The 71,671-nt window shown below is 46.0% G+C and overlaps 3 protein-coding genes across 4 annotated transcripts; 1 reads left to right on the forward strand and 2 right to left on the reverse strand.

Moving 5' to 3' along the window:
- The first annotated feature begins 220 nt into the window (after positions 1 to 220).
- zbtb11 (zinc finger and BTB domain containing 11) lies at positions 221 to 7,003 on the forward strand. The gene is given in 13 exon segments (XM_068743901.1): positions 221 to 565; positions 1,692 to 1,942; positions 2,035 to 2,266; positions 2,343 to 2,641; positions 2,710 to 3,354; positions 3,471 to 3,734; positions 3,736 to 3,753; positions 3,825 to 4,172; positions 4,174 to 4,240; positions 5,262 to 5,379; positions 5,460 to 5,618; positions 5,704 to 5,879; positions 6,216 to 7,003. Coding segments are annotated over 13 exon segments (3,402 nt in total). The 5' UTR covers positions 221 to 255; the 3' UTR covers positions 6,731 to 7,003.
- Positions 7,004 to 7,130: 127 nt separating this feature from the next.
- On the reverse strand, positions 7,131 to 23,470 carry tp63 (tumor protein p63). Of its 2 annotated transcripts, none has more exons than XM_068743903.1 (12): positions 23,330 to 23,470; positions 18,946 to 19,203; positions 13,482 to 13,668; positions 13,287 to 13,402; positions 12,730 to 12,839; positions 12,508 to 12,632; positions 12,222 to 12,304; positions 12,013 to 12,137; positions 9,983 to 10,128; positions 9,512 to 9,659; positions 8,633 to 8,726; positions 7,131 to 8,514 (listed from the first exon to the last, which is right to left on the reverse strand). In XM_068743903.1, exons 1-12 carry the CDS (start codon positions 23,369 to 23,371, stop codon positions 8,218 to 8,220), a joined length of 1,731 nt encoding a protein of 576 aa, XP_068600004.1. In that variant the 5' UTR covers positions 23,372 to 23,470; the 3' UTR covers positions 7,131 to 8,217. The 2 variants fall into 2 exon arrangements, with proteins under 2 accessions (XP_068600004.1, XP_068600003.1); XM_068743902.1 differs by having other exon boundaries at positions 9,512 to 9,680; positions 9,965 to 10,128.
- A 25,753-nt stretch (positions 23,471 to 49,223) lies between these two features.
- Positions 49,224 to 68,249, reverse strand: tprg1 (tumor protein p63 regulated 1). Its single transcript, XM_068743692.1, has 6 exons — positions 68,226 to 68,249; positions 67,830 to 68,016; positions 66,839 to 66,930; positions 60,866 to 61,042; positions 51,531 to 51,684; positions 49,224 to 49,892 (listed from the first exon to the last, which is right to left on the reverse strand). The coding sequence occupies exons 2-6, from the start codon at positions 68,004 to 68,006 to the stop codon at positions 49,698 to 49,700; spliced, it is 795 nt and encodes a 264-aa protein (XP_068599793.1). The 5' UTR covers positions 68,007 to 68,016; positions 68,226 to 68,249; the 3' UTR covers positions 49,224 to 49,697.
- Between the last annotated feature and the right edge of the window lie 3,422 nt (positions 68,250 to 71,671).

Raw genomic sequence — 71,671 nt, forward strand, 5'->3', positions numbered from 1 at the left:
TGCTTCCGCCTTCCCCCACGTAATTTCCGGTTGTGCAGCAGCCATTTTGTCTGTTCGGAGAAGTCTACCCCGACACCTACGAACTGCAGTTCCACCTTGGGAAACAGTCTGAACTGTCGTTGTAGAATTGATATTCCACCTTATGTATTTATGAGGACAGCCTAAAATTTGTATTACGCTATACCAAGACGAAGAGGACCAACCTCTTCGCCATCAACCGGTATCCAGCGCGTGAAACGCGGCTAAAGCTGCGACATGTCGTGTGAGGAAAGCTACTTGGCCATCATTCGCTATCTGACGAACGAACGGGAGCCGTACGCGCGGGGGACTCCCGGCAACACCAAGAGAAAGATCCGCAAAGCGGCTGCCTGCTATGTTGTGCGGAACGGAACCTTGTTTTATCAGCGTCGACTGAAGGGTCTGAATAATTTCACGGAGCTGGAAGTGGTGCTGCAGGACAGCCGGAGGAAGGAACTAATCAACGAGGCGCACGGTACCGAGGGCGGGGAGCACCTGAACCAGCAGCTGACCTGGGAAACCATCTCCCAGAAGTACTGGTGGAGAGGTAACGCGGCCGCACGCACGCTAGCGCCACTGTAATAAACTATTTATAGTCCACCTGATTAACGCGGCTGAAGAGCCGCCGTGAAGGTAAACACGAAACACTATAAAATACGTCACAGTAGCTCCCCATCGCCATCTATTGGTCAGACGTTTTCCCTGCACAATTGACTTCATTTTCAGGAGCTACAACTTGAAAGATTCTTCAGCCCCATTGCGTGCTGTGCTATTATTCATTAGCTGTAACTGTGCCACGCAAGCGATGATATTCTACACAAATGCAAAAATGGCTTGATGCAGCGTTGAGATATTTTTGCTGCAGTCACAAGATGATTCAGCCACCTGAATATCCTCCCTCACAAACGAATAAGCAACGATGTTAAGACATTGTGCACAGTTCGTTTCTTTCTTTCAAGATTTACATCAAGGCTTCGTGCCTGAATTTCTAGAGCTTAACTACTGCACAAGAAGCGTTGGCTCCAATTGCTCAGAATCATCCCGAGAAGACACATATTGTTTTGGATGCGGTTCGGTCAAGCAGTTAAATAAAACTATAACCTTTGGGGTCTATGGATCACTGGTGCGTCTGAAGAACGGCGATGGCTCTGAGGCTGCTTTGGTTCCTTTGGTACGGGAAACCTGCTGTGTCCAGCGGGAACGATGGCTTCCCAAAGGGCTGGTGTGTGGACAGGCATCGTGTTTGCAGCAGCGAAAGGGTCTCTGCAAAGAACGAGAGCTGCTTCTCATGAAGTATGGAAAAGCTTTTAAGATTATCAGTCGGTAAAAGAAGCATTTTGTGATATTTGGGCAGAAAAGTCTTGTAATCTCTGTTGTATTGAGCTATTTTAAAGTATTTTTTCCATCCAACTGTACAGACAGGAAGTTGCCAAATGAAATGCATCAAGTAGAAGCTTTAAAAAAAAAAAAAGGTCCACTTTTTGGCAGGAAGAAAACGCCGGCATCAAAAAATTTACTTTTACAAATAAAAGTGAAAATTGTATAAATAATAATTCTGTTCTGCTAATGTGTGTTTTTCTATATATAATTCACTGCATGCATTTTGGGCTTGAGCCAAAGTAACAGAACGGCGTATTGATGTAAAGATGGCCTCCCTCCTGCGACGCTCTCAGGCATCCTGAAGCAGGTCAAAGACCTCACCAGAGAATGCTCTCACTGCCAGAGCAAACGAAACGCCGACGACGGCTCCGGGCCTCGGCCGCCCCCCCGGCCGGGGCGCCGCAGGGCGGCCGCTGGTGTCAGTGATGGGGCGGATGAGGAAGAGGAAGAGGAAGAGGATGACAGCGTGTACCTCATTGATTCATCCGGTCCGGCGGGATCCAAGTCGTCCAAAATGATGGCGGCCAAGCACGAGCTCGTCTTTGTGAGTCTCTCACGGCGTTCCGCCCTCGGCTATGAAGGAGCGACCTCTGACAGCCGGGTGCCGCTAATGTTCTGTCTCTCTGCGCCTCACAGGTGGACAGCAAAGGTGAGGTGAGCCAGTTTCTGTCCAAACACAGTCAGACGATGTTGGATAACCTCAACCACCAGCGCCTCAACAACCATTTTTGTGACATCACCCTGCTGATTGAAGGCGAGGAGTACCGGGCGCACAAAGCTGTGCTTGCAGCGTGCAGCAAGTATTTCCACGAGCTCTTTTTTGAGAAGGGGGCTGTGACCACCCACGAAGCCGTGGTCGACCTCACCGGTGAGGTTCATTCCTCTCCGCCCGGAGATGTTCTCGCACGCGTCCAGTTTTAAAAACGACGCGCTTCTCTCCCCAGGTTTCACCAAGGAGAGCTTCCTGCCGCTGCTGGATTTTGCGTACACCTCCCTGCTTACCTTTAATTTCTGCATCATGGCAGACATTGCCAATCTAGCTCGCCATTTGCTGATGACGGAGGTGCTGCAGATATGCGAGTCCGTGCATAAGAAGGTGGAGGAGCAGAAGCTGACGGTGTATCAGAAGGGAGACGTGCACACCGTGCTGTCCAGCCAGCCGGTGGCTCAGGATGGCTCTAAGGGCGAGTCCGGCGCCTACGTGGTCACCATTCAGGGCGACGGCGGGGGGCGGTCACCCACAGTGCCGTTACTGTAACGGGCGAACCTTTAACTTTTGTCGCGGCCCCCGAAGAGGCTTACGTTCAGCAGCCAGTGTCGGTGGTCACGGAAGCTGTAGAGGGGGACAAAGAGCAGCACGCCGAGCCCGGACCAAATGAAACTGTGACTCTGATTGCTCACGGCGGCGACGCCGAGCCAGGAGAGACCGTCACCTTCATTTCGGGCAGTGCGGAGGCGATGGCGGGGGCGATGACCGTGGTCACGCACAGCGGACAGGCCGGAGCCAGCGAGTCTCTCGCCGTGGTGTCCGCCTGTCTGGCCCTGGAGCAGCCGCGGGTCTCCGGAGCAGGAACCTTCATCATAAATGTGGACCCGGAAAAAGTGAGCTCCTCAGAGGTCATCCAATTGGCGTCGGCAGTGGCCTCTGACGCCGCGGCGTCGCCTCCGGAGACGGCCGAGCCGGAGGCGCCGGCACCCCTGAAACGCAAACGAGGGCGTCCGGCGAAGGTGAAGAAGGAAGTGCAAATGGAGGAGTTTGTGCCACAGGAAGAGGAGGAGCCCTCTGCTGACGAAGGCAAAGGTGACAAGCCGGAGCTGGCGTCAGATGAGCCAAACGGGAGACGACTCAGGCAGCGCTCCATTGGCGAGGGAGGGTATGCACGGTTACACATGGGGCTGGAGGATGAAGAGGAGGAGAAGAAGAGCTCTACCCCTCCTCGTGCAGCCACACCTAAGGTACCTAACGTGTGAACGTTAAACTGTGATAATTGATTTCCGATCGCGCGCTTCGTTCAGAGTGGACGAGTTGGGCTTTATCGTGGATGTTTCAGGCGGGCGCGAGGCCCGGTAAGAGGGGGAGGCCGCCAAAGCAGCCGCTGGAGAGTCAGAGTGAAGGACCCTCCAGTCCAGGGGCCAATCCAGAGGCCGTCGCCGTGGCAACAGGAGAGCTCAGCACAGACGACGTTGGGATGACGGAGGAAAAGCAAGAGACGGCAAGCACAGAGGATCAGCCGGCCGAGAGCGCCGTCGATGGAGAACACGCATGCTCCGAGTGCGGCGTGTCCTTCCCGAGACGCTACGCTCTCATCATGCACACGCTGAAGCACGAGAAGTCCCCGCGGCTACAAGTGCAGCGTAAGTATGCCTAGCTCGGGGGGTGGGGGGAGGGGGTCCAATGTTCTGATCATGCTCCTTTGTCCTTGCAGCTGTGCAGCAAAGAGTTCCAGTACGCCGCCTCGCTGCGCGCTCACCTCGCCCGGCACAAGCAGCAGAGCAGCCAGCGAGCGGCGGTCAGCAAGCAGCCGGCGGAGCAGAGCGCAGAGGGGAAGCCTGAACGGGGGCTGGACGATAAGACCTCGCTGCCGACCACCATAAGGGAGTTCGTGTGCGACATCTGCGGGAAGACTCTACCGAAGCTGTACTCGCTGCGGATCCACATGCTGACCCACACGGGGGTCAGGCCTCACTCCTGCAAGGTCTGCCTCAAGACCTTCACCAACAAATACAGCCTGAAGATGCACCGGGCGCTGCACGACGCCACCAGGCAGTTCCAGTTGCGAGTACTGTAAGAAGTGTTTCGGCAGCAAGCGGAGCATGGAGGAGCACACCAGCCTCCACACAGGTCAGTGGACCGCCGCGCACGCACACACACACACTTACAAAGCGAAGGTGAATGCAACCAAGGGTCAGCGGGTGAACTGAGACTCGACGCTTTTTAATGGCGGATGTCTCAGTTCAATTCAGTTTTATTTCTATAGCGCCAGATCACAACAGGAAGTCATCTCAAAGTCCTTTACAGGAGTAGCAGGGAAAGACAGAACCCAACTTGGCCCACAAGAGCAAGAACTTTGGCGACAGAGCAAGGAAAACTTCCCTTTAACAGAGCCTGGCAGAAACCTGAAACAACAGAGAGAGAGAGAGAGAGAGAGAGAGAGAGAGAGAGAGAGAGAGAAGAGAGAGAGAGAGAGAGAGAGAGAGAGAGAGAGAGAGAGAGAGAGAGAGAGAGAGAGAGAGAGAGAGAGAGAGAGAGAGAGGAGAGAGAGAGAGAGAGAGAGAGAGAGAGAGAGAGAGAGAGAGAGAGAGAGAGAGAGAGAGAGAGAGAGAGAGAGAGAGAGAGAGAGAGAGAGAGAGAGAGAGAGAGAGAGAGAGAGAGAGAGAGAGAGAGAAGAGAGAGAGAGAGAGAGAGAGGAGAGAGAGAGAGAGAGAGAGAGAGAGAGAGAGAGAGAGAGAGAGAGAGAGAGAGAGAGAGAGAGAGAGAGAGAGAGAGAGAGAGAGAGAGAGAGAGAGAGAGAGAGAGAGAGAGAGAGAGAGAGAGAGAGAGAGAGAGAGAGAGAGAGAGAGAGAGAGAGAGAGAGAGAGAGAGAGAGAGAGAGAGAGAGGAGAGAGAGAGAGAGAGAGAGAGAGAGAGAGAGAGTACAGACACAGGCTGCTAAATGCTAATGCAACTTACAGGCTGCTAAATGCTAATGCTAGCCATAGGGGCATCGGTGTTGAAGACCACAGGTCCAGGTAACGCAGCACCACGGACAAAAGGGCCTGCAGACAGACAGACAGAGGGAGAGAGATTACTGACGCACATTTATAACACGAGTAACCAGATAGTTTATTTTGGTGACGTCTTTCACCGCGGTGTCCTTTAACAGGCGAATCAAAGTACCTATGCAACACGTGCGGAGCGACTTTCCACCGAGCTTCGGCTCTGAGCAAACACTTGAAGAAGCACCAGCCCAAACCCGAAGTCCGCCCGTTCGGCTGCTCTCAGTGAGTAACCGTCCATCCACCTGGTCCGCGTGATCAACGGCGCCGCCGCCGCCTGGGCTCATGGGTGTTGTCGTCTGCAGCTGTGATAAGAGGTTCTACGAAGCCAAGGACCTGCAGCAGCACATGAACAAGCACATGGGCCTGAAGCCGTTCCAGTGCCTGCTGTGTGGGAAGTGCTACAGCTGGAAGAAGGACTGGTACTCCCACGTCAAGTCCCACAGCGTGGCCGAGCCGTTCAAGTGAGTCCGGGGCGGGACCCGGGGTGGGACCCGGGGGTGCCTGCGTTTGTGTTTTTGGATCAGCTGATGGCGCTTGTCTCCTCAGGTGCAACGTGTGCGGGAAGGAGTTCTTTGAGAAGGCTCTGTTCAGGAGGCACGTGAAGAAAGCGACGCACGGGAAGAAGGGCCGGGTCAAGCAGAACCTGGAGAGGGAGTGTGAGCAGTGCGGAAGGAAGTTCACTCAGCTGCGGGAATACCGGCGCCACGTCAACAACCACCAGGGTGAGACTCGCGGCGCGTGTCCGTTTCCTTCAGTGAAGAAGCGTAGGACTCAACGAAGAGGGACACGTCTTCAGCCAGCCTTAAGCTCGTCTAGTTCATTATTTCCTTTTTTGATTTACCTCGACCTGGATGAAAATAAAACTGTTATTATTATTTAACAGTTTAGCTAGGTGCTGCTAACAACCCTCGCTGCCTTTGCTGCTGAACGGGTCACGGGTAGAAACTCTGAATCGCGTGTCGAACATGAGGCATCACGTTTAGTCCCCTCTGATTTTCCCATGGTGACCGTTAAATGAAACCTCTGGACGCTCAGGCTCATTTGTCTCTTTCTCTTAGGAGTGAAGCCGTTCGAGTGTCTGACCTGCGGCGTCGCCTGGGCCGACGCCCGCTCGCTCAAGCGCCACGTGCGGACGCACACAGGGGAGCGGCCGTACGTGTGTCCCGTGTGTCAGGAGGCCCACATCGACGCACGCACCCTCCGGAAGCACATGGCCAAATACCACAGCGACAACCTTCCCGGGAAGATCATGCTGGAGAAGGACACCCTCCAGTTCCACAACCAGGGCACGCAGGTGGAGCACGCCGTCAGCATCTTGGCGTCGGAGCTGCCTCCGGAGCTACGTCCGGCCCAGCAGCAGCCCTCGGAGGAGATCGAGACGGTGCTGATCACGGAGGAGACGGTGGAGTCGATGGAGGCCATGCAGGCGTCGACGCTTTCGGATCAGGGCATCATGCAGGTGGTGAACTACGTCCTGGCCCAGCAGTCGCTCACCGGGAGCAAGCTGGAGGAAACGCCAGAGGGAATCCAGACCATGGAGGTGGAGGTTGCTCACGTCGCCGAGGTGGAGTGAGCCGGAGGCAGAGTTTGTCGTTATTTGCGCGAACGCAGACACGCACACACACATCGCAGGATGTGTGTGTGCGTGTCTGCGTTCGCGCAATCACTTCTGCGTAAATAGCTGGAACCAGTTTGACCGATTTCACGTCCATGAACTCTGACGCTCAGGAGAACCAAGACAACGCGCTACATGTTTTGTGTTTCACGCCGTCTAATGGCTTCCGTGACCTGGAGAGAAGCCGAGATGTCGTTGCAGAAAATAAAAATGGCCTCGTTTCCTGCTTTACTGACGTTTGTATTGATTTCGCTTCTCCGTTCGGGTGAATCAGGAGCGACACAGAGGTCATAAGGTCATTCTGAAATCAAACCGAAGGCCGTTGAAATAACTACACGAGGAAGTATTAACATGCAATACAGCAAGTGTGGGTATTTATTTCATATTTATATCAAAATACCCTCGGTATATTATTGCAACATATTTACAATACATTGTACAAAAATATGAAAATGCAGTTTCTGCCTTGTAACAATTCGGGCTGCTTAAAACCAGGCTGCGGCGTGCGAGCGATGGGCGGCTGTAGCTACACGCCGAATCACGGCGTTGAGCGAACGCTTTGCTCCACGATGACAGGCGCATCATTTCTGTAGGGAGACTTTCAAAAAGAGATCTATACAAATGTATATACATTTATATCATAGGCTCTGGGCCGGTAATCAGATGAAATAAACCTCTACCAAAACATGGTTCATTATTTTTTTAAACAAACAAATACTTGTACTAAGCAAAACCCTGCTCTTTAAACGCAACCACTAAAGATGAGCAAAAAACAAAACGACATCAGTCATCGTATTTCACTGTAAAACACTGAGTCAGCAATATTCGGTCAATGCACGGCTACATCAAATGAACGACCATCTGTCACCTAAACACTCATACTTCACAACCTGACATGAAACTTTGATGCATTGGTCTCACGACAGACAAAAAAAAAAATTAAAATAAAAAGCAAGATATAGAAAGAACAGAAAACATAATACTTCTGACAGGAAATGTTTGAAATGTGTACAATCAATGCTGACTTCTGTCACAAATGAAACCCAGTGGACTTCACTAACGGTACAACCAGAATGGTGGAAGTCTGAAAGACGCTTTCCACGGCCCACGGCAGAAATAGAAGCCCAACTATTACCCCCCCCCCCAACGTCCAGTCATGCTTTAAACATGGGAATGAGTCACGAGCACATAAAAACAAAGCAATCTTGAAAACCACAACATTTCTTAAGTGCTCTCAAGAAATTAGAAGATAATAAAAAACCTTTGCTCCTCGGCAATGACAACCAGGAACACGCGGGGAAAATAAGTGCGCTTGTATTTGAAATATATGCGTTTTGTTCTCAGCAGTGTTTGCACTAATACAATGTTTTTCCAGAAAATGAAATGTTCCAACGGCGGCCGTGAAATGAGGAACGGGAACAGAGGAGAGAGAGAGAGCCCCGTCTTCACTCGCCCTCCTCCTTGATGCGTTGCTGTTTGTTGCGGCGAGAATCCAGGTCAAAGGAGAAGTCAGACCACTCGTCGCGGGGGGGGAAGGAGATGGTCTGGCGCAGGGTGAAGCGCACGGCGTCAATGACGCGCTCGCCCCGGGCCTCAGAGGAGCCCACGCTGACGGTGGAGGCCCCGCTGGTGGTGCGCACTATGTGGGGAGGTGGGGAAAAGTCCATGGCCTGTCGGTGCTCCATGATGCCCTTCCATATGATGTGCAGGAACTCTGAGGGGATCTTCAGCCTGGACAGGTCCTAATGGTCATTACACAGGGGAGCGTTAGTATTCGCAGGGGGGTGTGGGGGGTGGGGGGCAGCCACTCTTCTCTCTCTAACCCATCAAATGACTCGAGTTGGATAGGCAAGGGCTCACCTCCATGTTATAGTTCTCAATCTGGTAGATGTTGCTTAGGCCCTGTGCTGTGAAGTAGTCCAGGCAGCCTGCGCAGCCCAGCCGTATAAGGAAGCTGAAGAGGAGCAGACGGAAAACACGGGTTTCAAAAGCCGGCCTGATCAAACACGCCGGCTCCGAGGATCGACACGACCTTTGCATGCATCTACAACCAGCCCCGGGGGGGGGCTGAGGTCGCCGCGGTGGACACAGGCAGCAGCATCGTCCAATCAGAGGGTTTCATCAAGGCAAAAACTACCGGCATGCACTTCAGTTAGCGTAAACATTTCCTTGCACGGTTGCTCAGTTACGCCTTGAAGATAAACTTTAGGATCATGTGTGACGCTACAATGTGCAACCTGCTCGGATTTAGTCCCATTGTCTACTATAAATGGCATTTTCTCCTTTTCTTTAGTATTTTCAGCCTTTTTAGCAGCATCGCTTACGGATCACGACATTTTACCTGTTGTGATCGGCCGTAATTGAATATATATATGTGTATAATGTGATGGCTTAGTGTTGGATCTGATTATTGGACAGAGTCCACAGTGACTGTAGAAACAAAACCACCGTGGGGGACAGTGTGGTCTCTACATTCTACTTCTACGTCTCCTCTTTGCTGACAAGGTTCATTTTGGACCTGCAGACTTTTGTCTCCAACATGTGAAGGCTATTCCCTCCTAATGGAGGACGGGTCTCTGCACGCAGGGCTGCTCGTGTCGTTTGCAAGCGTCAAATATCAGTTATTGATTCGTGTCTGCGGGTTCGTGTGAAGTTGTTTGTGAAGAGTGCTGTTTTCATACATTTCAAACTGAACTCAGGAAAGATGCAGATGTGTCCCGCAGTGGATTGATGAGGTACCTGGAGATGCTGCTGTCCATTGGGTATGGAGGAGGGGGGGTACAGTGGGAGGAAGGCACCATGGGTAGCTGTGGCTGCAGTGCGTGTGTGGGGCTGAGTGAACTCATGTCAGCGTTCATAGGGATGTGAGTCCCCATCATAGGAGACACTGCAGAGACAAAAGGAGCTACTGTGAGCTTCATCTTTCTGCTCTGGGATTTAGAGATTATGTAATGTCAAGTGAAACACACGGGGTGGAGGACGGGTGGCGGCGGGGGGTGGGGTGGGGACACATAGCGTGCATCATAGCAGGTCCTGCGGTTGAGTCTCACAGGGATCACATTCTATTTGTCGCGGGGACTGAGAGGCGTTCAGGTCCCCCCTCCTGCCTGCCCTGACTTGCTGTCTTTAGAGTACACAAGGGGTGGGACGGCTGGACCGGCCTGAGACAGACAGACAGACAGACAGACAGACAGATGGAGACACACTTACTGTCAGTCAGGCCTCCAGACATGCTGGACGGGGTGAGCGTGTTACGCTGCTGGGGGTTCATGAGCTGGCTGACGGACGGCAGCTTGTTGACTTTTCCGTGAGTGGGGGAGCAGGATCCATAGGAGGGCTGAGACGGCATCGCGGTCCTGGGACGGGAGAGAGGAGGTGACAGGACGTTACTCAACCTGCTGACGAGGAGAAAGGGCCATTTAAAGTCAGCATGGTGAATGAAATAATGCAGCGATCGAAGTTTGAGGTCCACGGACAGCTCATCCTTTTTTATGCTGTCCACCGTCCACGTGTACGTAAAAGCAGAATAAGAAAAGCAGTCCAAGCAGAAAAAGCTGTTTATTACACTCCTGTAATCTGTTTCAAACAGAAAAATGTTGTAATGAGATCTCAGAGGCTCAAAACAAGCAAACTGTCCTGCAGCGACGCCAGAAAACATGACCAGCATTAGCTAAAGGTTCTCTCATTAAGAACAAAAAACAACAAACAACAACAACAACGCTTTCTGAGTCCAGCTCTATGAAGATGCAAAGACAAGTACATTCAGTAACGAACATATTCAAAGCTTTATCAGCCGTCAGACAACCAGCATAGAATGAAAGGACAAACAGGACACACATCAGTGTCATCATCGGTCTTTGTCCAGCAGGCAGGACGACACTGATGCTGTTTATACGTCTGAATAAAATGACGCAAGAAAGCAATAAGTGTTAAAAAAAAAAAAAGTCCTCGGTGTATCGTCCAGGAAAAAGGAAGAAGGAGGAGACCAGGAAATCAAAGTTGGAAAAAAAGGAGACAGAGAGGAGGTCCGTGTAACCTTGGGAGGAGGAGGAGGAGGAGGAGCAGGAGGAATGTGGGTCAGAGTTTCAGGAGGAGCTGCAGCATCGCCTCGGCTCTCCTGCAGGTTCCACGAGCCGGTTACCAAGACGGGGTTTTATCAGACTGCGGGGAGGAACCAGAGAAGAGAGGAGAGATAAGGGCTCGCTGAGGAAGAGAGAGGTGACCGCCCCGAGAGGATAAAAAGAGAGGCACACAAACTTCAAGCAATGCTGCACGACTGCCACTGTCCAGAAGATGGCGCTCTAAGACAGGCAGCAGCATTTCAAACAAGGAAAGAAAAAGGAATGAAACTTTAGGCTGCTGACAGAAGCTTTTATTCTAATGAGCGAAACAAGAAGAGACGCACAAAAAATACAAAGACCCAATAAAGCAATACACCGAATACAAAAGAGCAGGACGTCTCGTTAGGAACCGGACTGGACACAATCTAGATTATTGAACATTCATTAAATAAAAAAAAAATGTATAAATTATTATTATTTCAAAGACCTGACAACAAGCAGGAATGTGAAATAATGAACCAGAAAACCAAAGTTTTATCTAACTGTGAACTCAAACTATAGCATAAGCAATAATTATCATAACAGGGCTGTCAAACTATTATTTACACCCAACTCTTCTTTTCCATAGCTTACTGTGGAAATGGGCGTGCAGGACACAAAGTGCATGTGTGTGTGTGTGTGTGTGTGTGAATTACGATGAAGCGAATAGATGAGGCTGACGAATGGATTTTGTTGAGCGCTGTTGTGCAAAAGAACCTGGCAAAGCACCCAAAGGCGTTACCACAGTTCTTTGGAAGCTTCTCCTTAACAAAGCACAAGCCGGGTACATTTGCCACGATTCATCAACGTTGGCTCGTGTCCCACGAGGGGGGAAAAAAAAAAAAAAAAAAAGCTCTACTTTAAGCTCGGCTCGCCCTTGAATAGCAGCCATTTTAGAGCAATGAACCCTGGGTAACACAACGCTTCAGCGGCAGCGTGAGGAAACGTTCGTGCGCAGGCTTCACCAGTGCAAGCCACGCTTCAGCAACAAGTCAGCCACGTTAAACCAGTTAAATCACAGCAGCAGACTCGAAAGCAAAACAAAAACTCTTCTGCGCCGGTGCACAAGCGAATCGGTGTGAAGGAGATTCAGTCTGAAGCTCACAGCCACACATCTGGCCAGATGTGCAGGTAACTCACTGTTTCTGAAGGAGATTCTGCTGCTGCTGCCTGTAGGACTCGATTGTGTGCTGTGGCAGAAACTGCATGAGCTCAAGAGACTCCTTGATTTTGACCAAAATCTCATAGATCTCACGGCCCTTGATCTGAACGAGAGGAGGAGGAAGAAGAAGAGGGTCAGTAACAGCGAAGACTCACTCAGAACAGCAATCTAAAGCAGAGGGACTTACGGGCAAACAGAAAACCTCCTCATCTGTGGACCTTCTCTTCTTGATGGTGGACATCTGGATGCCGTGGGAGACTTGGCGGAAGGCTGGAGGGAGGAGAAAGCAGCGTCAGCACCGCTGGCCATGAGCTTCCCAGTTAACCTAAAGCAGAGCAGAGGAGCGCGGGAGCGGCGGCGGCGGGCGGCGGGCGGCGGGCGGCGGGCGGCATTCACCGAGTCGCAGGCGCCACCCGAGGCCGACGTTCGCCGTCCCGCCACCAGCCCCCGGCCCGACTTACGGCGCTTCGTACCGTCACTGCTCTTTGTGGTGTCCGTTATGTGCTGCTTCCTGATGCTGTCCTCGTCCGCCTTGCGGTCTCGACCCGGGCAGGCGCAGATCCTGGCCTCAAAACAACGGCGGCCTAAAACCTGACCGCTGGGAGGAAAACAAAACAAAACCACAGAGGGTTAGAAAACCCCCCCACAGCGGGGAGAGGCTGCAGGACGATGCTCGGCCACACGCCGTCGCTTACTCTCTGGTCTCCAGCGTGACGATGATAAGAATCGGGCGTCTGTTCATTCCCCCGACGCAGCTCGAGTTGCACATGAAATTGTACAAAATTGTGGTAAATTCCGTCCCCACCTGAGAAAAGATGAAGACATATGATGAAGGACACAACCGGGTGACAGAAGAACTGGGTTCTGCTTGAATCCCGCTAGAACGGCCACAGATTTCACACCGAGCTCCGGCAGCTCCAGTGGAAACTCCAGTTTCATACTTATAGTCAACATTTGTCTCTTTTTAATCAAAACGTTTAGAATATTATCGAATGAAGGGAATTATCTGCTAGAGATTTACTTTTATACTTCATTTTAGTCTCGTCTTTGTGATTGGGTCAAGTATTTAGTGACAAAACCCACGTGGGTTCCTGTGAGGCCTGCATGCGTGAGGGGGGGCGGGGGGGTTCTGCATGTCAGGACTCGGGGCCACTCAGAGGGTCTGTCACTGATCTGTCAGTGCAGACTGGCGTGGGGGAGGCGCCGCTGACAGCGTCCGGCTGGCCTCGCACCGTGATGACGGACAGCTCACCTGGGGAGGTTCGTAGGGAACGAGGACACTCTGTCTTCCAGTGATGGTGTCCTCCACGTACTGGGCGTGGTTGTTTCCCTCCACACGGATCAGGTGGCTGGGAGGAGCTATCTGACCTGGAAGTAGCAAGAGTTGCGTCATTAAATGTGGACAGGCGAGACGGGAGGCCGCTTGTGTCCCAGCGACTAAACTCACCGTCATTGAACTCGCGGCTGAGCTCGTGGTTCGGGCAGCGTTTCACCACCTCGGTCACGTGCTCCGCCTTCTTGTAAACGGGCATGGCCCTGACAACAGCGGCCTGCGGCGGGCTGGTCAGAACCTTGATCTGGATGGGGCAGGTCTTGGCAATTTGGCAGTATAGCTTCTTCAAGTCTGTTGAATACTGAAAAAAAAGAGCAAATGCAAAGGCACACGTTACGTGCAGAAGTACTCAGTAAACAACTTCTGTTTTGTTTGCGTTTGTTTTTATTTACTAGCAATATGTTTTAGGACTTAAAAGCACAGATCAACCCGTGGTTCTGGTTCATCATCAAGCAAAACAGGGCTGGAGAAAAGACTGATTATGACCTGCTTACACACACACACACACACACACACACACACACAGACGTTGATGATATTGGGAGAACTCAAAAATGTTCCCAGAGAGCCTCGGGGGCAAATGGATCCGTTTTTAAAGAGTTTGGGAGGTGCTGTTGCCAACATGTGATGGACGCTCCCACAAACTGGCTCCCATTCAAGATTTGACGGCAGGAGTCCCGGATGAAGGACGGATCTTGATCCCTGGCCCCGTTTGCAGTTACTAATAGGAAGATCACAAGGGTGCAAGCAGAAAACACTGCATGGAGGGTGAAGGGGACGTTTCCCTGTCAGAAACCGCTCGGGGGGGCTTTGTTGGAGAACAATGCAGCATAACATTCTCTCCTCATTACCTGTGCCGATGTTAAAAACATCACACAAGTTTGGCACAGACATTTGCTGTTCTGCTCCCCAGGCCACAACCCGCTCTTTCATCAGGACGAACCCAAAACATTACATCTGTTTCCCAAACTCCCGACACAAGATCTGTCTGCGTCCTCAGAGAAGCAATTATCATCAACTGCCTAACCAGAAAGTCAAGACAACGATAAAGCAGACAGTAAGGCTCTAAAAATAAAACCCGTGCTTTGCCTTAAATGCACGGACGTCGACACGACGAATGAACCGACGCTTCCTTAAAAATCAAAGCAGCTTTCCAAAAGCTCCTCTTTAAAAAAAAAAAAAAAAAAGCCCATGATGAATGGCCGAGGCAGCCCCCCCCTCGTCCCAACTTGATACTCCCCGTACGCCTCTGTCAATCAGCTAAATGAGGTGGAGAAGCCAAGCAGGGAGATGGAGGAGGAGGAGGGGGGGCAGTCGATTGAGAAGAGGAAGGAGATGTGCTGCGTAAAGGGACAGAGTGTTTTCAATAATTAGAGGGTGTTGGTTTTGTGCTGCTTGAATGTGAAAACAGAGAGGATTTTTCAATCAGAGAGACGATGGAGGCGGAAAAACCAAAGCCTCTTTAGATCACACCCAAACGGGCGCTCCGCTAAAAACCCGGGAGAACCAATCCAGCCCTGAAGCTACAAACTTTCAGAAACACCCAGGAGCTGCCGTGTTTGCTCAGCAGCGAGCGGCGGGGGCCGACACCGTTCAGGGTGGAGGACGGCTTCAGCAGCTCACGCAGGGCGCGGCGCTCAGGTGTTAACGTGCAATTATGAGCCTTTCATTGGTCACAATGTGAAAAAAAATCACAAAGCACATGATCCGGAGCTCCTTAATCACAATGTCTGATTCCGAGTGGAACACGCCGAGGAAGGGAAAACACCAAATGACCCCGAAGAACACGCTCTGCTGCTGTGCACGCCATCCCATCGCCTGCACCGAGTGAGCCAGCGTCATAATAATAAAAAAAACATTTCTAATGTAATCCTTACTTCATGCAAACATACAATTTGCTTTAATGCTTGTACACCGCTGCCATGTGTGCAATTACTTTCTAACGCATGCAACATTTGAACACACAAACACACACTTCCCATTCGGCGCAGGTCGAGGCAGGCCCACAGCTGGAGCGTTCTTTTCTATCTGACAGGCGCTGCGGGCGCATGCAGGAGTCAAGTCCCGACAAACACCGGGCCTTAAACAAGCACTGTTTGGCGCCTCTGGTCTTGTCTTCTTCATACCTGACATGTCATGTCATGCCTGCAGCTTCTCCCGGACCCGTTTGATTCAACAATAATGCAAAGGACTTGTTTTTGTTTTTTTTATATTATTATTATCTTTCCTCTTTTCTCTGAAACAAAAGTAAAACACCTGCTTGGACAGTTTTTCTTAAACTGTTGAAGTTGTGGTCATCACCTCCAACCTTGGCCGCAGGGATGACGCCTGTGCTGAGGTGAACCGCTCCAACATGGAGCATCGTGCTTATGTGGCACTGAAGGAGCTCGCGGTGCATCCGTCATTCATTTGTCGAGCCACTCTAACCCTCGTCTTCACCATCAAATCACAACGAATGAAGCAACTAATACTCAAATAGAACGTTTAAAATGGGGAACTCTTACTAAACATTTCTATTGTTTTCCTGAATAGAGGCCTTAAAGCTACAACCCCGTATTGTTTTTTGGGTTTGGCTCTGATGATCCCTTGATGACAGCCTAAGGTGTTTTTTTTTGTCTGCTTGTTTTCGACGCTGCCGTCATCTCTACCAGGATTGTTTGCTCAGAGCAAAAAATAATAATCTCGGAATCAAAATTTTTGAAAGAATGGGCTTTCCACACTGTGCATGAAAAGAAACTCCCACAGCTCATGTCATAAAACCTTTTCAACTCTGTCTTTCTAAAAAAAAAAAAGAAAAAAAAGATTCCCCTCCACCTTTCCCCATCTGTATCTTTCAGGCTCGTCTCCTTGTGATGGGCGAGTCGCGACACGCTTCTCGACATAAACAAGTCTCAGCCCCATCTCGTGAGGCGTGGGACGGGCCCGCAGATGTTCCAGGGGCAAGCTGCGTCTTGCTGCCTTTCGCTCAAACACTCCTCTCTTTGAGCATTCAAGGACTCTCCTCCTCCTCCTCCTCCTCCTCCTCCTCCTCCGGCACAATGTGAGATGCAACCATCAAGCTTAACTCTCTCAAAAAGACAGAAGCCACTCCAGGAGCACAGGGTTCAGGAAAGAGGCACACCGTATTTACACAAGTATTACCTACAGGCCCTCAATCCATTACTGTAATCCTCCGCCCCAGCGATACCTCAAACTGGGACATTCTTCTCCATTCACGGCTCTACATGGTGGCAGCTAATATGCACGGCAAACACGACCGACCTTCACAATACGCGCATCGCACGCCAACAACGGCCGCCTTCATTGGCGTCACTCCATTAATCTGGTAAAGCAAAGACGATGAAGCATCGCGATGACGCGTTTTCACCGAGACGTGTCCGTTTCCAGCTCAATGATAAAAGACGCGGCAGGAGTGCCAGCTCGGAAACCGCACAGCAGCAGTTCGGGGAAATGTTGAGGTGTTGCTCTGCTCTCAGTGTGTGTCACCGGCATCCTAGACAGGAAGAGGTTACGGTGCGGGTCGGGGGGATTAGGCGTGTCTCCGTAAGAGCAGTCATCATAAAGCACAGCACACAGTCCACTAAGTCCCGTTGGAGATCCCACAGGCCTTCAAAAAAAGGAGGCTTTAGCAGATCTATGCAGCGAGCAAAGCTATCATCAGCGGCACAACAAAACAAAGTGGCAGGTTTAAGATGGAATGATGCACGGATGTTCAACACAGCGGCTGTCGTTAGGAAAGAAATGTGAGGCTTTATTAATATGCTATAGCTCATCTATAACACACAGACTACCTTAGTAATAAACACACCGTTCTGCCGACCTGAGTGAGCATCGAACACACACTCAACTGGTCTAATCCGTGTTTGGGGCCAGACTGCTTCTCCCGTTTGATAGTCACCACTTTAGCAAATATGAAGTTAAGAAACGGACTTTAGCGACGATGAGTGACAATCCACTGGCGTTCCATGTTAAGTCAGAGCGATCAAGTCAGTGTTGCATCATGTGTTATGACTATGGGATGCACAGACTGTGTCTGTGATGGGGATGTGTCCCGAACCAGATGCTCAGGGCCGGGGCGTGCCTCCCAACAGCCACACTCTTAAACCTGCTCGGTTGCGCGGCAGACAAATACTTTTGTTGTTTGACTGTGACAATCAGAGGGATGAGTGGTGCACTGTGGGAACTGGATAAATGCCACAGTTTGCACGGCACTGGAACAGAGAACACTCCCCGATCTCACTCTGGTTTGAGGCCACGGCTAATTTAAATCAGTGCATCCGGTTCAGCAGCTTTTACAGCAGAACCTTTGTGACGTGATGCATTTTGTTATCCACCAAACTTACACCAAGGACAGACATAAATATTTACTTTCTTCAAACAGCGCGTATCTATTACGTCACTGATGGAACTCAAAACTGACATCCTGAATGGCAAAACGTGACCCTTGGGTGAGCCGTGTCGTCCGCCGGCATGCGTTGATGCATTGACCAATGAGCAGGCGGCGCTCCCACACCAACAGCTGTCCCTCAGTCCTGTCGTGCATAATAACAGAGCAGGAGGAGCTGCTTAAGGAGGTCCACGCAGCATCACATGGTGACATCCAGCTGCAAGGACATCGCCACACCTGGAGCAACTGAAATTCACTTCGAGACTGTTGTTGATGTTGGTACATACCTCGAAAGCATTCACACGTTTTTGAGCGAATGAAAAGTAAACGCAGAGCGTACGTAAGGATCACATCGAAAAGATAAAACTCTGCAAATGGCTCTGATCAGCAGTTCGCCCGTTTTCCTCAAGTGTCGTGTCGCAGACCACGCTAGAAGTGCCTCGGGATGAGTCATGATTTGAACCCATACATCTCAGGGGGAATTCTTCCTTGCCAGATGTCGTTGTGCAACAGAGAATTTTCACATAATGTGCACTTAAATCTGCCTGGAGCACCGATCGTCAGATAAGGAGTTCCCAGTGGGAAGAGTCTCCTTCACCCCCACCCTGACAAATCACTGGCGATGACCTTTAAGATGACAGCTAGCTGTAAAGGCCCATATTTATAGCGATGAGGCTGATGGAATACATTTATTTCACATTTGCTGCTCGTTTTATACACATATAGTGGTTTATTATGAATTACAAACAATCCAGTCAATAAATAAAGAAAACAAGGGGAGCCCCAATCACAGCGCATTATTCATTCATTTGCCATCTTGGTAAAAGTTAAATGTGAAGGACGATACTCTCATGTGTAAAAACAACAACTCCAAATGTACCCTGCCAGAAAGCCGTTTATAAAATAGTCAGACTACATTTTTCTTTTGAATAAATGAATCAATCAACGAGCTTCAGAGATGCTGGGTTTTGTTTAACTTCGCTAGATGGCCCTTGACAATAGTCTTATATTTAATTGACGTAAATGTTATTGGTTAATGAGCTAAGTGGCTTTCCGAGTGGAATGAATTTGGCTAAAAATTATTATAAATGTTATCTAGGAGTGAAGATCAGATCATTTTTATTTTTATTTTAAGCAAACGTTGCTCGACTATGAGAACCCCAGAAGGCGACGGTGGTGCATGTGTCTTACCGTCCAGGTGGCGGACTTTGCCGTGCTCGACTGCTGGAAGGACACGTCAAAGGTGTGAGGCCCTGCATAATCTGTGTTGGAAGGGATGGCTGGTGAAGGAGAAAGGGCGTCGAAGGTGGAGCTGGGCTGGGCGTAGGGCGACGGGGCTGTCACGCCGTTTTGCGCGTGGTCGTTGTTGTAGGGGCTGGTGGAGGTCGAGCCGCCATTCTGAATGCTCTGATCCATGCTGTTCAGGAGCCCCAGGTTTGTGTACTGCGACTGAAGACGGGAGAGAGGGGACGGGGAAGAGGAGGACAGAAGAAAGTCTTTGGTCAGTATCCAAGAATCTGGACAAACTTTCAATGGATAAAAACAGAAGGAGGACTGTTTGATTTAGAGAACCTGACAATTTCACCAAAATGTAGCTAAATTATAACATTTTTAAATGTTTCACACATTTCTGGTTGAATTCTGAAAAAAAAAATTACATTGGAGGTTTTTATTTATAAATAACAGCTATGATATATGAACCCGTGCTACTTAAATTAATTAATAATTTACCCAAAAAAACCAAGTGAAATTCATCCCAGAATATTGCATGAGGAATACGTGAGGAATGAACATGGCGAAGGCTCGGGAAAACCGCCCGCTGCAGGAAGTGGAGATCGTGTTTCCATTGTGCTTGTAGTTCTAGCTCCTTCCTGAACGAAGGCACTAACATGCGTAAGATCAATCATCTCAGAAACGTCTGCCCGACTGAAACACTAAATCTGATTTCAGAACTCAATCGCTCAAATGACCAGCTGAGCGTTGCCCTTGGATTTGTACTGCCAAGCCTTTTCATTCTCGACTCCATGCCACAAATATTCGGGCAGGGGGGAATGGGACGGCGATGCGTTTTGTGCAGGAGGGAGAACGCACCTGGGCCGGAGCCATCCCCTCCATTCCTTTCCATTTAGAAGCGGCACATTCCTGGACGAGGCTGCATGGCTCTCACCCTTTTAAATCTCTCCCGGGCCTCTTGTTTATTTTCAAGCGTGGCTGACCACAGCTGTCCGGCTCACACCCGCCGCATTACCAGGTGTTAGCGGCGTGGCAGACGACCAACAAGACACAGACGAGGTGTGCTATTTAACTATTAATCACAGCAGTGAGTAAGGAAACAATGCCACTTAAACACATAGAGGCCCCCACACACACACACACAGAGACACACCTGAGAGAGGTCATCCGAGTCAACCTCAGCATACCTGTGCAGCAGCGCCACAGGGTAGCCGTGTGTACGGCCCAACGCTCCTTAACCCCTCGGAAACAATGACACCAGGGCTTTAGAGGAGCTCGACTGAAGAACAATTACGTTGGGCGTGCAGGTGTTAGCAGCCAAGTGTTTGGTGAATGGAACACACGCGGGCACGCGCACACACCCCCACGCACGCACTCTCGAGTCTTTAGCGGGGACAGACTTCCCGAAACACACGCTCCCTCAAAATGCACAAATTACACACATAAAAAGATTTTAACTGGCGCTGCTCGTCTGATAGAGCAGAAGATGGGAATGGATGGAAGCTTATCAGCTCCGTTTACATGTATTTATTTTAGCCCGTACAAATGAAAAGGAGGTGATATAACCTGTTTTGCATTGGAAGCAAACAGACATCGTCTTTCCCTCTGCGAGGAGTCAATGACCATGTAATTCCCCGCGGCAGCAGCAGCAGCAGCGGGGAGGCCGCTCAGCCATTCAGAGATGACACCGCCTCGCCCGGCATCTGATGCTGGTAGCTGCAAAGGTGGATGTGACAGGCACCAATTATCAATGCCAAATTATTGTTCTAAAGAAAAGGCCGACGCTGGCCAGAGACCAAACATAGATAAAAGCTGGGACATAAAGCAGAATGCCTGCCTGCCATAGAACACTTAGCATTAACTACAGGCCCCTGGGCGATGCTTCTCATGCCCTGGATGAATGTAAGGATCAAAGATGGGGGGGTTAGGGTTAGCACATAATTGACCAGATAGAAAGTCTCACAAACTCATCGTTTTTTAATGTTAAATTGACTGGAAGTGGAATATCAGCCTTTAAAAATGTTCAGCGGGGAAGTCTGAGAACTTCTCTTCCTTCCCTTTCCTCAGATCTTATTCCACTGTAATACAGCAACCGTGTAATAACTACTTTAAGCTGCTCTTAAAAGTTCCCTCTGCTTACAGCAAACGCTGCGTTTGGCCTTTAGGATGTCAGGCAGTTCAGCAGCAACACAGTAAATCAGCAGCTGTTGACATCTTCAACAGCCTCTAATAAAGTTTCTGAAAGCTATTGTTGCTCGTTTCATTTTTTTCTCTCCCTGAGACGAATGCTGGAGTAAACATTTAAAAGAGAACAACAGGAACAAGACAAGTAATAATGATCTCCTGAATACAATGGAGGAGCATGAATGATCCAAATCACGTCGAATACATGTGGCTGCACTATGTTTTAGTTTTTTTTTAGTTCTAACAATTCAATTTGGCGTGGGAACCTGACAAATGTCTTCTTGTGCAGGAACTCCTAAACAGATATTTTATTTTTGAACACATGCTATTATCTCGGTTTGCAGCTCATTGACTGTGCAGGAATAAGATTTTTCTGCAATCCTGTCTAAACATGAATGTCTGTGAGTTCTGTCAGTTCAGGGGTGCAGACCACTTTCTTTCTGATCAAGTGCTTTTAATGCAAATAAAAAAAGAATGAACATTTTATACTTGTGAAAAGCTTTCCTGCTGCAAACGTATCGAACACTTTGACAGTAAGCCGTAAAGTTCCGTGCTTTATAGCTTAACTGATTCTCCTCTAGCGGTCGAGGCCTGGACTGATAGGTGACAGGAACCGGAGCAGACCCAGCCTGAGGGAGGGGGGGGGGGGGGGGGGTCCCATTCCAGGTCTCTGCTGACCAGCTCTATGTACTTTGAGCCGGCGTAAGAGCATCTATGGGACAGTGATGAGTGACCACAGGGGAGGGAGGCATTAAAGGCTCAACGAGGTTGGGGTTGAGGTGCGTCTGGGTGGGGGCCCATCTACAGATTCTACACCTTATACCTGCTGGGGTGGGCAGAGTAGGTGATTGTATCTACATCAACACACCATTAAAGCAATTACGACCCCGGACTAAACAGCAGTGCCTGGCCAGTCATATTCTAATGGCTGCAGCGGCTCCCAGGAGGCTGGGGATGGGGCAACCTGATACCCCCACACATGGGGGGGGGCAGTTCACTTGGACACCACTTAAAGACACCCTGCTCAACAACTTAAAAGACAGTGACCTGACACACCTGCTATCTGCAACCTGCAATCTGAGAATCTATGGCCGCTCACTGGCTCCTCAAAGAAGCACGAAAAGGTTCGTCGCTAAAAGCGGCGACATCTGAGGGCGTCGATTATGGATCAGCTCAATGGATCTGACAGGTTGTCATGTTTGCTGATTAAAGAAAAAAAATGAAAAAGCAGCTGAGAATGTCTTAATTAAAAATTACTAAAACAAATATAAGTGATTACAACTGACTTGAAAATAAATATTTTTGGAAGGCAGATCAATTCATCCTTACACGTCTCTCGTCTTTAACCTATTTGACTTAAACAAGTTTTTTTTACCCACCTGTGAATAACAAAATGTTTTTAGTCTTAAATGTTAGACAGCTCAGAAAGAAACACTTTCCCAATAAGCAAATCCTGGATTTAGGGTTTTGGTTCAGCACCCTTCCATGAATTTCTATTTAAATTAAGCAGAAATTCTTATTTGTCTCAGTGGTTTCTGAATATTAGTATAATTTACGACATCCTTAAATAAGTTGGTCCCGTTTATGACATCCTGGATTTTCATAGAAGGAAGGGAAACCTCTCTTTGACAGTGAATCATAATAACCGATGAAAAGTCTGATATTGAGACGAGAAAAACGCTGATTCAACGACGGCAAGTAAATAAATCACATCGACTGACTGAACCCGCGCTCAGGCAGGCAGCAGCCATTTCACAGCTTTCAAAGAGATTCTGTGGGTGTTTACATTCCCCGCTCTCTGCACTGTGCACGCAGATGTGCACACAAACACACACACACTGTCAGATATAATACATTAACCTCTACCCTGCAGTACGAATCTCTAAGGTAATTCTTAAATGATGGAGACAGGATGATTATACTATATGCCCCTTTATTTAATCTGAACTGAATGCAGGGGTCACACCAAACAGAACCCACAGAACCCAGCAGCAAACAGCAGGGATGATGCTTGGATTTTGGATCATTTCGATCACATACAGATTTAAGGCCTTTAGATCGGTTGTGATATTTTTATTTGTCTCATAGCTGCTCTGGGGAACAAAGCAAAGGGTTGGATGGCAGAAGGCCCCGTCGCCGACGTCCCCTCTGGTCTTACCTCACTGTACGATGTCGTGGAGCCCGTTTCCAGATACAACATGTTGGCGCTGAGATTGAGCAGAGCTGCTGCTGTTTGCTCCACTGGCTCCAGGATTCCACAAATCTCTTTTCCTCACTCTGAGGGAGTGATGTGGACAACAGATGCAAAGTAGGCAAGTAGAGGCTTCTGTCGGAATCTAAGGGAAGAACATATATACGGGGACGAGGGGGGAGGGATCTCAGGAGCTACCTGGATAATACCTGAGTCCACACCCATCTGCAGAAGCAGCGCTCGTCTCCTTGTCTTTTCCTTTGAGACTTCTGCAGGCCTCCAAGAAATTAAAATCGGGAGGTTTGTCTTTGTAGCACTGCGCTTACATGATTTCTACCTGCTCAGTAAAATTAGATTTAAAATAAGCTATTCAAAAGACACAACTTTAGCCACACGAACAGTTAAAAAAAATAAATCCAAATGAGTAAAATAGACCATTGTGGATAACGCTTAAAATGAAGATGAACATATAGACGTGCTGAAAGGTCCCTGAAGTCACACACACAGTCTGGTTTGGGGGTATTTGCCCACAGTAGCTACTTTGCATAAGAATTGCCAGTCTGCATCCCTGGAGCTCTTCCAGCGTCGAGCCCAGAGGAGAAACAACACGACTGCTGTAGATGGCTTGTATCTATCAGAGATGGCTGATGTCGATCTGTTTTGGAAACACACATTATGGATCAGATAATTTACCTCCACTCAGAGGGGTTAACTCGGTGCTGCTAGCGCCGACCAGGTGGTTCCTCCAGAGAAAAAGGAAGATCTGGCTTCTGCATATTCAAATCTGTTTATTTCCCTGTTTATTATTTATTTAACTGAGCAAGCCAAAAGGGTGCGTGCAGGGCCGGTGGAGTTTGCATGGAAAAGCCTCTCTGTGTTTTAGCCTCCTGCAGGTAGAGCGGACGTGTTTTTGGAACTGCCTGTGGGCCTTGCAGAGACATTCATCAAGCAAAGACAGCGTCACTAGGTTTTTTAATTTACCCTGTGAAAGTAAAGTTAGATCTGAATGGTAATAATATTGCAATACATAATTCAAATAGTGCTCATGAAAACAAAGGTGCACTGTGTTGCACCGGTGGAGGAGGCAGGAGGATGCAAATGACTTCTACTACAACAAAAACCCCTGCCCTGGCCGCAAGCATTTGAAAGCTGAAACACAACTATGACCTGAGGTCAGTTGTCTCTCTGCTCGGGAGTCACACCCTCCCTCAGGCCTACGGGTCAGCCTGCCACAAAAGGAAAATCAACACTTTAAAGAGCCCAGCTCAATGGCCTCCCCGGGGACCAGGCGTCAGGAAAGACCTGGCCAAACCCTCCGAGTGTGATAATTAGTCGAACTAAACAAACTTCTAATTATGCTCAAACAACATTGGCATGTGAACAGAAGTTAGGGCCCTCTGTTAGGGCGAAGCGGCAGTAGAAGGTTGACCAGCAGCTGAAGCAGGACAGGACGTTCAGCCGTGTAACAGACAAGAGAAGACAGGAAGCGGCATCAATGGAAATTATATAATCCTAACATGGAAATGACTGCGAGTGCCGATTATTACCAAGGACCAGAGAAGCTGCTTCACGGGTGGCGTATTGTCTCCCGAGACTCAGAGAACAGTCACGTGGCTTTTCACGGCATCGCCTCAGATGCTGCATGGCTAAAGATCTGCAGATCCTGGGCTCAGACAAAAGAGGCTTTACTTAAGTTTTTCCCTTTAAAGCGCCTGTCCCTTAAGTCAGCCAGATTAGTTTAGTATCAAGTGTCAGACTGCAGTAGCTGCAGAGGCACAGACACCTGCCCCGAGAACAGTGGGAGTTCACATCCACACTGACAGACGCAGGACACAGCGTCACTTGGGTGGCAAGTCTTATAAACACTCACAATCAACCAACCACAAAATACTTCTGCTTTAAACTAAGAACTAAGGTGTCAATTAAAAATTGTAGATATATTGCTTTCAAAAGCTGGTTTGGGGGGGGGCAGAGGCACACACACACACACACACACCCTGTAACGTGGGTCCACCAGTGCCGTTGTTTTAGGCTTGTAAGTGCACCTGGTTGTTTCCAGGGTTGCATCATTAAAAACAAACCTTCTACATGCTGCTGGGCAGCTCTGGAGGACTGAGTTACATGCGCTAGAATCCTTGTCAGTCGATGTTCTAAAGCATCCTGCTTAGACTGGGTGTGTGTGTGTGTGTGTGTGTGTGCGCAGTCAGCTGTGTGAGTCACAGGGAAATCAAGGGGCGAACATTAACTTTGTTGTTTAGCTATAAACACTAACAAGGTAAGTAATGAAGTATGAAATGATTTACTACAAACGGGGGGTAATTAATGCATTCTTACAAATGTTTTCAGCAGAGAACACTTTTAGATCAACACTACATTTCGAGTTAGTCTGTGGGAAACGTTGCAGCTGGAGGCAAACTGGTGGGGCGTTACAGAAAGACAGCTTATTATGGTTGGCTTTAATGTGTGCACAGGCCCAAATTCATAATGCAGGCAAAGCTTTCAATCGGATTTCTCGTTAATCAACTTAAATATAAATAGAAAACGTATAAATTTGGGGCCGAAATGAAATTGCAGAATTTTTTTGCTAGATGTATTAACTTGGTAGAAACCCAATGAGCTGCTTGGACATTGAACAAAGGGCGGGTAGAGACACACAAGGTTTGATGCATGGAAAAAGTATGAACCCAAAGTAAACACACACTCGTAACTGGATCTCAGGGATGCTGTGTGTTGATGGAGTTACTCTGTGGAGGCGTTTAAACTCTACCCTCTGCCAGAATAGAGCCGCTGTCCCTCTAATCAGCGTCGTGTCTTCCACGCACAGCTGATCCGACCTTTATCTGGGTGCAAAATCAGCTGTTTAGGGTAGAATATAGAGTTTCTCTTCTGCCACCATTTCTGCTACATTCCTTAATGTCATCCCCCCCCCCCCCCCACCTTTACATAGAGAAGGCCCGTACTGATAGATGAGAGCTGGGACCTCTGCAAGAGGCAGGTGCTGCGTTAAATTGTTGCCCTGCAGCTGCAGGAAAAAATAAAAAACCAGAACAAGAAGGAATTTCAGATTAAACATAAACCCCCACACAATACAAATAAGGCCCCCTAGGGCACCAAACAGGGAACTGCATTCTAATGACTCATGAGGCAGGCACACTTCCACACCGCCGGCGGGGGGGTTTTGCCCACCCCCCTCGTTTCATTAAAGCACGGACTTGGTTTAGTGACTGGGACTCTGTGATTTGCGGTAGCCCTACACGTTAGCTACCCGAGTAGCTGGCGTGCCAATCACCACAACACGCCCCTCTCTGGTGTGCAAGAAAGTGGGTGGTGGGGTGGGGCCATTAATTACCAGTTCAAGAGAGCACAGTCGCCCTCGGGGGATGCAAAAGGTAACATTATTCAGCTCCGTGAAAAAAGTTTATATGCAATTTCTTTCCACCTTGGCTGGATGAGAGCATTCCTGCACTGGGATGGGAACGTGCACATCATCCTCCAGGCAAAGATGCGTCTCCCACTCCCACAAGGCAGCCTCAGCACGGCGCTGCACTATATTAGCAGCGTGTGTTTGTGAAGAAATCAAAGAAGAGAAACAAAAGAAAGTGCAATTCCACTACCTGCAGCACATCAGCACACGGCCCGCCTCAGAGGAGACACCCAGGCCAAGCACAACTCGGGTCACAGCAAACATCCCACGACAGATTAACCCCCGCTGTACCGCTCGGCACCGCAGAGTCACAGCTGGCCTGGGGAAACTCCACAGTTAAGGTGAAGAACAAATAGCCTGTTACATTCAGCACTGGAGCTCCTACTAACTCAAAGTGAAAGTAATTAAATATGCTACATTCATTTCCCAAATCTAAATAATGCACAATACACCGTGGAGTGGACCCAGCTGAGGAGATTTGAACACAGAAAAAAAACATGGAGGGTTGTCGGCACTTTGTCACAACACACCTTGATGACCCTCAGAGGGGGGAGAGTATTCTATGGACTGATTACCGGTCGTAGAAACACAAACTGTCTGAAGACGCCCCCCCCCCCCGTTACATCTAGCCTAAAGCAAACACAGCATTCCACATAAAGAACAGTGAGCGTACCCACAATATAGTGCAATAGGGGGAGGATGCTTTCCTGCTTCAGGCTCTGGATGACTTGTCATAAACGAAGGAAAGATGAATTCTGCTCTCCAGATGGATATCATCCGGTCATCAGCCTGCGAGTACAACTGGGTTAAGCAGCGAGATGATCCGAACCACCGCTGATGATCTCATAAGAACCTGTTTGCAGTGACCCTGTCGGAGACTCGACCTGAACCCCACTGAGATGCTGAGGCAGAACCTGAAAGAGCAGCTCATGCTCACCAAACCTCCAAATTTCAAAGCAGCTCTGCAAAGAACAGAGTTGTACCTCTAACACGGTGGACTTGTACTTGTCTCAGGTTCGTTGTTTCATGCTGAAGGATCTGAAACTGATCAACAGCAGAAATCCCGAGGCACTCTCATCTCTTAGACACCACCGGACATCTACCATAAAAACAAGTCTGTCTCAAAATGTAAAATTACTCGAGATTAAACGCAGTAAAATACACATTACTCAAGTTCACTCAGCATGTGCTATTCATATATTCATTTGCGGCTACTTTTAACCTCGTGAGAATTTGGATTAAAAGTTATTTTGTAGATCCAATAAATCCATATTGACATGTCGACCAGTCAGCAGGACATACCGAATACAGTATTCTATTGGCGAAAAAGAAAAGAAATCCAGCACTGTGATCATCATGAAAATGTTGAAGACTAGAACCTAATGTCAGATTAATGGTTTCAAACTGTCTTTCAGGAATGACTTGCAGGGAAACGGCATCACCTGTGTTCCTGGAAGACAAAGATAAAGCTGGTGAAACTGAGATAATGTTATTTCTTGATGTTATTGTTCCGCTGTGATGACACACTGCTGCGTCTTTCACTTGAATCTTAGAAGAAATATTATCAGTGTGAGGTTGTTCCTGTCCGTTAACGTGAACTTTAGTGACACTCCAGCGGATCCCAGGATCCTTTACCGTACTCATCCATAAAATTATTAAACATGGGGCGACCCGTCATCCCCAAATACACAACAATATATTACAGTGATTCTCATCTCCCTTTATTTAATTTATTTACTGCCTTTTTTCTCTAATATTTTAATAGGATATTTCCGACCTATATCTCTTGTACGTAACCTGCTCTTTAAAAACACACAACATTAAAATCCCAGATTTTGGTATCACCTGCCTGCATTTCCCACAACACGTGAACAGTTTCTATAGAACTTTGTAGGAGTGGAAGTGGGTTGTTGCTGTTGCTGTTGCTGCTGCTGCTGCTGCGGTGAGAGAAACACTGCCCAGTTGCAGAGTTCATGGGCACACGCATGTTAATCGAATAAATAGATATGAGCAAGTTCAAGTCGGCAATGTCAGTTTCAATGTAATTTAATTACTTAGGCCTATGTCAGGGATGCTGATCAATGCACGAGGCGGCAGCCTCGATGTCCGATAAATGTATGAATCGTATGAACGCTGCAGGCTGGAAGGAGGCGGACTGTTTAGTGGTTAATGAGCTTCTGGGCCATCAAGTGATCACTTTCTGGTCAAGTAAATGTGATTTTTGTGGTTATAGTGAGTGTCTTGGGGAACCAGCAGAAATTACTCAACCCAACATACTCACAGTAAAGGCATCGTCCGGCTCATGCATGGTAATGCAGTCCATGCTGATCTGGATGGTGTTTCCTGCAGACCTCTCAGTCGGACTGTCTGAGAAATTCAGCTCAATGGGCTGGACCGAATGAATGGCAGATCTTTAAAAAAAAGTCAAAACAGTGAGCAAAGTGTTCTTTGTAAACCACTAAAGATCGCTTCATTCTGCTCTTCACTTACTGGTCCAGCATATCAAACAGCTGGTTGAAAACATCCTGGCTGAAGGAGTCACTGGTCTGTGAGGACTGGTTCTGGGACATGGTGGACAGGAACGCGTTGTCCCTCCAGGACAAACGAGATGACGGGTCCCTGTGTCTGCAAGCAGAAGCGACGCAACCTCAGTCGTGTTTGCTTTACTGCTCATAGTCCTCTCAAGCGTTGCTTAAGTTACCCCGAGGTAGCTTTCACAAAAACAAAAAGGCAGAATTATTTTAATAGGCAGTTTTAAAAGCTGTAATGGCAGCAAATATTCAGGGCACAGATGCTGACGGCCACCCAGCCGGTGGAGGAAAGGAAGACGAGGAGTTCTGCCGGCAGCCATTCACGAAGGGCAGCTTCCATTGTGGAGAAGTCCGCCTGCATAATACAGAATATTTGTACTCCACATAATAGTGATTATGCACCTTTCAGACGGAGGCACTTTGACCTGCTCCCCTGAAACATTACACCTGCTCCACAGCTCAGCCCGCCATTGTTCCTGCTGAAGTGGCGCACGCTGAAGTCTGAGAGCAGCGGAATTCCCCCCACGGTCTATATGATAGCACTGCAGCAACTCCTGGTATGTGTGCAGCTGGATGGGCGACGGGGAGGGAGATGGGGGGGGGGGGCATCATCTGAAGCTGGCACTATTTTAGTATTTTGGAATTCCCCAACTCTCTGTGTTGAATGATATTAATACCTGACTTACAACCACAGAGACATTTAATGAAGCAAATTATTTCGGTTGTGCAGGAGGCAGAGAAGGATGTGCTGCATTTAGAAAAAGAAAAAAACCCCAAAGACCAGAGTCCTCTGAAGAAATGTCTCCTGGTCAGCCTGAATAGTGTTGTGGATTATTTGCTACAGAGAAGACAGTCACCCGGCAGTCATAGCAAAATGTGCAAAGGTTACTGGAAGTTTCTTATCTACGGAAATTAGAATGAAAGGATTAAAAACCTTTTCAGCACCATGTGGGGTCTTTGCAGATGTTGTGAACATCATGGTGGATCCATGGAATTATACCTCACAGCTCAATTTACGTTGGAAATTGGATTGTTGCATTATTATTATTGGTCATATTGCAGATTGTCAGTGCTACATGTCTACATGCATTGTGCCTACTGAAATGACTGTAAAATAAAAACCAAGTTACACATGCAGGTTAACTATGCTGTGAACAAACTACAAAGTGAAGAACACCATATTGATGGAAATGACAGTAATGCTGGAAAACTATCCTTACATTTGTGAGCAGAGGTAAATTGTGTCGAGCTGTTTTTGATGACTTCGCTTTTTTAGAAGATGCCTTTCCACTCGTTAATGCCATTCAGTCTGTTGAGCAAACTGGGACCGGCTTCCATCATTATATAACAATTTTATATACATTCCTAATTTAACTTCTCTCCTGCTCAGCTGTTTCTGCTGGGCGATTGTTTAACCAACAAAAATGCTTAGAATAAGAAGGCATTACCTTAGATTTTAGGACATTAGCTAATATTCCGTCTGCGTGTCCCCTTTGATTTCCAGGTGTCCTCTATTAATTGTCATGGCAACCAGATTCTGGCGGAGAGGTGTTATGAAAAAACTGCCCGTCTTTAATCCAGTTATCAAACAACTCTCCTTTCTACGGCCAAAAGATGTAACGCATTCACTTGACTAAAATACGTTAATCTCAAAATATTGGGAAAACCTGTAATAAAAAAAGAGGTTCTGTTGTTCAGAATTAACTACATGATTACAAATTTAATTACTTCCTTTTCAGTATTATTGGCTTGACTTTAATGGATGTAAAGAGAAAACAAAATACAATTCTGGTAAGTTTTCTTTCTGAATTAATGAGTTCTTTATTTTATTAATTCTGTGTTACTGAATCAATGAGATAATTATCTTGTTAATTCTGAGACAATTATGAAATATTTTTCAAGAGATAATCACTACCCAATAAAAAATGAACCATGTTCGGTGCACTAAAATGTCACCGCAGACTAATAGTTTTTGTAGTTTCATAATTGTGATATATTAGTTTATAATTATCAATAATTTATTGTGATTATTTACGAACTCTATCATCAGCAAGTCGTCTTCAGAATTGAATGCCAAAATTAGAAAACAGTAGATTAAAGAGATGTAAAATGCATGCAATCACAGGAGAAATACGTATAAAGTTTTTACACATATATTCATCAAAAGTGTACAAATTGTATTATAGTTACTGAGTTCAAAACAAAACAGTAAAACAGCTTGGTTTGCATTGAATAAAATGAGGAGCTTGCAGGTGAAGCTGCTGAATGGAGCGAGGTGTGGCCTCCTTTTGCCTTCAGTTTCCCTTTGAAATAAGTTGTTTGCCAGGACTCATTCAATTATGACACCACTGTCGACTTTAAGCTTCGTGTCACTGAATTATCTATTGACTATTCAGGATTCACATTATAACAAACTTTATAAACGTGTGTCCACAAGAACTGGCGTTTATGCTGCTGCTGCACCTGGTTGAAAACATCAGCCCATCAAAGTTCGTTGAAAAATGCAAACCAAGAACGAGGGAATTATTTCTAATTGAACCTAGTGAAATTGAAGATTATAGTGAAGAGTAAAATGTTGATACATAAAAAAGAAAGATAAACTTTTCAAATTGACAGCCTATTTTGTAAGTTAATTTGCTCGTCTGATTAAATGCTTGTCTTCATAAGCCTATTTGAAAGTTCTTATTTGAGGACAACGCAAAGTTCTGCGTGTTTGTCCTCTATCTGGTGTCAGGTTACTCCGTTTTTCAGGTAGCCTGAAGGGAAGGCTGTTCAGCATCCACTTAAAGACAGTCCAGCGCCTCCAGACAAGACTGGGTCAGAGGTCAGCCCTAAACAGGGACGGCCATTGTCTCTTGGCAGGTTGGGCACACCAACCGATGAAAATGCAATCAAAACAAACAGCCCAGCCGATCGGGGCCCTTCTCCAGTGTCTTATTAATCACTTGTTCAAAGGCACTAAGACCTTCTCCCCCTCATCTGTCAGGCCCGGCTGGAAGAGGGACATGACTGCAAAACAATAGAACGCCTCCTAGTTTCTCCTCCTCTTATCCCCCCGTACTTTTATAGAAGTGAAACAGTCTGAAGTCAAATCCTTCGGGGCAAACAAAACGACAGAAATTCCTCTCATGGTTGGAATGCACACAAAAAACAAGGTTGAGGGATGGAACGAGCGGACAAAAACACCCTGATCCTCGAAAGCTGAAATCTAAAAAGCAGCTTTGTAAAAGTCTCCCAAAGTAGGCGGAGTCTGTTTGGGAGCGTTATATTACGGGGATAGTGTAATGTTATTTCCCAATAGGAATAATTTAAACCACTCTTTCATTTAGCACCATCTGGGTCTGTGATTTGCTCAAGAAGGTTAGGCCTGAGGTTTAACAATTCATTTGCTGGACCTTGATAAAGAAACTGTGACAGGTGGAAATCAAATGTCAACTAGACAGCATTAGAACAACACAAAAAGACTACATGAACAATTTATTGTATGTTCTGCATTAATTAATTGCCAGATAGATGATAGACCGACCCGTTTTAACTCATTGGAGCTTTACGGTTTTATGAATTGGGTAGATAATTGTTTCTTGGTGAGGTACGGTTTTGACAGGACGCTGAAAGAGAATGAAATATATCTGATTAGATGCTATAATATTGCAATCTGCCATTTTGGATTCAAACATGTGCAAAACACCACATTATCATCCGTCTGCCATTTTGCCAGGATGTTTGTTTTTTATTTTTTACACTGTAAACAGAAGTATGCCGCACTTATAAATATATCAGACCAGAGCAGCAGCTGAGGATTCGGGCGGACGCAACTGTCCTGGTGAACTTTGGACCTCCAGACATTGCGAGTGGCGTTCCAGGTCACGTAAAGCGTCGGGGAAATTCCAAGCTCGCTGTCCGAATCTGATCATTTATGCCGTCCTGTATTTGCTCTCTTGTAATCACGACATAATTAAAGTTGAATCCCATTTTGAATCCATGCTTTACATCAATTTAGCTGAGTGTGATACGTCAGGATATAAATATTTAAATAAATATATATATATATAAACACAGAGCTTGACATAAATTGTAATATAAAGGCAAACTGCCACTCATCCGTACGTATGTACTTACCTACGACAGGGAAACTCTGGATAACACTGCACAGCTGTGTAAGGTGAATTCATGTTGACATGCCAAAACTTTACTTTGACGAGATCTTCAGAAGTACTATCCTGTCATAAATACACATATATCAGTGGCTGTGTGTGAGCTTACAAGAACAAATGAGATTAGTGTCAATAAATAAAATCTAAAGATAAAAACGGGCCTGGGTTAAATTGCTGGAGGGTACAGTGCAGAGTGGACGGCGCTCGAGAGATGATTTGAATTTAGATATTTTTTCTTAGGTGACCCTGGAGATGGGAGGAGCCTGTGCCAAGCTCTCTGACCAATCCCCAGCTACGGTTGCACACGATATCACTTACTCTCAGTTGCTAGGATATGCACATATCAAGCAATTACATCTGACCCGGCCCCTCCTGACCCAACACAGATAGCTAGTCACCCTTAAAAGATCACCTCTACTCCACACTTTGTGGCCGGTCCCAACATTTCCTCCCAGATTCCCATATGGTTTTGTGGGTTGATGGCACATCTTCTGCATCATTCTTCTCAGCTGAACACGCTGGGTACAAACATTCTGGGCGCCCGAGATGGTTGAATCAATGAAACTAAAATGGAGGAAGTGAAGCACACTCATTTCAGCAACTACACACATTAACGTTTGAGAGAAACCTGAGCTAAAGAGACACCAGCAGAAATACTGCGGCGTGATCGTCCATGCCAGGAGTTGACATGAGCTCGTATTTCATGCATTATCTTCCCACATCCTGACACATTCTTCCACCCAATCCACCTCCGAGCAGCAGCAGAAGCACCTCTCGGAGGTGTGATGGTCCTGAGTGGTTTTCAGAGATGAACAGCACATGAATCAGCATGCTAAAATAAAAGGGAGGGTCACAGCGAGGGGGGTAATAATAAATAGATATGGTGTATCCAGGGAACACGAAACTCAAAGCTGCTCTCTTGTACTTCCAATAAAGACACAGAGTCTCTCGGTCCACTCCGATCGCCTGCCGTGCACCTGTACGAGACAGCAGACGTGCACACTGGGCCACACTGGTGACATAATGCTTTGGTGAGATAGCTGTTATTTTTAAGATACACTGAAGAGCAAGTCTTTATGCACATGGAAAGTGTGCACACAGGTTTTCGTGAGTTTTACACAGCTCATGAGGACTGAGGGTCAACCCTGTGATTGAGATCTTGAGTTTCTCGTCAAACAAGCATGAAATGCTCAGGATACGAGTGACAGATTAACAACGAATGGCGGCAGCAGACATCTTCATCTTCAGAAAACAAAACGTTATTTAGCATAAAATAAAATCAATAAATATTCATATCCTCACCCAAGTATGTTTCACACAGTGTAAGTGTAAGCACCGAGCCATAATGAAACTAATTGGAGGCGTAAGTATTCCAAGGGTTCTGATAAGCTCAAGTGTTTAAATAAAATGTTTGAACATGTCACTTGTCCAAGTTCCTTATGAGCAGCTCGTCCAATCAGTAGTGGTGTGAGTAACAGCTGGTCACTGAAACGGAACAGTAAAATCTAGTCAACTAGAAAAGCCTCCTAATTAGATCTACACCGTCCACATGGTGATCTGGATCATCAGAAGGTTCTAAGTTGTTCTTGGTATCTTTATACACCAACCATGGAAAGTAAAAGGGAATCGGACTTGATGTGTGTTTTGGCTGAGACTGAAGTGTGTCCACAAAATTTATCAAGAAACAAGCTTCACAAGGAAAACTTCTTGGGAGAATTAAACTGCCTTCCTTTCATCATTTTTACCAATGTCGTCAGTCTCAACAGAGTCATCGGCCGCCACCTCCACCAGCACCAGCAGCATCTGGAAACCATGAGAGGATTTCTCTTGCTGCTGCTCAGGACAGATTACATTCAAACAGAATCTCCCCATAGAGTGCAATCACCAAAGACATTCTGACAAGACATAAATCACCGCGTTTGACAGGTGCATTGTGAAATGCACCTGTAAAAAAAGGACCGGTTTTTCCCAGGAAAAGTTGGTGTGGGTAAAATACAAAAACACCCCCGTCAAACCTTGAGTAAGGAATAATTCCTTTTGTCATGTGCGCTGAATCACAACAAGTGTCGCTGAACTATGACCGACTGACGAAGCAACTAATCCCCAACTATCAGAGGTTATAATCAACCTGCTCCTCTTGGATAAAGTAAAGTAAATCAAATTCGATGATTACCTCTCGCCAGTAAAAACTCACTTGTAAAGTTCAGGCGATTATTATGTTATTAATCAAAACATCCAGCCAATAAATCTTTTACACACACTGTATGTACCCCCTCTCGACACCAGGAGGACAAACCAACCTCAAAACATCTGATACCCTTACATCATTAAAGCTCGCTAAGGCTGCAACGCTGGGAACCAGTCACCGATCCCCGATTACTTCATTTAGGATGCATGTCTGCGTTCATGAGAGGGCAGCTACGTCAGTGACGGCTCTGTCATCAGCAGGACTGCACACATGTCTGATGTGGCTTATCATCCCCATCACGGCTCTGATTTGAGCGCGCTAAGCTGCCTTTAATCTCTACTTGTATGAGCAGTCAAAACCGTAGATGGCAACGGGTCAGTGCCGCTATCTCATATTCGCTTTTGGTGCGTTCATTGTCCCGAACGCACGAGAACCGAGTCTCATTAATGACAAGAGTTTACATACGGGATGCCAACGAGCAGTTGGCGGAGCAGCTGAGGAAGTTGTCCACGACGCTTGCCGCACTACGGACAGACGTATCATCGGCGTCCGTCACACACCACACTGTAGCGAATCTCTGCCACACCGTGAGGGGGCTGTGCGGGCATACTTGCGAGCGTCTGTGTGTATATTCCAGTTGGTGACTAATGCAGGGGAAATCCAGATGAGTCAAAACTGCCAGTGTCCGGTGCAGCGTCTGAGAAGTGTTAATTTACAGCCTGTGCACTAAACTGCCCAGCAACTTGGCATTGTTCACAACATCCCTATAGAGACGCCTCTATTTTAACTGGCAGTATGTCCAGGGAGGTCAAAGGGGTCACGGCATGAATCAAAGAAAAAGCAAATAAATCAAGGTCCTGGAGCATGGAATATTTTCATTCTCATACAACCAGTCCTGCACTTTCGTAATGGCACCATAGACAGAAAGCTGTAAACCAGTGAGTGAGCTTTCCGATAGGACCTGAAAAACCAGTATTTCCATTGACATTCGTGGTAAAAATCAGACTCCCAGATAATTATTGATGCTTTCCCACGGTGTGGTTCAAGTTGTTTTTTGTTTTTGTCTGTGTCCTTTGTTACAGTGACTTTTACATGTGATTCCAGGTTGTTGTCACCTTGGGAAAATCTGTCTTGCCTGCAGCAACAAAAAGGCTGTGAGCCAGACTCGGATCATTCAACTAGTAAAACCAGTGTCAGTTGAGACCAGATTTGTTTGATGTTTGCACAGCACGACATGAGCGAATGCTACTCATTCATTCTTACACACTCAGATTTGTTGAAGTTAGAAGACAAAAAACCAACAACTAATATTTTACTTCACATTCTCACATTTCGGATGCTGGAACCAGTGAAGTTTTGCATAAATCAACAACAGTTAATGTAATTATGAAAGCAGGCTTTATTTTTCGGGAGTCAATTGTTTCGGCTCATCAGAAAACCAAATCCACTTCACATCCCCTGATTGTGGGGGGGTATTGTAATATAAATAGGACATGAATGAAGACAAAAATCATTGCTGTTGATTTCATTAATGTAGTGCGAAAACAAAGTTACATCAACTCCAAAAAGAACAGGTCAGGCCCATACTCCCAGCAACCCCCCCCCCCCCCCCCCCCCCCCCGTGAGCGACACAAAAAACGGCCTTTGCAGTTATTCCTGGATCAGAACTAGAGTACAGCATATAGACCTGGATAATCATATAAACAATAGCATAGAAACTGGATTACAACACACTCAGATTAAAAATTAGTTTCACTGGATTGTTTTATTTCCCCCAAAGGTAAAAAAAAAATACCATCTAGCTTTGACAGTGGAAAATACAACAAAATATTTCCAATAACAAGTCACAGGATCTGAGAAGCAAACTAGCAGCGAGCCCAAAACCATCAACCATAATCAATCCAGAACTAAACCATTGATGTCAATCGACGTCACTCAAGGAGTGGAGCTCGCACAGCGTTTTATCATTTCACACTCCGTGGACAAATGAACTGAAACTGCACAAACACGTGACTCCGTTTATAATAACCTTCATTTTACGGATCCATCTTGAGCATTAAACACAAATCGTCACCGACGCGTTAACACCGAGCAACTCAAAATGCTCATCAGCACTAAACATGCCCGTCTGTGTTCCTCATCTTCGGGCAGATGATTTATTAGGAATTGGTTGGTGATCATCTCGTGAAATGAGGAAATTGTCTGCATTTAGTCCGAGTGATGATCTTTTAACCTGAAAGAGCAGGTGTTCCTGGGATCGTCTGGAAGGTAACACAATAGTTCATATTCGAACTTTCAGAAATATAGTCATGATGTAAAAGTTGTGGACCGGTGTTTAGCAACCACACTGCCTGTATCCTGGCAACAGGTTGACAAGTGTGATTGGTCTGTCCCTCAACCCATTAAAAAGCACGAATGCGTGCAGGACATGATGATTCCTGGGGGGCAGCTCAGAGACACATTACCCCCTCATCCACGAGCTTACACTCGTTCACATGTAACCTAAGCAAAGGGTTGGAGTGTCCTTTGTCACCGGATACGCTTTAAAAATAAAACACGCTGTCGATGTTCGGAGATGCTTCGATGAAAGTGGATCTTTCAGAGGCATTTCTGAGAGTCTCCGATGAGTAGATGGATCTGGTTCAACTGTGACATGTCGAAGCTGCCAAACAATCACACGCCCCGCATCGCAATACCAGGATGAAGAAATACCCCGATACCCCAATATTTTAAATGTTTAAATGAGAGCATATGCTGCCGGCGAACAGAAGAACAGCGGCTTTTGCTTTACTGGGGCTGATTCCACAGTTAAATTTGAATTATGAGTCACAGTAACTAAAACACGACGACCCACGGCATTAAACGATGGCTTTGCCCCTATTCGTTCCGTCATTGTTTTTTTTTTATGAAGTGATGTTCTTCGTGTACAGGAGGTGACGTTAGATCAAGCGTGGACACGCGTAATCCTTTTCTCTAATTGACCGGGCTTAGAGAATTTACAGAGGAATGGTCGCATATGAAAGTTGATCCAGGAAATGCGGGGGGGGGGGGGGGGGCAGAAATGTTTGCAGTGTCAGGTAAACCAGGTTCCAGCAGGATAACGTCACGCGCATGTAGCGCTCAAGGCCGGCTACGCTCTTCTCCTCTTACTATTCCCAAAGACGCCGTCGCTACCTGCTGCCGCGTCGTGCCAGCAGCACTTATGGGCTTCACAGCAGGTGAGATGATGCCTTCAGGATACAGACGCAGGTCATGGAGAGCGGATCTCCGTGCGTAACGAGTCCATAACTGACTGGCTTAGCATCACGGAACCAAAGCAGAGTGTGAGTCACCTTGACACCGCGCTCCGCACCAATAACGTGTTTAAATGGCACATTTAAATTTGTTTATTACTTATGACATGCCAGCTTTTGTCAGAAGAACTTGTTTGCATAATAGTTAGAGTAAATGAAACATAGATTTACAGATTCAAACCGTTTCATTCAGGTCACAAGTATTTTTAAGCTGGTTGGTTACCCCATCATCTGACAAACAACTACATTTTGTTGTTCTTTTGTAACACAACTTGTGTTGCAATACCAACGCTTGTGATTGATACGCTCACGCTGCATGCTTTGATTCTCAGGCAACAGCCTGAGACGCTGGCACATGTGGACTTGCAGGTGGGTGAGAAGTCGTGGGTATGTTTGAGGAGGGATTTGGAGAAACGCTCGCCATTGTCGAGAGGATGCTTTACAGACGTTTGCCACTGTGCATGATCGAGTCAGAGGATCGCACTCCTGGCTGCGCTTCAACTGTGCAAGAGTTCAAATATCTGCCCAGTTAAGCCATTGCTCTGTCTGCATATAATTACCTAACCTCAATAGTTTGACAATGTCCTATTAGACTGAGGGCCCATTTGTCTGACCACCCATTATTCCAAAAGAGTCACTCCGCTGAAAGCTGGTTGTTTCAAAAATCAACATTTGCCCTGTGGCAGTTGTTTAGGGTTGCATAAGACTTTTACCGCAGTCGGTAGAAAGTCTCATCACCTGAGTCAGTGCGTACAATACGCTGAACTAAAACAACAGACACAAGCACACTGATGGAAACGCAGATAAAGGTTGATGAAAAGCATTGAGCATTCAGAGTGACGAGAGTGTTGGCCAAATAGGCTTCCCTTCCAGTAAGGCTCAATGGGCGCTATGGCACGGCGTTTCATTTATCACCCAACGTGAGGTAAGAAGCCACGCCACGAGGCTTCCTCAAAAGCACAGCAGCTTCTCAGCAGGCAGTAGAACAATGTATATTACTAGCAATATAAATATACCACTTAGTGATGCTGAACCAAAGTTCAAAGATACTGAGTCAATGTTTTTTTTTTTTTTAAGCTGCAACCCTTTTATCAAATGCTACAGAACGTCCCTTTGTATCGCTTCAGACATGCATTAGTGAGGGAACTGACGTGATCATGAAGTAGGCCAACAAATCAATAATGACCCAAAGCCTCCATAATAGTGTAGAAACATGGGAAAAGTGAGCTCCTCATAATATGGGACCTTTCACGGTTAAGGAAAGTCACATTTCCTTGACGGGACTTTAGAAAGAGCATCGTGCTCAGGAACAATCAGACTCAACAGTCGAACCAGAGAACAGAAATGAGTGTGAAGCCAGGATTGAATTCCTCTGAACGTTTATATTGGTTGTAATGACATATTATGCACAACTAATAACCAGCCGTCACACAAAGCCAAACAAAGCAAGAAAAATCCAGGTTTGTCAGGTTAACAAGCGTTTCTCTGCCTACACTAAATGTTCTCTGGCCGTCTGTTTGTTTTTTGCTTTGTGATACAGTCAGTCTTAAGCAAGCAGGAAAATAACAAGTCAGAAAAACAAATCCATGCTGAATAAAGCGAGCTGGCTGAGGTTGCCGGACAGGTTTGTTGAGCCTGAGGGGCCGGCGGATCCCAATCGGCTCCTCTCCTCTCTCAGCTCCTACAGTAGAGCCGCTTGCTTTTACATAAAGCACATAAAGCATTTGAAATATGTGTTGGCCTGACAGATCCTCATAAGCAGCACGCTTAAGTGATCCCCAAAGATCTCACAGCCATTCTCATCCTGTGTCTGAGAAAATCCCACCTGATGACAAATCTCTGAACTTTCACTGCCAAAGCAAACACACCAAATCTGATCTGGTGAATTTAGATAAATGCAAGTCCAGCGCCGTTTCGAGCGATGCAAGCTCATCGGATTTCAGATGGGTTGATTCTCCTGGTTCTTCTTGAATATGTTGTAAGTCATTTTAGTTCCACACACACACACACACACACACACACACTCAGAAACCAAACATGCACGGAGGCGTCGCCACACCTCTTCTCCCTCTGTTAGCGTTAGTCACAGCAAGACATTGCACAAAGAAAAGAAGCTTATCTATCTTTCACCGCAGAGGCCTTTCAAAACATGGCACTATTCCACTTATCAAAACAATTTTTAAAGCAGCCCAATAGATCCCAGCGATGCCAGGAAGTGGTAGAAATGTAACTGGGGGGGGATTAGGCGCGGTTTCAAACCACTTTGACCCGAGTGAGAAGCCTCCGTGACCAATCGACACATCTGTGCCAGAGTCAGAACCGAACACACTGAAATGCTGCAGCCATGTCGGTGGCACCGCGTGTCTCATGGTAGACTGAATGCTGCTGGAATGTAAACTCCGTCCTCACACACACACACAGGTCTCACTTCAGTGTTGTCTGACCAGTAGGAAGGTGTCACAGTGCCTCCAGCAGGCTTAGAGACAGATGGCAGAACAGCACTGGTGTCCTTGAAAGATGGTCCTCTTCAGTAGAATCTCCAGAATCGACCAATGAGGACCAGAGTATGCAGCGGAGGCGTGCGTGGCCACATCCGTGATTGGTTTAGATAACAACAACAACAACAAAAAGCCACCTGCATATTGTCAATCTGCTGCTGCCACGCGAGTCGTGACAAACTAATTCTGGTTTGAACCTCCTGTGGAGCTTTATGTTGAGAAAACATTTACTGTGGATGTGAAAGTGTGTCCAGGGGGGCGGCTGGTTCACGTCCACTAAAGGTTAGCAACGGCAGACATCTGGTGAAACCGTAGCTCACAGCTGTCAGCAGCCTGGCATCTCCTTCTACTCAAATGTATCTCCCGCCATTGGGACATTTGCGTGGGACATGCCAGCCATTTCAAGGACATATTGGCAAACTGTGAGGAGGTTTCTGGGGACACAGGGGGCTGACACAAGAGGCTTGGGGGTTGATGCTGCTGTAGGGTGGAGGAGGGGGGGGGGGGGGGGGGGGTCAGCAGGGACACTCAACTTAGTGTCAAGCCATCACATTCCTGCCTCCTGTGCCAGAGGTCAGGCTGGGGGACAGTTAGAGAAGCGCTAGCATTACCCAGAGTCCACACTGACATCTTAACATTACTCGTAAACTGCTCCACTTGCTGAGGAAACAGGTCCTCCAGGCAGAAATGGCCACCGCTCAAACCCATGTGGTTAACATTCTCAGAGGAAAACGCACTATTTTGACTTATGGCTCGTGTGTGGCATGTTTGGATACTGAACTGCTCAAAATCCTTTTTCTTTCTTTATACAATTGCCCTAAAATGCAGCAGCGTTGATAGAAATATGCATCATTTACCAAAGTAAAAGTAGCGGTTTTACAGAAATACTCAACAGCCAGCATTCATAATGCTGCTGAATAAAAAGTAAAAATTTAACCTTAAAAACAAGAAAAGCAGTTGGGGAGCGCAGAGCTGCACCGAGCACCTCAGTCTCTATATTGTGATTTACCGCAAAAATAATGGGCCTACATTTTAGATTCCTTAACCAACCATGAAAACAAACCTTTAGCAATTTGATTCTCATTGATATTATTAGTTTAGAATTTACTCACAAAAAGCACACTTTCAGTAATGGTGGGTTCTTCTGGATCTGGACCCAGAGCTTTTGAAGATACAAAAAATCCATTTGTCCAAATTCCCTAAACATCGGTCAACAATCAACCGAGATATTGAGGAAGGAAGGAAGGAAGCTCGTATATTTTAGGCCAGACTTGATAGAACAAAAACTGAAAACAAAATCTATCTTAATTCCTCTTCTTAAATCCATCTTTTTATGACAAATGTATTTGCGACAAAATTTATTAGAGCATATTCAAAAGTATACCATGACAGCGCATGTCCTAATGGGTTGCACATCCTGCCATGCTCGACGCACGGAGACGAAGGGCTTCCTGACTACAAAACCCTAAACCTGAAGAAATGATCACATTTCAGTTGATTTGAGTTCATGACAAAATAAATAGTATCTTGGACATGACTCAAATGTTTTTCACTGCTGTAATACAATATCATCTTGGGCATCATTGCTGGCAGCAATGATGTGCGCATTTATGAGGATTTAAATATGACTGTGGATATACTGTAGTATGTGTGTGTGTGTGTGCATATCTGAGGCTCTGGCCGGCCCCTCTGCAGGCCCTGCTCCTCCTCCTCCTCCTCCTCCTCTTCCTCCTGCACTGCAGCCTGTCCAGCAGCTTGTCATCAGTGCTTAGTCTCGCCGCTGCTGACCGTCTGCTCAGCGTCTCATGCTGGCATCCTAAAACAAGGAGCTGGATGACTGACATGGCAACACAGCCCGGCTCTCATAAACTGTCTGACATGTGAAATATGAGAGAGAATGCAACCAGCCTCCGCCCAGTGACAAGCTCCCGTCTGGTCTTGAATACATGCCAGTCTGGCGATTTTCACCAGTTGCACCAGCTGGGCGTCCGGACTGGAGCTCCAGCTCCATGATGTGGATCCCCGTGATCTGCTCCATGACGCTTGTTTGTCCAAAAATATTCATTGGATTTGGATGAATGTTTTGGTATGTGGGGGAAATAAAGTCGTACTGGAGTTGATTCTTATAAAGGAATTGATGCAGAATTTTTGTTCTTTATGTTTTGTTTTGTTGAAATTTCACTATTTTGCTTATTAATTTAAAATCTTGATGAAAGTTCTGGACAAGGGTGGCCGTTATATTTTAGAGTGAGTCCAATCAAAGGGGTGGATTCAGAATTATTTTTGGAACAAAGCAATGCAAAAGATTTATCGCAAGATATTAGCATATTTCAATTTTGAGTAGATTGCTATTTATGCAGTATAAATACCGTGAATCTAATCTAGTACACATTACCATGAGGAAGACTGGTTTCACAAACTGTCTGGGAGACACTCACTGACTCCCTCCACAAGCAGGGGAAGCCACAGATCATTGCTGAAAGGGCGGATCACTGGCTGCTGTATAATTTCATTTTAACTCTAAAGTGTGGCATGTAGGTTCATGGGTTCAATTACATACTTGTGTGATATGAGTATGTGATTGCTCTTGATGCTTAATTGGGATTGTAGTCCAGGAGTAACATGTGGTAGAACCTTGTTGATGTTGGAGTCTCATGTGTGTTAGTCAAAGTTAGATTATGCTGTTCGTATGGTAGCATGCAAAGTCAATCATCCATCCATCCATCGCTTTCTTCCCTGCACAACACAAAAATGCAGGAACTGGTAATAAAAGGATTGTGTCACAGGCTCCCTCATTCAGTGGATAAAAAATATTAATAGATGATTAAACTCGGTAAGAAGATAATAAGCCTAACATTTGTATTAACAAGAATATACGTAAAAGTAAAATAAATAAATAAATAAGCACTGTGCAATTTATCAGCATTGCAGGTGCAGAGCTTTCTACAGCTGAAAGAAAAGATGAAGCTGCCTCACCAGGCGGTGATGTAACCAATCAGGATACTCCGTGGCGCTTCTGTAAAAGCTGCATACTATCTGGAGTCTATGTTGAGTGTCCAAAGTCAGCGGAGGATGGTGAATAATTGTATGGCTGATCTTGTATTGGAGTCTGTGTGAGGACTCTGAGTCAGGTCGTCACTGGTGCGGGTGTGAAAGTGTGTCCATCATTTCCCTCGTGACAGGGATGTGTTCTTTGAATCTAAAAATAAAATTCTGAAGGAAAGAAAGAATCAAACTGATTTCACTGTACACAAACGTATAAAAGGCGGGAGAGTCAGCTTAAGGTTGAGCATCTCTTGAATGTCCCTCTCTACTTTTGCTTTCCATAATAAGAATCCAGGGCGTGTTCCGGGCTGCAACGTTCTGCATAGTTGGGAGGGTTTCGTGGACTTGACAGTTCTCCAAGTGTTCCATAGCCCTGAGTTCAGCGATCTCGCTCCAGACACAACAGTGACAGCTGGGGGGCGATAAATAAAAACAGCCTCTCTCCATTACAGGACAGTGATCCAGACAACAACCCAGTAGCCCGTGCACATGCCACCACATCCACAGTCAGCAAGCATGAGCAGACACATGCACACGTTTCCACACATTCTCCCCTTCACACTCACTGGATTTCCTGTTGCGAGTCAAACCCGATGGAAAAACGAGATACGTGAAAAGAGGAAGAAATTAAGCCCCGTTGAAAAATGATAAATGCAGTCGGACTTGGCCCGTTAGCAACCGGCATTCCTGAGACAGGTGTAGCGTGTTTACCAAACAAACAAGCAACACGATGTCAGAGAAACGGAAATGGTGACAGGAGGTTGCATGAGCCGTGCAGAGAGGCCTGGTATCCACGCTGGCACATCTTTTGAGGACTTTGAAGGCATTTCAGAGATTTGAGAAGACTACCCGCCACACCAGGATTGCCTCGCAGAATTTGTCTTATGTTACTCACCTCGGGCATCCCGGGGCAGTTGTGGTAGTTAGCTGGGGCCATCCAGGGTCACAGGCCCTGATGGGCAGTTTTTAAGCTTCTCACTTTCCTGATCACATTCCACTTCAGGGCAATGGGAAAACCCATCTCAAATCACAATCAAGCAAAAATAAGCACTTGGACCCGTCAAGCCAGACATGGAGACTTCCGACGTGAGCCATGACTTTGACCTCCAACAAAATCACTTGGAGCCGTACATCTGTCCCACTTCTAACTGGTCAATTTGTGGATTTATTGGCGTTTTCATACGCATCAAACACGCTTCATGCATTTCATGAATAAGACAGAACAGTCAGCAACGATAGCTCACTCTGTAGTCCTTAAAGTTACAGCTAGAGAGCCACAAACTGTCGGTTGATCAGCTTCACATGCTACTGGAGGAAAATAGGAAGGAGCAGGCGATAATAACTAGCCTGAGGCGCTAACTTACCTTCCCAGAAAGGAATGCAATCATTAGCTTCAAAGGCCATTCATCTTGTGCTCGTCTTTGACACAGCAACGGCGTACACTCCCATGTTGTTGGTGCAGAGAAATGTGAAGAAAGAGTTTAGTTGTTCACATCCCAGTAAAATGCCACAGACTCCCATATAAAAAGGTGGATCATGATCAAATGAATCTGTAAAAATAAACTTTGCTTACCGTATTAGTCATCGTACCGTGCTGTTGATGCAAACACTCTTAGTTGCCGGACCACACTGTTAAATAATAGTGATCATTTATATAGCTGGATACCACTATCATACTTCCACACTTCAAAACATCATGCTGTTAAAAAAATAATCTAATGAAATGATCTTTTGCTCTTAATGTCGAGCCGCTTTGTTCAGCTTTTGTCTCCAACAGACGGCTGTCGTCAGCCCGACCTCTGACCCACTGCGATATCTGCTCAGCAGACATAAAGGCACTTTTTTTTTAACCAACAATAGAAGGTCCTTCTCTACTTAGCCTTTGTTTGGCTGAGACAAATCCATGGCAGGATAATGCCTCTCTTACACGGGATCTTAGATAGCATACCGCGGCACCGCCAGCAAAACCCAAAACACAGACAGCGCTTTTGTCTAATGTGGCGTTTAAAAATGTGTTTTTTTTACAGAATGGTGAGGCACAAGCAGGACGAGCAGTCCGACTTGAATAGGCTGTGTAAAAGGGGCTATTGTTAGCCACTATGTTGATTTCCCAGGTTGCAGGGCTCACACTTCTGTGCACGACGCTGGAGTTACACCTCTGGTTGGAGATCAAGCTTTGTGCTGAGTGGCTAATTGTTCATCATGTGCTTGAAATAACATAATGTATGTAAAGTAAATCATGACACATAAGTTATGTGACAGAAATGAAGGGTTCGTTAATAAGGCGGTCCGATGTTGTCCCACATGCTTTGCTGTCTGAACCTAACAAACAGCGTTTGACCAGTGATCAGAAGTCAAAGGCAGCAGCTTCGCTTTGAAAGGCCAACCAGATGTTGCATATTTATGGCCGACTGCTACAACGTGCTGAATGTTTTATGGATGCGAGTGGCAGAGCGTTATTCTTTCATGTTGCCAGCACAGATACAATCATTTCCATCCATTCTTCGAATGCTCTGCTGCAAAAACAAATTAAAATTCTATTCAGCAGCTCGGTGGGATTTCTGTGCAGCTCCTGTGTCTGTCGGGCATGTCTCACTGGCCGTGAAGGGGATCGCCATGTCGTGGCAGGACAGAAGAATATTTGTGTGTGTGTGGGGGGGGGGGTGACGCAGCAGCATAGACATCGATGTTCTGCTCTGGATCTAGTGAGGATCAACGCTAATGAAAACCTCCAGATGAATGATAATATTTGAGTCTGCTGGATGTGAAAGGTTCTGGGTTCGGGTTATGTCTCGGTCAAAACGCTTCACTGAAACCTCCTTTAAGGATTTTACATTCATTCTACTAAATAAAGCATTATTTAGTAGAGGTTTCCGTAATTGATCACTGCCAATGATTTCTAATACTCATAAAGTGCACATGAAAGTCGTGAACCAGTACCTGCCTACTGGCCTTGGTGGTTAATCATGAGCACTGTCTGAACGTCGAGAGCAAATCACAGGTTTGATTCAGATAAAACACCTTCAGGGCTGAACATAATGATCTCTAATGCAAAACAAAGAGCATCTGAGGACAGACATAGCTCATGCACAACACGCCCACACTGCCGATCTGCACACACACACACACACACACACACACACACACACAAGCCCGTTTCCACCCTGTACCATGGAATTAAGAGTGATTTACATCACACCCAGATGCCATTCGGGAGAATTAAGGCTCAAAAATATAATAACACTTCATAATCATCGACATGTTGATAATAAAAAAAAAGGGAAGATTGGAATTTCATTTAAGGGCATTTCAAACACGACATAACTTGCAAATTGCATTGTCTGAGCAGCAAACAACATAATCACCAACATTACATCTCAGGAAGTCCTGCATTATGTCGAACGATTTGGGACGCAGCTCTTTGTGCAGGTTTGTCACGCCGCTGCTCAGAGGTTTTACCTGCAGCCAAGACAGTCACAGCGAATAAAGAGTAAATGATTATAGGTACAAACGTAATCCATAGAAACCAAACAAATAAAGCCCTCTGACTCGCAGGGCGACTTCAACGTTAAAACATTCCCCCGAGAGGCTGGACAGCATAACTATGGGGGCACATCTACCGGCATCTGGGAGATAATCCTATTTTCCTGAACAAGTTTAGCAGTTTGAAATACGAATGAGGCGCTTTGCTCGGGGCCACAGCAGGATTAGAGACACGTCCTCATTCCGGGAGGAGACACGTTAACCCCCCAAACCCTAAGGTTGTGACACGCGATACTGAAGGTGCTGAACTTAACCATATACTTTAACTGGCGCAATAACAGCTGAATGTATTCCTGAGAAGACACCTGCTTAACCTCGTTTCCGGAAGACTCAACCTCCGGAGAGACTGAATGCTGCAGGCTTTAGCTGCGCAGCTTTCTCATACGTGTCAATTTGGAAGACCAGTGTACGATTTCACGTTTTCAGAGATTTAATTGTTTCACTATTCATAGTCAATATTTTACTAGGACTAAACATTCAGTGTTTTAAATTCTGTTCTTAACGTCTCTGTTTAGCCGTTTTAATTACTCCAGGTGGATCAGCCAGTCGCATGCTGGCCTGAGAACAGCCCACCTTTACGTGACTGTTTTTATTCTGATTCATAATCGTGTTACGGTTTGCTCTTCCCTCCTTTTTTGTGAGTAATAATGCATTGTTTCCTCCACCGTTGAGGATTTTTTATTTTTTTTTCCCAGTGTGGTTTTATTGTCTGCCTGCCAGAAGGATAGCACAACATACCTGTCAACCCCCTTTCACTGCCAGACGTACTCAGGACCCATTAGAGCCGTACAAATCAACTGGTGCCCGTATGTAGCAGGGCAGATTTTGAAGAAGCAGCGACAGCGCCACAAATTTCTGTCACTTTCTTTACCATTGCGAGATGGAATGATTTTAGCATTTACTCATTAATTGCTTGACGTCTGAAACTACGTAATGGGTGCTGCCCCCTCCTGGTAAGGATAGGCACCCACCCCATAAACATCTGAGCAAAAGAATAACTCGTCACTTTTAGTACAGCTGTTGTTCAGTAGCGCAACACAAATTACGCACAAGGCCATGCTAGTGTAACGTGCCGTTTAAGGGCACGAAACCAGCTAACATGAATCTGCAAGAACCAGCTGCATATTTTACATCACTAGAAATAAAGAGACTGACACGTGTATATTTTTAAACGTTCCTATTTTATTTTCTGTGACTAAAAAGAGGATTCCAACACAAGGCAGGACAGAGTAAATCAAATACCAACACTGTATGCACTGTAAAAAATACAGAACAAATGATCAAATTAAACCGACGCGTGTGCCCCCCAATGCTCAAGTAAATCTCTGAGGGGCATGGGGAAGAGCTTTAAGCAGAGACACTGGGGGGGGGGGGGAGAAAGGAGTCCCATTGCGAAAGCATTGAATTACCATATCACTGAGGAGCAAATACAAAGCTCCTTGAGAGCAGCGGGGATCCATCATCCAGTGGAGAGCGGTGTTGAAATGTAGAAATTTCTGAGTACTTAGACTCCACACACTGGTAATAAGTAGGGGGATGGGGTGGGGGAAGTTATTTAAAGCAGAAATCCTGGCAATCAATGTTGCAGAACATGTAAAAAAACAAACAAACAAGCAAACCATGCGAACATCAATAAAACTACAGGACAACGTGGAAGGGTTAGAACCCTAGGCCTCCTCGAGCCATGCAGTACCCCAGCTTGTTCTGGTTCCCGAAGAAAGACATGACACCCACATAAATCTCGACTGGAATGTTCTGATTCAGTACCAGGACGCCGTTGGCCTTCCCGGGAACTGGCTTCAAGGCGTGTGCTTTCTGTGCTGCTTCCTCGAGCTGCTCACGAAATGTGTCAATCTGTAGGCCAGAGGGAGTTCCAGGTGAGTGTCAAACTGATTGAAACTTCGTAACAAGCTCGATACACTGATCAGCCGTAACACTGACAGGCGACGTGAACAACGGCGATTATCTCTTTATCATGACGCCTATTAGCGACTTGGATATTTTACGAAACTAGGGAACATTTCGGCCTCAAAGTTGATGTGTGTGGATTGAAAAAAGGCTACAATGTGATGATTCTGGGAAATAATCTGAGACGCATTTAAAGGGTTACAGTTTTGGGGGCAGCAGAGTATGCTGAGGTTCTCTTTGGGAGTGACCAGGTTGGACAGGATTAGCAATGAGGAAAGAAGAGGGACAGTGACGGTGAGACGTTTTGGAGACAAGGTCAGAGAGACCAGACTTTGATGGTTTGGACATGTCCAGAGGAGAGACAGGGACTATATCGGTAGAAGGATGCTGAGGATGGAACTGCCAGGGAACAGGGCTAGAGGTCGACCCAGGAGAAGATACATGGACGTAGTGAGGGAGGACATGAGAGTGGCTGGTGTTGGGGAGGACGGTGCAAACGACAGGGTAAAGGGCATATTGTAGCATATTGTTTTAGAATTGGCAAAAACCCTCGAACTGCCTGTTGACAGTCATCTGTTGTTACTTGATGTGGTGAATAAAAACAGACGGCAACTAATATAAAACTAGCACAGAATGGGTGTTGAATAGTTTGATTTCCAAATGTATTAAAACCCTCTACTGTAATCACTAAACCAATTACTAGAGTATGTTTTTGTCCCACAAGGCCAAGAGGTGTAATTATAGAAATATGTGTAATTACACCTCTCTCCTACTTTACAATGAAACAGCCGTGCACAGTGCGACAGTGTCATCACACCTCGCAGGACGTCAACTACTCATCGGGATTTCACTCATTTTTACAAGATCCATATTTAGTTTATTTTCATACGTGAAATATTAATTTGTAAGGACAAGAGTGTCAAACGTGAAACTAATAAGTAGTTTGAGTGCTGGTTTTATTCATTATATCTGATCATTAGTCTCACGCGTCCCAAGTATTTTATTCTGTTGCAAACCACAGATGCTACAAGAATGTCTCTGACACAGTTACAATGGGTATGACTCATTTGATGCAATGATGAAGCTCAATGCACTCTTATAGTTCTGTGTCTCCAGGACTCTGGGGGGACACACCTCCACCTGGTTCAGGCATATAATTAAATATTAGCAAATATTTCCAGAGATTTAAGCCCACAAGCAGTTTTAATAAGATCTGAGAAATGTGACTTTAAAACAGAGGCTACTACTGTTGTACTTTCTTCTTGTCCCGTGAGCGGTCATCACAGCAAATCAACCTTCTCCACTTCACCCTGTCCTTTGCATCGCCCTCCCCAACACCAGCCACTCTCATGTCCTCCCTCACTACGTCCACGTATCTTACCTCTAGCCCTGTTCCCTGGCAGCTCCATCTAAAAGCCGTTAAATGTGACATCTGTCTATTGAGTGTAAAAACATTTATCTCTAATAAATATCTGATATTATAAATGTATGCAAACAAGCCCACACCTTTTTTGCGTGGATCTTCACCATTAAATAGACGGGATAAAATGATTGTATTAAACCTCACCATGCTGATCCACTTACGTCGCAGAGCGCGGCAAACCTTTCACTGGCGTCCCTCACAGGGTGGTGGGTGAAGCTGATGAAGGGGTAGTCGATGGCGAAGGGGTTCCACCTGGATGTAAAGGAGGGCTCCCTCAGCCGGTCCCAGAAGATCCTCATCCCCTCCCCATCTCTCCTGAACACACATACGAATGTGTCAGTGACTCCAACCAGATCAGTCCCTTTCAGTAGGCATGATATATTGTGATATATTGTGATATATTGCCTCTGGCCACGTCCTGACGAACAACAACATGCAGGCTGTGCAACCTGCTACCTGTTGTGTGACAATTACAGAGCTGTTTTCACCTACGGCTTCACCTCAGGCTTCATCCAGAAGTGACAATGGTGCTGAAAACAAACTGCTCTTCTGCGCCATGGCTGTTTCGTTTTAATGAACACAGTATTTTCTTCAATCATGCCATCGCAATATTCAAAACCTTGTTTAACGTACGGTGGCTCATTTTTACATCGCATTTAAGCCCCTGACCACTAGTGGGCAGCGTTCCATCTTCATCCATACATCTTCTCTACCACTTCATCCCTAAACGGGTCGGGGGTCGTGCCGGAGCCTATCCCAGCTGACTATACGGGCGAGAGGCGGGGGTACACCCTGGACAAGCCGCCAGGTCATCGCAGGGCCACGCAGACAATCATTCACACACACACTCACACCTACGGACAATTTAGGGTAAGCAATTCACCTAATTTGCATGTTTTCGGTGGTGGAAGGAAGCCGGAGAACCCGCAGAGAACCCACGCAGACACGTGGAGAACATGCAAACTCCTAAACGGAAAGGCCCCAATAATTGTTTTGGTTAGCGTTTCACGTTTTATATCTAAACACTGTGCTGTAACCCCCCTTCACCCTGATTAGAATCACACCAGCAGCGGCGGAGCAGACCGCCGTGTTTAATTCACGAAGCTTCCTCAGGAAGAAAAACCAAGGAGGGAGTCCAACGCTGCTGGAATGAGCTGAAGCGAACAATTGCCATTGACCGAAGAGACTTCAATCCCCCCCCCGCTGAGGTGAGATGCCTGAATAAATCAGTTAAAATACATTATGTTTAGTCCTTCAGAAAAGAGCTCAACAAAGTTGGCTGAACTGAGCCCAAAACATTCATGTTCATTGGGAGGAGAAGAAAAGAGTATTTAGCATTTAGCATTTTTATAAAGGATTTCATGTAAATGCTGACCGTTTATTCTTGAACTAAAAACCATGTCACATTTATCAGTAGATCAAGCTTGCGCTGCAGAAATCCAGTTTCAGCCCAAACTCGTATCCATTTAGCCTCCTGGGAAAACGTGACGTGGTTTTTACATACGATCAAAGTTACTGTAATTACGTCTAAGTTAAAAAAACACATCAGCCACAGAGAGTCATGAAAGCAGACCAGAAACCTTTGAGTGGGCCGGCCTTGGAAACAGGTCCGCACATTCATGAGAGCTACACCTGAAAAAATGTATAGCTACCTTCTGATGTTTAAAGAAAATGCCAGTAATCTGTCCTCGGGGCAAGCATGAGGAGAATCTGATGTTTACAGATTTTAGATGTAATCTGCAGCGTGCTCATCACACCCTCTATCGCCGTTTTAAACTAAATACCGTAGGTTTTAATGAAAGTACCCCGGGGTCGTAGCCGTTGTCGGTCGACAAAAGACATCAGTACTCGTGCAGATCCCACTTGGGAACTGAAGCCAGAGTTGATCTGCTGTGAAAAGCGTTACAATTCTGTGTTTTACTGTTTGCCCATCAAACAAGTGTGACATCTGTGCTACTGTTCACAAGGATTTCACACGCCGTTGCAGCTTTACTTAGACAAAGCATCCTGCAAAATAATTCAATAAGTCAGTAGTACTAACGGTGCATAGTAATAGATACAGTACACAGTGAACTTTGCATGTTCTTCCTGTGTGTGCGTGGGTTCTCTCCGGGTTCTCCAGCTTCCTCCCAACACCAATAACATGCAATAGAGGTGAATTGCCTATAGGCATGAATGCGAGAGTGAGATCGCTTGTTTGTCTTTCATGATTAACTGAAATTTCCCTTAAAGGGCTTCACCAAGTTTTCAATGCTCTCTTGTTTTTGAAATGATGAATATTGAAAAGGAAAGTGTCAGTTTTATTCCATGCATTCCTCTTCCAGTAAGCAGAGCCCTGCTGTCATCAGCTGCAGGTTGATGTTTGGGATGCTGGAGATGAGTGGGCTGCAGGAGTCTGCCGAGCGCTGAACTTTGAGTCTTCACACCCAGCCGACGATGACTCAAGAGGGAATTTATTAAATTTCGCAACACCCTGAAACCGTGAAGTGAGACTTCGCATAACTAATTACAAGTCAAGCAGAACTCTTAGAATCTTTTAGAGCAAAAAATAATAACATTTTCTGGTAAAGTATAGCCAAATAAGATTAATTTATTAATCAAGAAAATTTAAATATGTTTGAAAAATAAAACATGAAATTGTACGTTTTTTAATGCACCCCCCGAGACCGAGTCATTTGATTTTGAACAGATATGGAGTTCCGATCCGATACTTCTATAATACATTTGAAAAAATAAAATAAAGATGAGTGAAAAAAACGGATCCAGGATGTCCCTTATTTTTTTATTTTATCATCTTATACAGAGAACTTCTGTGGCGTAGCTTGAACATTCAATTAATAAATAAAAAACCTTTTCCCACTTTGGACTTGGACTAGTCTAGTGCAACAGAAAATATTAAATTCAAACATTTAAAATAAAATGAACCTCAATCGCAATGTTTTTTTTCCTAGCCTTTGTGTCGCTTCAATTTTAAATGACCATATAGTCATGTCTGATGAGCATGCTCATCAGTAAATACTATCCAGCATCACCTCCATCAGAATCAGACCGTCGAACCGGAAGACCCGGACGAAGGCAGCGACGGCGCTCACCCTACATGGAATAAGTAGAAGGGAAACCCTTATGAGGAGCGCGACGCTGAATTCTATCCATCGCGTTCATGACTAACAGCCATTATTTAATAACGCCATGATGAGCAGAATGAATAACATGGAATCAACTCCTGGTGGCGTTCAGGCATTTGCAGCTTGCCCTTATAATTGGCTGATCCTGTTTAACAAAAGAGGAAAAAAAAAACAATCTGGGAAAAACCCAGATTAAAAACAGAAGCCAGAGGAACCTGCAGTGACAGGCTTCAGTCCTGGGTCAAAGGTAATAACTCCTAATCATATAAAACCGATAGACGGATTACGTTTTTGATCATATTTATTAAATGTGTCTATGCGTGATCCCCCCCCCCCCCCGTCTTCTTGGAAAAGGTGGAGTTTTCTCCTTTTCGTCTGCTGACATAAAACAACAGAGGAGACAATGTTATTTCTGCATGCTTCTATCCTATCAGTCAGTCATCCATTCATTCTCCAGAGTAGATCTCCCAAACTAAACATACTGGCATCAGAGATGAAGCATGAAGGGCAGGACGCCTTAGCACCACCTACACAGACCTGGTTTACTTCAACCATGATAGTAGGGCTAGTATATATATATATATATATATACATATATGCACTAGAGCTGAACTACATGATATTTAACGTGACTTGTTCTCTTCAAATGTGATTGCATGGCATCATGTAATGCTCTATTGATTTATCCGGATTCTACATGCACTGATGGATTTGTTCGACGGTCCTCTGCGAGATCATCCAATCCGTCGTCTCCAGTTAAGAGAGATCAGCTTTTAAACAGAGAAATGCTCGTGTAGCACAGCAATTAAATACATTTTGAGGTTTCCTTATGCGTGTGGATGTGCAAACACACGGGAATGTTTTAGTGTTCAATAACGTGCATAGACGTTGTAGATAGCAAGCTGCCGCTTTAAAGCTCCTGACATGCATAAATAGTGTCAGCAGTCGTGATAAAGTGCAGCTTGTTATAGCCACCGCGCACGCTGCAGTAACGACTGTGTGTGTGTGTGCGTCTGTGCAACAATCCTCCTCTTTTTGCATAAAGAGGTAACAGAGGACATACATAAATCAAGATGCAGGCAATTTCCCAACAGCCTTCTGATTTCCATAATGACCTGTCACCGTGACGCGCTCATTTTACCACGTAACTTGTGCAAGAGCACTTCCTGCCAAACAGAATTTTACACCTGAGGCTAAACAATCGCTGCGTATCTGCCGATATGTCATGGTCCCAGGGAGGGGCGGCATCATAGTGCAACCACCATCCCTGTTTACACAAGTACTCTGAGAATGACAGCGCTGCCGCTGAACACTGTGTACCTCCAGAGTCAGAGAGCGAGAGAGAAAGGACGAGGGCACAAAAGCAAAGCCCGGACTGAAAGACTGATTATATTTCAGTAAAAGCGAGTGAGCAATGGGGGGGGGGGTTATGTTTGTACACATTGGCCTTTGTAGGAGAACACAACTAGTGCCCTTGTATAAATGGGGATATTAAAAAGCTTTGGTAAATTCCACAGGTAAGCTATCACAAGGAGCGGGACCGGCCCAAACAGGCAGAGCAGGGCTGGGCCTTTCAGCCAGAGGCCTTGGAAGCCTTCGCTGTGTTGATGCGGCAGCGCGAAGGTTTGGACTTTCACTGCACCTCGATTCCATTCCAAATCACAAGGAACAAGGAAAACGGGCCACGCCGAGTTTCCCCAAGAAGGCAAGGTTTGGTGTCACGAGTTTAAGAGAGGAAGTAGCGAGGCTAAAACGTTCTGCACCCTCCGCTGGCCTGAGCAGGAGAGTTCCAAACACACACGCATGGAGTGAACGCGGCATCCTGAGCTTAAGAGCAACCGACGGACATTATTCACCGGGCTTCCAAACCGCTTCAGACTCATAAGTCAACACACAAGACAAACACGAAGCTCGGTGCAGTGCGTCATGGCAAGCGTCCCACATTGTCTCAGGGTGAACAAACAAATCTGGTTTGATTGCTCAATAGAGCCTGCAGGTTTGTCAGCCGTCCATAATCACATCCATGCGAGACAACAGAGCGGGACTGAAGCAGCAGAGCTGGAAAACAAAGACCAACACGAAGAATGGAGTTCGCTACACACACACGCACACACACACACACACACACACACACACACACACACACACACACACACACACACACACACACACACAGCACTTTGTTTCATCAGTCAGGTACAGCTTCTCATGCGAGCCGAAGGCCTGCATTCTGCAGCCGCGTTTCTGTCCTTGCCGGGATGTAAAGCTGCATCACAGCGTTAAGCTGCAACTCAGAGCAGCGTGAAGTCGGCTAACGTCCATCCAGCGCCGCTGCACAGGACGGAGACGTCCCGTCCTCAAATGGGACGCGTACCGCAGGCAGAGTACGCGCGAGTAAAGTTGTTGCAGTTCACGCAGTGAACATCTTATATTCAAGCCAGGTTTTTTCAAGCACCTATTAAAGGAACAAATTAAGGGTTTCTCTAATCCAGGTCTCTGTCCTGTCCCACATTGGAGACGTCAAAAAGAACCAGAATAGGTTTTTGGGTTAGATGTTTGTTTTGAAGCCAGTCATTCGTTATAATCAGGCACCGTTTATTTGTTGAATACATAAATAACCCCTTGATACTTAAACCATGAGCTGTTCTCGAGCGCCACCATCAGGCCAAGCTTTAGAATTAGATTCTAATTAGAATTCATTCATCTTGAAAAAAAAAACTAAGATCTCCCTCTCTCTCTCTTCTATGAAAGTGCTGAATTCAAAGTGAATAATATGACTTAGAAAGACTTTTTACCTTCACGAGAGCCTCTGTTTGCTGCTGCAGGCTGTCCTTATTTCAACAGTTATTATCTAGTGTTCTAGGATGTAGTCCAGTAGAAAGTGAATAGATGTAAACACTATGAATGTGTCCAACGTTCCGCAGCAGCGCCGTTCATGCAGCTACTTTGTTTCCACCCTAGTGGAGATCAAACAGCTCAAAGGGCTCCGTGATTCTCCTGCAACATTGTTTAATCTCGTTGCTGCTTGACTTCCTGATTCCATCATAAATATAAATCTTCCTCTCGTGCCTCCATCTTCACATCTGAAATAGAACATCTGCTCCAGAAGGCAGGCCCAGCTTCCTTGGTGTTCATCAGTGTGTTCAGTTATTTGGCGGACGTTCAATGGTTCTATGACAGTTTAGAAAGTCAGTGGCTGCAAATTATACTTAAAACAGCTCGAGGCCAAATCGATCCCAAGGATAACATTCAATTGTGATTTTTTTGAGTCTAGTTTTAATTCCTTGATTTGATCAAGGACTGAAATGCAGTGTGTGTGTGTGTGTGTGAATCAGACGCGAGTCAGACGGACTGCTGACCCGAGGCGGGGCAGATGCAGCCACCGTGCAACGACTGCCCTCTGCTGTCTGGTTGCGTTCGCTGCTTCAGTTCGGTCACGTTTGTTGAGGTGTGTTTGCAAAAGCTGCGGAATGAAAGGAACATGGTCCAAACTGAGCCACAGCCAGGACCGGACTCCAAGTAAAGATCGCCACCCTGCAGATAAGTGCATTTATTTAACTTAAATATAAATAATAATCCTTTCCCTGTCAATGAGGAGGATGTTCAAGTCTTTAAAGCTGATTTGTGTTGCTGAAGTTGGGGGACAAATGATGCACCGGTACCTCCGACGTCGAGCGCGGCCAGAAAGGACTGCTGGGATGCTGAGAGTCCGTCCAGCATTCAGAACTATGAACAGTTGCTGACGCAACCTGCAGCGAGGCTTCTTCAAACCTCCACACCCAACTCTCTCAGACAGGAATTAAAAATCACAGGAATACGCTGGGTAATTACTTTGTCTAGACGGTTTCCCAACAGATGCAAAGTATACGGTGTCTTTTCTCCAGCTGGACAATGTGTGATGAAAACAAAATCACTGGCATTCCCTCAACACTTTTTAATGACATCATCAACGTTTTGGAGCAGCTGATGAGGGCACCAAAGACAAATGAAGGCAGTGTAATTTAACATGCAGACTATAATACCGCCGTCACCTGCGCTTTGATTTCAAGCTAAGGAAATGGCAACAGAGAAGATGAAGCAAAAGATCTGAGATCAACACACGTCATAACCGTTTAGCCATCACAAAAGAAAGTGCGGAAAGTTCCATTAATGAAATAAAGTAAGCTCAACGTGGCCAAAAATCGCCTGATCTGACGGCGGAGTTGTGAAACGTGTTGCAGCTTCAGGCAGCGCTGATGCACGCGAGCAGCTGCAGAGTCACCAAGGCAGCGTCGAACAGACGGAGGGGATCCGGCCCACGCCGCCGCACGCCTCCACCGACGGTGCACACTGACATCCAGTGGTCAGATCACAACCGTCAGCTGCAGACGTGTAGACGCAGCCACAGGTGTCGAGTTACAAAATAACAGCATTCCACATGAGACGATGAAATATCAGACTTGTTCATCATCCCAATATGAGCCGACGGAGACGAGGACTCTCCCCCGTCTGCGTGGACAGTGCCGAGGTGGAGCAGGTGAACCCCCGTCAGGCTGGACCTGTCGATGCCATCAAAGAAAAGAAAAGCTCCGCTCCAAACTACGCTCAGAGACTCTTGAGGAGGATCGGGAAGGACAGGGGAGCGCTAGAAGCCTTCAGACTGGCTTGCACACGGCCCAGGACAAGAGGGCGCCGCGATGGGTAATTAAAACCGCCCCGGAAGACAAATGGTACCCACGAGGTGAGGCGAGGAGTCTTCACCGGGTCCACAGGAGTGAAAGATACCACCCACCACAGTCAGAAGCATCCAGGCCGAGGCAGAGCGTCTCCCCCCAGGCTGCGGCACCCCTGAACTCGTCCTCCACGCTCCACCAGGAAAAGTTTATTCTCGTGAAGTCATTATTCATTAGTTTAGACACTTTCTGACTCGGGCAGCGTACGGCACTGTCAGTTTAGTTCGTAATCTGAGCTGCCTCTGGAGCCTTAATGGACATTTCACTTTGAATGTGGAACAGATAGCACTGAATGTGGAATAGCTTGACTCCACATTCATATCTTAACGTAGATCACATGAACAAGAGGATCTGAGACGCGTCGCTCATGGTCACGATGTTCGCCTGTTCCCCTCAGCTCAGCATTTTATGGTCTGGAACTTCACAGTTCCCGTCTCAACAATCCCATCAGGCAGCGATTTCCAGTTAAAAACTTCAAAAAGGACAATCCCAGCCTGAGGACGGAACGGCGCTGCACAGCAGTCAAACTGCAGTTTACAGCGCGTCTGCCCAGACGGGAGTAAAGAGACCAGCAGCGTTACAGGAAGTTCACACGAGGCCGCGCAGCCTCGTGTCTGCTGGATATGCAAATTAACAGTTAGTTGTTTGCAAAAGTTCGCCCTTCCTAACTTAAAGGGCGTTCAGGTTAAATTAGATGTTACCAACCCCAAAACATTAGCATAGCGGAGCGGCAGAATAATATTAAGCGTCTGAGTCGCTGTACTTTTCTCTCACATTGATTTTGTGATGGGGGGGGGGGGGGGGGGGGTGTTGCGTACTCTTACAGCTGGAGGAAGGATTAATTTTTTTTATATGTTCATGAACTTTAATGTTTATCAGTTTCTGCCAAAAACAAGACACAATGACCTAGACCAGAAAAAAAAGAAGAAGACGACAGCAAGAAGACAAGGAGAAAGATGGAGGAAGAAGCGAAGATGAGAATGGCGAGAGAGAGAGAGAAAACATGTTTGAGGCTTCAGTCTTTCGCTCTTTGCTGTTGCACTCCCGGGTGGCTTTTGCAAGGGTTTTATGTATAATTTAAAGTAATGTGCAGAGATAAAGCCCCCAATAAAAGGCAGCGCTCTGTAAGCTCTTCACAGCGCGTTACGTTTTATTCATCAAATTAGCTCGAGTCGCTTTGCTATCCCCTGAGCCATCTTTAAAAGGTTTAGATGAAAGGACTGCATTAATTTTGCCACTAATCAGTCAAGCGACAGCTCCAAGTCACAGCCATGGAGTCCTTACCCCGATGAACTCCTCCTCCTAAAACTCTTTGGTGAATCATGCATATTCTCCCAATCACTGGAATTATTTAAAAAAAAATGGCTGTCTGTTACTTTTTCTCTTTTTTTTTTTTATTGTCTTCAAAGTTTTCACAAAACTTCCCTCCCTGAGAATAAGTTAAGAGATTGCTACATGATGCGATTTCAAAGCAGACTTTCTGAAAATGGTTCAAACCGACGGGAGATCCGAACTCAAAAATCAGTGAAGGGCTTTCAGTTTTAAGTACCAGAAGTTTCCCCGACTATCATCTCGCGCCGTGAATGAGACCGTTAACCTTCCGAGACGTGGCGGCGACGCACGCCTTCTGTTGAAGGGCTCGTCACGGGGCCGACTTACTTGAGCAGGGAATACTTCGGGAAGCTGAAACAGCCGTGACAGATCCGGTCCACCAAGTTCAGGGCGATCCTGTGCACGTGGTCGCAGCAGAACATGACGAAGTCGTATTTGAAGACCAGCAGAGAGTTGTCAGTGATGAGGACGAGACGCTCCTTCTCGTTGTTCCAGTGGTCCACCCTGAAGGAAGCAGAGGACAGGAGGAATGTCAATGAAAGAATAAACTGGAGACCAGTAGCTATATGAGCAGCTAATTATGCTACCTTCAGCAGCAACTGTGACACTGCTATACTGGTGTAATACTTTGACTTGCAGCAGATCAAGCAGGATCTCTGGCCTCCAAACAGTCAGTCCACAGACGAGCGTTCCGGTTCTTCTGGGTTCTTCGTCTCGCCACGATCCCACGGATGCCACTTTTGTTCTCGTCGTCTTCCTTCGGAATTCCGGATCACTGATCTTTCCCCGAGTTAAGAGAAGCCTGCAGTTCCTCCTCTTGGTTCCTGTGGATCTTTTGTGACTTCCTGAATGAGACTTCAAAATGCTCTCGAGACATTTTGGAAGGTCGTCTCCTTCTGGGAAGATTCACTCGTTTCAAGTCGTCTCACCACGGATCTATGGCAACCCAGAGCCTTAGAAATCGCTTTCAGAGCCCTCTCACACCGACGCAGTTCTTCCGCAGTACTTTTTTACTTTAATGTTCTACTGATCAGACCTACTGGCAAACTTCGTGCTTCTGAAATTGATCTATTTAAGTGATGATTTCACTGAACACTCTGTTAACTCCGTTTATCTTAGCGTAGACACCAGAAACGGGAAAACAAAAAAGTATTCGTTACATCTAAAGTTATATTATTATACAGGTGCAGGATTCGTTGTAGATGCCACATCCTCTTCGTGAGAGGACAGTGCAAAAAGGGGTTGCTACTGTGCATTTGAGGCTTTTTGTGCAAGGTGCAAGTCTAAAATCAGAGCTGTGCAGGAGGAAGTATAGTTTTGCTGCTCAATTATGTTCTTTAAAAGCCTCCAAAGAACCGCCGAACATCCCCTTGGCAAAGTTCATAAAATATGCACGCAAACATTTCTACGTTTCTCAATTTTAGGCGACAAAAGAAAGAAACACCTTTAAAACGACAAACTAAAATCTGTTTGCTCTCAAGTCCCTGAAGTGGGCTCAGAACTCTGATTTTACAAATGGGAGTCTCAAGGAACATCGTTTTGATTCTTCCTCACAACTGTGCATACAAATGCAGGCGATCTCACGACCTCCTCCAACTCCAGCTGGCAAAGATAATGAATGAAACATTAAGGCCTAGTAATAGAAATAGTAGAGGAACCGTCCGGATGATAAAATATAGATGAAGTAAGATAATCGGCTTCTTCCTAGAGCTGGTTGAGGAAGATGGATTTACATTTCCCAAGGTTTTCTGACATTAGTCCCCCCCGACCGGGCACAGTCAGAGGCAGCGCTACTGGGTGATTCTCATGAAATCAAGATTTAGAAGGTGTCAAGCATAAAAAATTTTAACATGCCCTTGAATATTTTTTTTTTGTACATAACATCATGGGGTGAACCAACTAAAACGTATATTTTCAGGATTAAAAAAAAAAATTGCCTATGTGTTTATCGACATTTTTTAGATGAAGCCCATAACAAATTATCAACTTACCATTACATGAAATATATGGTTAAAAATTATTATTTTTGGCCATTGTTACAGTAGACTCTTATTACTCATGCCAAAACCTATATATAACTCTGGAGAGAGTTACATTAATTTAATGTAATTTCCTATTAATTCTCATTACCGAAACATTTGTGAGGATTTACAATTGTGTTTATTTAATTACTTTCGTAAAAGATAACATACACATTTTGTATGTATCGGTCACTAAATAACTAGTATGTATATTTTAAAACAAAATATGATAATATAATTACTTAATCTGGAAAACAAGACCAGGTTGCGGTAATGAGAATCAATATTTCGGAAATGAGAATTTCATTAACTTTGGACAATGAGTCTGATACCCAACCATATTTGACACATTTAAACACATACCATCTTTAAATGAATGTTTATTTCATAAACCCCACAAAAGCAAGACACCTCCCGTGTGTTGATGAATCTTCAGCGTCCCAGGAACAGTTTTTAGATTGGGGGGAATCAATTCACTGCTGGTATTTATCTCCTCTTCTGACACTTTAAACAGAGTCACTGATGAATTGTTCTTCAGTTGATCATACAGACATTCAGCATTTGGGATACTGATCCCATACAACACTATTCTGTCTGCCAGATTCTTTAAAGCCCTATGCTTTGCCAACCTCTCTTTCGCTGACGCCATTTTCTTTTCACTTGATGCTTGCCTGCAACAAAATACCATACTTGAGTATAACATCTCATGAAAAAGATTGACACACAGAAAGATAGAAATAGATTGTTGAATAGACTGAGCAAGAGTTATAGTACTTCCCTCCTTTATTGGTTTGTTTATCACTACCGAAACATTGTATCTCTCCACCGCAACAGGCCCTCAACTGTTGCGGTGGATGAGTGACAATGAACGTTTATGCTAACGTAGCTAGTACATGATCTGCTAGCTAAACTATTCTTAGCCGTTAATATTTAGACCATACAGGGCCGGCTCTAGGCATAGGCGAGCTAGGCGATTGCCTAGGGCGCCACCTGCTGGAGGGGGCGCCACTCCAAGCCTCGAAAAAAAATATATATATATATATATATATATAAAAAAAAAAGGAAAATAATAAACGAATAACCGTACGTTAGAAAGCCCATATTATTAGCTTGGCGTTGCACGCGTTTTCAGCCGATAATTGTTCGTTCTGACGTGAGTTGTCACATGTCCCATGTTCGTGAACACACCATGGTTCTCCGACGCCTTTGAATGCGTCATCTCCGTGTGCAGCGTCGAAGCTGGAATAGTTTCCCTCTCCAGACGACGGTAGAACGCCATTATACCGTGGCTTATCTGTCTTTACAGATATTCTCTACTTCTTTCTGTTCAGTGATGTGCGTACATGCCAGAAGAACACGGCATAATAAATCGAGCTTTATTTGTGCCACGCAGTGCACACACAGTAAATCTGGTGGGAGCTGATGGGCAAAAAGCTCTGCAGATGCCAGTGGTTACTTTGGCTACCTGCAGAAGCTTTTCACACTATTTTCTGCCTCCACTCAGAGATGGTCCATCTTAAAAACACATGTCCACACAACACTGAAATCCTGGCCAGATACTAGGTGGGAAAGTCAGATCAACAGTGTACAGGCTGTGAGATACCAGGCTGCAAAAGTCAGAGATGCACTTCAGGAAGTGAGAGACCACACCACAGATCCGGTGGTAGAAATTGAGGCACAGTCTTTAGCTGAAGAGGTTGCATCATACCGTTCCTCTGTCTGTACTGTGATATGGGATGACATCCTGACAGAAATTCAGCATGTCAACAAGTTATTGCAGTCAGAGACAATGCAGATGGATGTTGCAGTTGATCTGAAGAAAACTGAAGCCTCTCTTACCAACCACAGAGACACTGGATTTGCTTCTGCACAAGCATCTGCCAAAGAAATGGGTGAGGAGATGAATGTTGAAGCTGTTCTTAAGCAGAAGAGACTAAGAGACAGTTCTCCTACGAGGCTCCTGATGAGGAACTGACTGAAGATTTCCTTTTTCAATATGGTGGTAGATGTCTGCATTGTGTCACTAAGGGAAAGATCACAGACAATGGGTGAAGTCGATAAAAGGTTCAGTGTGCTTGTCAACTTCCCCCAGCTGCCCAAGGAAGAGCTGGAAAAGCCGTGTGAGAGACTGAGCAGTCCGACCGGGATGAACAGGAACTGGCATCATTCCCAGATTTGCCAAAACCCAAAATGACCACCTTGGAACTTCTCAGTTTCATACAGGAGAAGAAACTGAAGGAGATTTATCCCAACATGTGGGTGGCCGTGAGAATTGCTCTCACTATTCCAGTGACAGTTGCTGCTGCAGAGAGGAGCTTCTCCAAACTAAAGCTTATAAAAACTTACCTGAGATCCACGATGTCACAAGAGCGTCTCAATGGACTTGCTTTAATAAGCATAAATCATGAGCTTTCAAGACAGGTATCATTTGATGATACCATCGATGCCTTTGCTGCAAGGAAGTCCAGTCGTGTAACATTTTAAATGTAAGCTATCGTGGAAAAATTATTTGCTATGTATCTGTTTTGCATTGTTTGTGTGGAAGCTGTCAGGACTTTCAATTTCCTCTTAATCTGAACAGTAGCCCTGTTTTATTTCTGTTTATTTATTTAATTATTATTTGTATTGTATAGCGTGTGCTAGTTGTTTTGAAGAATAATTAAACTTTTAAGGTCCGTCATATGGCTGTTGTTATTAATGTTTTATATATATATTGTTTGCCGTTATGGGGGGGGGGGTGCAAAATCATAATCTCGCCTAGGGCACCAAAATGGCTAGGGAGACCATAATTGGGTATATAATAATAATCAATAGAATCAATAACTTTTTTTTTTTACTTCAAAACTTCACGTTTCGGTAATGAGAACCAAAAGGTTGTGTAGCTACTTAAACATACAAACTCTGAAATTGTATCCGGAGAGGTAAAAAAAAATAACTGCTTACCAGGTAGCCATCTTGAATGTTACAGTCAATACTGTCCCCTCCAACAAAATTCCTTGCAAATGTAAGTTTCTTGAGGACTTAAACAATGATTGAAAATTGTTGCGGAGAATGAGAAAATGAGTCTTGGACACATTTTTATTCCTTGTTATTTTCACTAACTTTACTAATATTCTTCAAAGACCACATGTCTCTTCACTGTAACTGTTTATAGTATAACATGCACTAAAGTTTATTCTTTTTTATCTTAATTACTAATATTTCCATCTCATAGAACCCAAATCCAGTTATGGACATGTTGCGGTAATGAGAAATTTACCCTTAAATGTAAAGAAAAACAACAAAATTTATATTTATTATGGTAAATTAAAATCATGAGCAAATAGTACATTAAGATATGTCTATAATGGTATCATTATTTTGATAGCATTAAGTTTTATAATCAAAATGCTTCATGCCACCTTGTTTTCTGGTTTCGCGAGAATCACCCTACTGTATTACCCTAGAATGCTTCCTTTGTGTGTAGCAAGAATCCGACAGCGGCTTCTTCAGCCTCGGTAACTGCAGGCCAAATGCAGGACAAGCAATGCGTGTTTGACAGAGCAGCATAAACGGTATGTATTATTCATTCTCACATGTGCAGCCCTTTAAATGAAAGCCGCTGCAGAAGTGATACGAGCCGACATCTGAACGTGCACGTGGTTCAAGCCCTGCAGGGTTTTCATTCTGCTCTGCGTTCCAGGCAGAGGTCACCAGCTCGGGATAGATTTATGTCGGGTTCTGGACGGGAACAGTGGGATTTGGGTTAACTGGGGGTCCGTACTGGACGAGGATATATGCATAGAACTTGAGTAGCCGCCCTCTCTCTCCAGCGAGGCAGCGGAAACAACACAAGTGATACAGATGCATGAAACCAAACCTGCTTCAGTCATTTTCAGCTTGCATCATTCCCGTTAGCTGGAAGCCTGACACATTCTAATCCTTCCTCACGCCGATGCAACCCGCGATCCGGTAACGGGCAAAGCCGTTCAGAAAATGAATGAACATTCCTTCCTCATAGCCACAGAGGATTTGTGTCTTTCCACGTTTTGGAATTGATGTGGTGGACAGACTTTTAAAATGTACCTTTGAAAAAAACACCAACTTTGATTCTAGTTGTAACAAATGGTAACATTTCAAAGTTCCTTTGCAGTAGAGACGTGGCTCGATATCCTTCGTCAGGACACTTTTGCTGATTCAAAAGAAATGTGGTGGTTCATGAATTAATGAGGTGGCGGGGGTCCAAGCGACGCATTACCCAAAAACGCCATGAGGTATTCCTTTAGTACTGTGTACTCACTCTGCCATCAGCCACGTGCTTAGAATGCTGCCGTCTACTTCCTTATCGACCAAAGCCTCAATGTCCCTGATGGCCTGATTCAGAGTCCCAGGCTGAGGAGACAACAAAGCACGGAGTCACATCCTAATATTCCTTTGGGACAATCGGCTAAAGGTTCGTCTTCTGAGGCAGACATGCAGCACAAAACACAAAACTGCAGCGTCCCGCAGAAATAGAGGGCCTGCATGAAGACACAGAAGAATGCTTCAGTGCACGGCTAAAGCTTTAGCGTTCATACTGAGCTAGTCCAGCCTAACCCGGTGGCTAGACCGGTTAGCAGCTAGCTCATATGCTTAGCATCAAGCTGCTGGAGCTGCCATAGAGGCCACCTGCTGCATGCTAACTCTCCATCGTTCACTTTACCTTTCAAAAGCTTGGAAGCTACAATTTTCACTCACTGTCGAAATAAATGAAATGAATAAATAACCTCATCTTTGATCCATTTTGTCCAGCATCAGCCAATCAGAGCCATGCATTGTGCAATTGATGCCTCGAGTTCACTTCATTCAAACCAAGCCACTGGAACAGGCCCAAGACGTCACCAAAAATCACTGTCCCTTTAAAATCCCTCAGAAAGTGATGTCATTGTATCCAATTATATTGAATCGTATCGCGGGATTAACGTATCGATCCTGCCCTAATCCAGCCCTAATCCAGATACTCACCTGGGTATTTAACAATCCAGATATTCCCATTACTTTATACAAGAGGCACCGGGTCACAAAAACCACATCTTATAAAATATGCATTTAATTCATAAAGGAGTCTGATGTGAACCATCATGCAATCCGGATCCAGATCACCGTGTGGACGGTGTAAATCCAATGAGGAGGGGAATGAGCTGCTCGGCGGAGGTTTGTGCTCTCAGTGATTTTCTAGTTTCGTTTTTTTATCATCACGGATACACAAACGTGTATCAGTCACCGTGACAGAAAGATATTTAAATATTTACCCTCAACACGAAGAACCTCCGGAACTTGAACTCCTGCAGGTGCGTCGCCTCAGAGGCTGCTGGCTGGGTGGGAGGCGCTCCGCCCTCCTCTGCCCGCTCCTCTGACCGCTCCTCCGGGGCCTCCGTGACTCCGGGCTGCTGCGGGCTTGGCATTCCTTCCCCTACGACCTCCGACATGTCTCCACACCTTTTCAAATCACCGATAAACCGATATTAATTATTGATCAAGTAAAACCAGCACCGCCCTCAGTACATTTGACCAGGTCTTAAGTGTCGGGGGTAACTATAGCAGGTTCAACTCCTGTGTTCTGCGTATCACGTGACCTCCAGCGTGGATCCGGACCGAGCGCTAACCGGTCAAACTCAACGCGACGTTAAAACGAGTCCTTCACGTACCGCTAATAGTGGGCGCCGTGGTGCGAGCGAACCAGCGGGCAAACAGGCAGCAGGTGCAGCTTCCTTCTTCCGTGTCTGGCTTTTAAATTACGCCCCAGGTGCGGGGCGTATCCCCGCCGGGCACGCGGACCCGTGCGGTGCCGTGCGTAAAAGGGAACGCGCCCAAAGACGCAGCGGCAGCGTTTCGTCACGTTGAGCTCCAAGCAAGCCGTCCATCCCTCTCCTGCCACCCCCCCACCCCAGGGAGGAAGTCGACCAAAGACGAAACGTGCTTTCATTTCTCTGAAAATGAAAGCACGTTTGTGGTTTACGGTGGAACAGAAACCTTTTTTAAACGCTCCGCACAGACAGCAAGCAGGCAGTCTGTCGGGGGGGGGGGGGGGGGTTAACAACAAAAACTCTTCTCCTTTAGTAATGAACGGTCTGTGTGTTTGTTACTTTAACAAACTGGTTAAATCAATGTCTTTGCTCGAATATGACGCTCCTTGATGATGATGGTGAATATATTTATTAGATAGAATGTTAGGGTACAAGTACAGTCACACAGTAGCATGTATTACAGTACAAATACAATACCTTCAGCTCATTATAGCACCACAAATCCAGTTACTGTATTGACACAATACTTATTTACTTAATATATAAATGGGCCGTAGCGACACCTGAAATACTAAAACGCCTCTTTGGCCACGATGGCCGGATTATCAGACGGCGAGTGGCACAAAGAGCTTTCTGTTGAGGACTGTCTGTCATTAATAACTACATGCAGGTATCATATTTAGTGGTTGTCAATCACTGGGGGCCACTTCCCTGTCAGCTCTGAATCGACACTAAAGATAGACTCTCGGTTATATTGAACATTGACTATTTCCTGTAACACATGATTCAGTCTGTTTACGAACGATTTAGCTTGATTTGATTTCCTCTGTCAAGCTTTATGTTCCCGCCTTGACGTCTCTTCTTAAAATACCAGTGAATGGCATCCAGGATTGAAGCCAGCATTGAACCGGACAATGAACACAATGAAGCCGCTGTGGGATGAACCAGATCGGCGAAGGAGGAGGAAACAAAGACGTTTCCCTCCCACAAACCCTTGAATCGCGTCGCCGTCTCAGCGTCAGTCTGCGTGAAGCTAATGCGTTCTGGCGCGGCGTGCAGCGAGGCCGCTCATTCCCGACCGCAACTCTGTCAGGAAGCGCTTCCAAAGACTTGTTGGAAGTTCAAAACCCAATTCAGTTGTAATCTTGCAGCCGTCAAAAAAAGAAATATAGATGCGTTTCTAAAGAAGCTGTTTCTGCACGGTTGCTTAGCTACGCCCACACACAGATTGTAATGCTCTTTGGTGCCGTGTGAATGGCCAGCAGCTTTCAATACACATCTTATTTAGGATGCTTTTTTTTTTTTTTTTGGAGTCTGCAGTCAAGTAATTATTCTTCTATTCAGTCCGGAGCTTTCTTTCTTCGCTGGGTTAATAATATATGTTCAGATGTTATTTTTTCTCTCTTCACTGGTGGAAGAGGCGAGAATTTCCTCAAAATATCCACCAAGCCGTAAATCTCGCTGTTCTTCTATTTAATTCTGTGGCGACTGCAAACTAAAGAGCGGCTGCATAATTGAATCTCAGCCCTGGTGGCATTTTAATGGAAATATCTCGGCATGACTGCACCGAAACATTGGATTTCTGATGCCACGTGCTTTATGGGGGGGGGAGCGGTGAACTTTAGAAGCCCATTGGCCCCCGTGACGCCTCGCATCGGCGTGGAAGCGGGGGCAAGCGTAATCCATATTGTTGTATCTAGGCCAAATAATCAACACTTTTGCAGAACGGGACACGCTCGCTGCTGCCAAGCGAAGCTTTCCAACTGGTGCCGCTGGTCCCGACGTTTATGCTTCGGTCTCCCACGGCAGGTTGTCGGGCGCTCTCTGAAGATGTTTATCACAAGTGGACTTTAACCATGAATTAATAATAGCTTAAATAATGCATGCTGTGTTTCCGGCGGTTGTTTGAGGCGAAGCAGAGCAGCACAGAGGCTTGTCCAGGGTGTCCCCCTCCACACTGCTGGGATAGGCTCCGGTAGATTCCCCCGACCCGGATTTCGGAATAAGAAAATGAATGACTGAATGAATGAATGAAGCACTATTATGGGATGGTGGGGTGGTGAGTCGTGTTCAGCCTGTTAAAAATACAGCTCAGGAAATTATGTGGCCTCATTGCATTTCTTTAAACTGGTATTTCTTCTTTACAATACATGACCATCGCTTGCCTTTATTACTCACAGGCTGCTCACATTCACTCGATCGGTGTCAAACGCTTCGTGAAAAGTCTCCAGTTTTGTGGCGGGTTTTTGTATTCATATGTTTTTTGTACTTGGTCTATTTTTACTGCGTACGGCTATACCATAGCGCTGTAGTTTGTTGCATGTTGCATGATTGGACCGAGAAAAAAATCCTAGTTTGTGAATCCTTTCACTGGCATATATATCTTATAACATATATATTATTGATATCTTTACTTATAGTTTACATGTTCATTAAAATTTTTAGAAAAGTTTGTTAACTTCCAATTATAAAACTGAATCGTCAGGTTTCCTTTCTACCTCCATCTCTGTGAAGGTCCCCAGTCATCCAGGTGGAGGTAAACCACGCATGCACACACACACACAGACAGTGGTTCCCCAGAGTTCACAGCTCGGTTCTTTATGATTTGCTCGTCCTCTTTTTGAAGCTAAGCTCAGAATAAACGTGTCAGAGGGCAGAGTTCTTGTTTTCTTCCTGCTTTGATGAATTGATGCATAGAAGGAGGCAATCAGTATGAACATGACATGATGGTTTCTTCATGGGGGGGGGGGGGGGGGCATGTTGCACACTTCTGCAAACCCAGCATGAGTTGGAAAAACCTCTGCAGGAGGCTCCTCTGTAAGACGGCATCAGTTGAGACAGACAAACGTGACCGGCACACTCACTCTCCATCTTCGGGTTTCTTTGCGGATGGAAGCAATTCGATTACATCCCTGCAGGTTTGTGTTTGTCTGTCCATGTTGTAGCAAAGCCTGATTCACCATTCCTGAGATATCACGCAGGATCTGCAGATGTTGTGCGGACCTTGGTGACCCCGTAACTTCCATCTGTGTGTGTGTGCAGCAGCTTGTTGAGGCGTACCAACACTGGCAGCACCCCCCTCCTTAGCCCGTGACTAATGGTCAGACCAGAGAGTGAGGGCTGGGCCACAAGGCTTCATTAATCCAGCTGAAGCCTGATGAGCTGGAAAACTTCTAACCTTCAATGTTGTAGCCCAGTTCAGGCTCCACAGTGGACACCGCAAATCCGAGGGTCCGTGTTAAGGGTCTCATTTTTTATCATTGATAGAAGGAAGACAGTTCAGAGATGACAGAGAGAGTTTGTGTGTTAAATATATATATATTTGTGACCAGTTTCAGGCGTATTTC

Source organism: Brachionichthys hirsutus, chromosome 9 (genome assembly GCF_040956055.1).
Source record: "Brachionichthys hirsutus isolate HB-005 chromosome 9, CSIRO-AGI_Bhir_v1, whole genome shotgun sequence".
NCBI classification, from domain to species: domain Eukaryota; kingdom Metazoa; phylum Chordata; class Actinopteri; order Lophiiformes; family Brachionichthyidae; genus Brachionichthys; species Brachionichthys hirsutus.

What these genes read in the sequence shown, in the direction of transcription:
- tp63 (XM_068743902.1), bottom strand. Translation starts at nt 23,371, where the DNA reads ATGTTGTATCTGGAAACGGGCTCCACGACATCGTACAGTGAG. An exon ending in CAGCCGCGAGTTCAATGACG is followed by an intron (nt 13,403 to 13,481) that starts GTGAGTTTAGTC and finishes TGCTACTTCCAG; the next exon opens with GTCAGATAGCTCCTCCCAGC. An exon ending in CAGAATCTCCTTCAGAAACA is followed by an intron (nt 10,129 to 12,012) that starts GTGAGTTACCTG and finishes CTCCCGTCCCAG; the next exon opens with GACCGCGATGCCGTCTCAGC.
- tprg1 (XM_068743692.1), bottom strand. Translation starts at nt 68,006, where the DNA reads ATGTCGGAGGTCGTAGGGGAAGGAATGCCAAGCCCGCAGCAGCCCGGA. An exon ending in GGAGGTTCTTCGTGTTGAGG is followed by an intron (nt 66,931 to 67,829) that starts GTAAATATTTAA and finishes TTGTCTCCTCAG; the next exon opens with CCTGGGACTCTGAATCAGGC. An exon ending in GGTTTGCCGCGCTCTGCGAC is followed by an intron (nt 49,893 to 51,530) that starts GTAAGTGGATCA and finishes TCTGGCCTACAG; the next exon opens with ATTGACACATTTCGTGAGCA.